Genomic DNA, 60,948 nt, shown 5'->3' with positions numbered 1-60,948 from the left:
ATAAATACATAAATAATAATAATAATAATAATAATAATAATAATAATAATAATAATAGAAGAAGACCAAATAAAAGATGGGAAGAAGGGATTAACTTTCCAGGCATGGCAAGGAAAAGAATAGAAACAAATGGAAACATCTGGGGAAGTTTTAACCAGCAGTGGTGATGATATATAGGTTATTTATTTGCCAGCAGGTTAATGAATGTTGTTTTTCAAGTGTTATACAAATTCATTAATCTATTAATAGTATTACACTGTAGGCCCTACACCTGCTCATTAAAATACAATTATCGCTATAAGGGTGTGATGTCACTGTGCAATATGTACTTGATAAATACTTAAGGTATGATTTTAAAAGCTTTACGCATTAGAAAGTAAATGGCGATGACAACACAGAGCAGCAGTAATATAATCCTTTCCCATCACAGCAGTTGAAATGTAGGACAGCAGCAGCGGGCAGATTACCGCAGTCTCCAGCTGCTGCCCGCTGACGTCACCGCCCGCCTCGATTGGCTCCCTGTCGGAGTCAGGGGTGAAAGGGAAAAGCTCATTTCAACATGGCCGCCCCCATCGGTGACATGTTTTCGTTCTGTGCGGATCCTGGCAAAGTTGGTAGCTCAGTTGAGGTCCGATTCATCGATAAAGTCAAGGTGGGTGATTCAGGGGGTATTAATACGCTGGGTTGAGAGGCAGCCGCTGTAGTTTAGTGGCGGGAGTCTGGGTCCTGTTGTCCGGCGCTGCGGCAGGGCGTCACGCCGGCTGCAGCTGCTGAAGAGCGGCAGGGCTGCGACCACGGGCCGGTGCATCCGACACACGACTGAGGTAGCAGGACGCATCTCATTTTACACCAACATCCATCACTGCAAGATCTGCTTTGATCCGGTGAAAAGCTCGAGCAGTGAGGCTGTGTATGGTACAGGGGAGCATGTCCCACGGAGCAACTTTGACAGTATTTTAAATATACAGTTACACCACTGAGCTCTGAATTGAGTGATATCTTCTTTTCGACCACTTTTCTTAAATACGAAGTACATTGCAACATGGGTTACTACAATTCGTAGCGACATACACATATATTCATGGTTTCCTAATGGATGCACATCTAATAAAAAGAGTTCAATATTTCAATAAAAAATCCTGGACATCTGACAAATCTAGATTTCCCATAATTGGCCTCAAGGTAGATCACTATTTGCTGCAACTTGTGTTTTTTCTATTGACAGTAGACGTCTCTCTCTCAGTACTGTACAGGTAACTGAATTCATGCAGTGACCAATTTTAGCCTATTTATTCACTATATTTTCGACTGGCTAGCCTTTTTGTATAATGGTTTCTATGTCCATGTCTCGTTTATGTTTTTTTGTTTTTGATCAGCAAATGCATTCATGTTGTTTTCTACAATAACAGTGTGTGTTTAGCACGATTAGATGGTCCCTTTGGAAATCTTAAAAACTGCATTACATGATTAAGTAGGACTTGGCGTGCATACAACCAATACTCTTAATCAATCACTATTGGAAGTGCAGATTTCTACAAAGCTGCAGTGCAATATCATAATGAAAACTATCCTGGATGCTAAATATTGTGAGTCAGGAAAGGTTATAGGACCAAAAGTAATAGCTATGCCATCCTGAAACCAGCCATGTCAAATATCCATGTCCAAACGACCAATACTGTGTTTTGCACACAAAACAATTATCTTAAGAGAGTATGTTCTAAACAAATTTAAAATAAGCCTCTGTGTGTTAAACATCACCGTAAAATCATTATAGGTTACAGTATTGATTACATGCCTAGACAGCTTATAATGCATATCTCAAGTTCAATGCCACACATGGGACCAATGCATCAGACTTTCACTTAAGCGCAGAGATTGAAGCCGGAAAGCAACATTGATAGAAAAGCTGAATGAAACTTCCCTTTGTTTTGTCTTCAGTTTCTGTGATTATAACATTGAATGATATGAAAGTTGTTGTTCTACCTGTACATGTAGCAGAGAATCAATATATTTGATATTACTCCTAAAAAGTGGATCAGACTGCTTTTTAATGGAACTCTTGCTGGCGTTGTTCTTAATGATAATAACAATAGACGATTAGACTGTATTAATGCTCACTCCACAGGCCCCGCTGAAACAGGATGGTAGTTAAATGGAATAGATCTGCAGCAGTGAGTCTGTTCTGTCATAATGACCTTCAGTGAATTTATGTAGAGAAGTTACCCAGGGGGCTCTTTCATTACTGCCTTCTAAAACACATCATATTCCTTCAAATGTGTTATTTGAGATGAGTCTTAAATGAAAAGCACAAATACTGCAAAATGGAAAACCCAAAACCTGTTCTTAAGCTATGGGAAAACATGCACTTATATAAAGGAAACAAACAACTCAGATTAAACACTAGCTCTACCTTGCTTTACATGTGCTCAGACTTATTTTAAAGTCCAGTGCTTACCCATACTTCTCTAATGTGTTGCTCTCTAAATTCTTTGGATTTACAGGTTTGTATTCCAAACTGCTCTAATGTGCAACAAAGATAAGAGTGTCAATTTTGAAATGAAATTGAAATGTTTCTAAATGTCTCTGTCGTCTGTAGCTTTCTCCATCTCCTGATTGTCTCATTTACCATTGGAAGTCAATTACAAGTTTGCATTCATTGAGGTTAGGAACACATAAACTGCACTCTTGCTCCTTGACTCCTGGCTAGAAAGGATATGCCGTTGATCGATCGAGCAGTTACACTTGCTGTATTAGCTCATGCATCCAGGAAATGTGTACAATTAATTAGCTTGACTATATAACATCCAGGCAGTTTTCTTAAACGATTAAGCAAAAAGGCTTTCTCTGAGCCTGTGTGTAATTGTTCATTCATTCCTTGTTTGAGACAGCAGGTTGTACTCAAGCCAAATAGTACATAATTGTGATGTTTTATGATTTACTTACAGGGAAAGGGACTGTTTGCCAAGAAAGCCATCCGCAAAGGAGAAACCATATTCGTGGAGCGCCCCCTGGTGTCTGCTCAGTTCCTGTGGAATGCTTTGTATAAATACAGAGGTGAGCCATTGCACAGGGAGCAGCTGTGTTGTAATTCCTGCAGTACAGTTTGTGCAATTATCAGTGGTGCAATAACAGTTTAAAACATGACTGTGCTTTTAGTTATGTCTTTTCCACATTTACTCTGTTGTTGAGTTTCCTTTTTCTTGCAAATAGTTCAAATATAAGTGAATTATACCTGGTCTGTTCACCCTCTCTGTCTGCCAGCCTGTGAGCACTGCCTGCGCTCTTTGGAGACAGCGGAGGAGAACGCAAGGCGGCTCAGTGGCAAGGCCGGTCTAATGCTGCCGTACCCCGAGCAATGCCGTGTCCGCCTAGACCTGCAACAGGCCTGCCCGCACTGCCAGGTACGTCCTGCCCGGCTGCCTTTCCTCACAATATCTTGCACCCGCACGTTGTTTTTATTCTGTGCCTCTTATTTACAGGCAAGCTTCAGCCATCCCTGTTTTGATCATGTAGTCAACCATTGAGTTATACAAGTCTCTCTCAGTCATCTCCACTGGTATTACTGGGAAATGTTCTTCCAGTAAAGGAGTTGAATTAAGTAGATATCTGAAATCAAATCCTGACGATACTGCAGCCAGGATTGGGGCACATACTCCTCAGCTGTAATCTCTCTCTTCCATCCCTACATCTCCAAAAGTGTACATTTATTTCTAATTGGACTAACTAATCATGCCTTTATTTGTGCACTGTGCCCTGTTGTAATTTTCTAGGTCAGTGTGTGTTTTGTTTACAGCCATGTACACCATTTAAACAAGCTATACAGCATATACCCAAGGGCCCTGTCAAAACCATACTTCTGCATGTTTTAATAGTCACAACAAACCTGACAGGAATAATTAAGAATAAAATGCAAAAGTTCGTTTTATAGTAATTTGGTTGTTTCATACATTAAGTATATGCAGTTGTATCATGTTAATTGCATGATGCCAATACTTATTTAAATTGATTGATTTGTTGATTATTGGTGAATATTCTGCATTATCCAGCTACTCACTTCTGTGCTTTCTAACAAATTGACATAACCTAATCTAAACTTAAATAACTATATAACCATACGTTTTCTTTCAACTATGGTTGACTAAATATTTATTAAAGTGGTTTAAAGTGTCCAACTTTCCCGTCTCTATTCTTAAACTTTAAATCAGTTGAAATTACAATATTATAAGAATAATAAATTGAGGTAAATCAAACAAGGTTTACAGATTAAATTGTAATGCAAATGTGATTTTATTAAATATTGTATAGGCCTATATATCATTTATATTGTTTCTTAAAGAAAACTTTTATCAATGCAGAAAACATGTTAAGCTCTTGACTGTCTATGAACTGACAACTGATAATCAACATCTTAAACTCTTAAACTGGGTAAGGACCTTTTAGGAACCAGCATATTTGTTTATTCTATAATTCTTGGACTGTATTTAGAGGTAGCAGTTTTCCTGTGGTTCTAGACATTTTAAATGTTTGTTTCCCCTGAACCCTGTTATTATGAGCACTGTGGGTAACGCTTACAATTTGCATAACTCAGTTTCTAAACCTACTTGTCCACAGCTGACCAAAACAAATGTATACAGAAGAACTCTGTAAAGATGTAAGCAGTGTGTAAAAGGTTGTAGCCTTCTACAATTAAAAAAAAACAGTTTTTTAGACTCTTAAACTTCCTGTTTTGTTCAGCTGGCCTTTGATAGCCTAACCCTTCTCCTTCTCAGATGTTATGTTTGTTCATGCTATACTTGCTTGCATTGATTTAATATTTAGAACTGGAACAAAGCATTTGTTTTCATTGCAGGTGATGTACTGCAGCACTGAGTGTCGGAAAGCGGCTTTCGAGCAGTACCACCAGGTTCTGTGTCTGGGTCCATCCAGGGATGACCAGGAGCACCCCCTCAATAAGGTGCAGGAGGCCTGGCGGTGAGTGGGGTAGCAAGGCACCGGGGTTGCTGGAAATAAAGCGGGGGAGGGGAGGTTTGCAGCACCCTGGGGTTCCCCATTAAATATAATAATACATCAACGGATCTGTTTGCTCTGAAACCACAAACGCTATAGCTTATATTTAATGCACAGACTAATTGCTACTATGGGAATTTGAAAAGCGTAAATTGAGATATTTTTACTTTATCTTGGGTCAGCGGTTTAACTGTCCGTAAGGGAATACATAGTAATATGCAAAGAGGTTCAGCTCTGGGGTTCATGAAAAATAACAAGCTTTTGTGTGGCATACGTATTAAGGAACATCTGTTTGAACACCTAGAATAAACTATCTCCAGGTAGTTTAATATCATTTCTCTTTTTATAATGAAGATATATTCATATGCTTTTAATATCAGACATTCAGGCTTGCATTCGGAGGAAGACTTTATTACATTTTTGTGTTATTCTAGACAGGGTGTCAGAAGAGCATTTGAAGATGTCTAATGATCTGTTATTTTCGTCAGTGCATGTACAGTGAGGGGAAAAAAGTATTTGATCCCCTGCTGATTTTGTACGTTTGCCCACTGACAAAGAAATGATCAGTCTATAATTTTAATGGTAGGTGTATTTTAACAGTGAGAGACAGAATAACAGCAAAAAAATCCAGAAAAACGCATTTCAAAAGTTATACATTGATTTGCATGATAATGAGGGAATAAGTATTTGATCCCCTATCAATCAGCAACATTTCTGGCTCCCAGGTGTCTTTTATACAGGTAACGAGCTGAGATTAGGAGCACTCTCTTAAAGGGACCTCGTTACCTGTATAAAAGACACCTGTCCACAGAAGCAATCAATCAATCAGATTCCAAACTCTTCACCATGGCCAAGACCAAAGAGCTGTCCAAGGATGTCAGGGACAAGATTGTAGACCTACACAAGGCTGGAATGGGCTACAAGACCATCACCAAGCAGCTTGGTGAGAAGGTGACAACAGTTGGTGCGATTATTCGCAAATGGAAGAAACACAAAATAACTGTCAGTCTCCCTCGGTCTGGGGCTCCATGCAAGATCTCACCTCGTGGAGTTTCAATGATCATGAGAACGGTGAGGAATCAGCCCAGAACTACACGGGAGGATCTTGTTAATGATCTCAAGGCAGCTGGGACCATAGTCACCAAGAAAACAATTGGTAACACACTACGCCGTGAAGGACTGAAATCCTGCAGCGCCCGCAAGGTCCCCCTGCTCAAGAAAGCACATGGACAGGCCCGTCTGAAGTTTGCCAATGAACATCTGAATGATTCAGAGGAGAACTGGGTGAAAGTGTTGTGGTCAGATGAGACCAAAATCGAGCTCTTTGGCATCAACTCAACTTGCCGTGTTTGGAGGAGGAGGAATGACCCCAAGAACACCATCCCCACCATCAAACATGGAGGTGGAAACATTATGCTTTGGGGGTGTTTTTCTGCTAAGGGGACAGGACAATTGCACCGCATCAAAGGGACGATGGACGAAGCCATGTACCGTCAAATCTTGGGTGAGAACCTCCTTCCCTCAGCCAGGGCATTGAAAATGGGTCGTGGATGGGTATTCCAGCATGACAATGACCCAAGACACACAGCCAAGGAAACAAAGGAGTGGCTCAAGAAGAAGCACATTAAGGTCCTGGAGTGTCCTAGCCAGTCTCCAGACCTTAATCCCATAGAAAATCTGTGGAGGGAGCTGAAGGTTCGAGTTGCCAAACGTCAGCCTCGAAACCTTAATGACTTGGAGAGGATCTGCAAAGAGGAGTGGGACAAAATCCCTCCTGAGATGTGTGCAAACCTGGTGGCCAAGTACAAGAAACGTCTGACCTCTGTGATTGCCAACAAGGGTTTTGCCACCAAGTACTAAGTCGAAGGGGTCAAATACTTATTTCCCTCATTAACATGCAAATCAATGTATAACTTTTGAAATGCGTTTTTCTGGATTTTTTTGTTATTCTGTCTCTCACTGTTAAAATACACTTACCATTAAAATTATAGACTGATCATTTCTTTGTCAGTGGGCAAACGTACAAAATCAGCAGGGGATCAAATACTTTTTTCCCCCACTGTAGTCTAGCGCTTGTTTCTTTCAGGGATTTTGTGCATAAACAGTCTACAAGTTTTGCCTTTCTGTGCAGCAGTACTCTGCAAATGTATAATATTTTCATTGTTTTAATTGAATAAGAGATCTGTAATCTGTCTTGCGAGCTGTAAGTGGAAGTGCCCCGTTTGTCTATGGAAGGAACTTCATTTCCTAATGGAAGCCATGTGCACAACTTCCTATTCTATTTTCTTTAATCTTCAGCAGGAAACTTTTTACCCTTCAGACCTGGCACCAGAGGAAGTGCGTGAATACAAAACATGTGCAAAGGCAACTTGTATTCATTTAAACGGACAATGAAATTTCTCTGGGATTGTGTTATTTCTGCACATGACCTACAGACCTGCAGGAGAGGCTATTGTGTATTAGCGCCGCTGTTGGATTTAGTTTGCATAGTGAGGCTTTTAACACACAGCCTCCGACAGTGATGACACATCAGGTGTTTGTTTGGCTAGAAGGCAGCCATCCAGAAATTAAAGTATTTCAGCAATTTCCTGACACGCTAAGGAACATTTCCCCTTTTCGCATCTTCTAGCATTACAATGGATTGTGATGCATTTCATTTGCAGGTGATTTTCTGCAACACTGCACACAGTGTGCTCTCCACCCGAGTCTTTGGGAAGGTGCCTTTGTCTTCTCTGACTGACGCTCTGTCTCCCTGTTTCCCAGAAACATGCATTACCCACCAGAGACCTCCAGCATTATGTTAATGGCAAGGATGGTTGCGACAGTTAAGCAGGTACAGCATTTTCAATTCTAACATTTTCCCCTACAGTTTTATGTTTGACTTAAATTAATTAAATAAATTAAAATGCATTTATTTATTGACTGTATTACATTAAATCAACATGCAGGGGAACAATCTTAAGCCTTAAGTTGACTGTGGATTCTGAATCACATAAGGTACAGAATTCTAGCTTTGTCTGCAGTGTTTTGAACACTGGTAGATTTATGCTTGATATTCAAAGGTAGAGCACAGTGAAAAGGCATGTCAAATTCAATTGAAGGCAGGACTAATGCCATATTTACTTAATTATTTCACATAAATGACTGCAATTCTTTAAATTCTTCAGGTGTGTGTTCCATTGTGCTCTTACCAACTGCTGATGTTTATATTTGTTTTGTCCTTTGGGAACTATTTCACAGAAAATCTGTTACCAAGTTAAGTAGTGGTTGTGTTAAATGTTATCTTGTGAGATTATTTATTTATTTTATTTTGTATAACGAAACAAAAATTAAGATTGTTCAGAACACAATCATTCTGCAATCATTCTTTTCAGGGGCAGTACTGCACACTTCTGTGTTTTGCCTTTCCCATTCAAACCAAGCTGAACTAGAAGGAGTAATTAAAGACTGTAAGGCCTGTAAGCCACTTGTGAAAATGAGAGTACCAAGGCATCAAAACCCTCAACAAGAAGACACTGTCTAAGAGTCGGGGAGAGCCATGATTCAAGCTGATCTGTGCTGAAGGGTTTCCTTTTGTTCCTCAGGCTCGGGACAAAGGCCACTGGCAGAGCCTCTTCTCTCAGTTCTGCAGCAGGACGGCTAATGAAGAGGACGAAATCGCTCACAAGCTCCTGGGAGAGAAGTTTCAGGTGAGGGTCTGTGTTCAGGACTTCAGAGATTCTTAAGAAGTCACACCACACCAAATTTCCTCCAGGATGCAGAAGGTACTCAGTGTAATTATAAATGCCTGTAGCCTGGACTAATGGAATCGAAAGGCATCTTCTGATCTGGATGCTTGTAGTGTAATAAGAACTTCAAAGAGCGATTTTCTTTTGTAATTATCCTGTTTCAAGCATCAATTTCTTTGCCTTTCCAATGGGAACATAACCCACAGGAAACAGTACTTTTTACAAACTGCTACTCTTCAAGTACTCTGAATAAAACAGCACTGCCTGAGGAGTCTAACAGTGATGTGCAGAAGGTGTGGACGGCTGGTTGTGAATTGTTGCTTTTTTTATGTCGGCTTGCTGATATTAAGTGTGGCTTTAGGTTGACCAGATATCACCCTGCAATCAGGTTTTTGTCTGGGAAAATTAAGAACAAACATCTGCACAAAAGCGGTAGGCATCCTTCAATGACTTGCAGGGTTACAAACTGAGCCTGTGTTCCTTGTGTGGTTTCAGCACAGGCACAACCTTAATTTACTGTGTAGCTGTGGTCCCTGGAATAATATAACCTGGAACTAACCCTAATCCTAACCTTAACCATCTCTGTAATGTTGTTTCGGGAATAATTGCCACACTGGAAAATCAGGTTATGCTTACCCTGTCCGTGGTGCTGAAAATGCATAACCTGAGTTTGCTTGCAGGTCAAAGTCAGACCATGACAGACCTGTCTGACCTGTTTTAATTTGTAAAATGATATTACATGCAAGATTCTATTCAATTTCTGTCCTGTGCCTGGCTTCATGCTTGCTTCCTCTGGGATCAGTTTAAGGCTAAGATGTTGAGTCTCAGGAGCTTAAGACAATAGCTGTGGTTAATGTAGGTCAGGGTGTCATCTATATTTCTCTGTGTCGGGGTTTCAGGGGCAGCTGGCATTGTTGCGGAACCATTTCACTACAGCACTTTACGACGAGCGTCTAAGCAAGGTGAGTGTGTCCTGGAAATGCCATTTAATATCGCTGGGGGTTGCATTCCAGACATGGAAGAGCCCAGTTCTTGGCAAGCATGTCTGGGAATTGAAAAAGTGTCTAATAATCACATTGACTGTTGCTGTTAATGGTCTTACAACTCAAAACTTGCAGAATCCAGCCTTGTCAGCTTTGTTTTTATCTTTTCTTGTTGTTGTTGTTATTTTAATCTACATCATCATTCTTTAATGAGAGCATTTTATCATTTGAGAGGAACTGACAACACTTTCTTGATAAGGAGGCATTTATAACATCTCACATTGTCAACTGCATTTCTTTATATACATTTATTTCCTTGCAATGCCTTATTAGCAAACGTATGCTTCGGCTTCTTCAGAACAAAGCTAAAATACTCCCCTGCCCCTCAGCTAACTATGACAGGGGAATAGCCATGTTTTTAAAGCTACAATTACATACTATCCTCACAATATGGTTTAAAAGTCTCCAAGATCTCAAAATACACTTTGGTTGCTTATTTTTTAGCTTGTTCTTAAATCATTGGAGCCTGTGGCCCGTAGTGGTTGTTTGCCCTCTCTGGAGCTTCATTTTAGCTGGCAGTAGGAAACCTGAAACTCTGGTTGCTTTGAAGTTCAAGTTCTCTGTCCCTGCTTTGAACATGCTCTTATATAACTGGTTTGTTACCAAAGCATATCAACACATTCTTGCAAATATATATCTTTTGAATTGTACATGTGAGCAGAGGCCTCAGTGGGAGTTGACGTTATTCTCGTCTGTGTGGTAGCTGCTCAGTTCCATGTCTCTTGTTCGTTCAGCCAGTTTCCTTTCTCTTGCAGTGGTTCACACCTGAAGGCTTCCGGTCACTCTTTGCCTTAGTGGGAACAAACGGCCAAGGCATCGGGACCAGGTAAGGACAGGAAAATCTCTGCTTTTGTTTTTCCCCCTCCACACAGTCTGTTCTACCAGTGCCTATATGTAAATGTGCAAACTAAATACCTCATTTGACTGTAAGACTTTTGCAAATTAACAATGGGGGTGCATCTAGTGTAAAGGAGAGAACAAAATGTCTTAATTAGGTCTTTGTTACTCATTACTCGGTATTTAATCAAATGGAACTGCTAATATGCCTTCTGTGTTGAGCAGCAAGGATGCTGATTATTGATGATGTTGAGCTGACAGACGACAAAATTAATGTACTCTGATAATACCTGAGAAAGTGACTGATGTCTGTGAAGAAAGACAACCTGCTTTTTTGGGATAGGCTTTAAGAGTTATTAATGGAGAGACTGCTGTACTAATTAAAATCTGTTCTTTGATTGAGAAGATGGTGCTTCAATCCTAGAGTGAATGTATGACTTTGTAGAAACCTTGCATATTAACAAGTAATACATAGTTAATAATGAGTTCATGTATTAATAACTAAATATAAAAAAAAAAAACACTTAATACATTTAATACCTGTGCCAAAATGTTTAGTCTTAAGTGGGATTGCTGTACAAGGTCATTAAGCAACCATATTCAATTTAGCAACAAAGTTTGATGTAAATGTTAATCTTTCAATTTTAAAAATGAAATTTCATCTGAAAGTTTGCCGTCTTCGTCTTTCCTTTGGTTTCTCAGTTCTCTCAGTCAGTGGGTCCACGGCTGTGATGCACTGGAGCTGCCTGCCCAACAGAGGGAGCAGTTGGATGCCTTCATTGACCAGCTATACAAGGACATAGAGAGAGGTCAGGATGCCTGCCAACCCACACGCAAGCAAATAAACCCACAGCTTAATATAGTATAGATTTACAGGCTGACCTTTGACCTTTATGATCAAATAATAAAGTGGCTTGTATTTTGAGCAGACCTTGAACTGGTGTTTATGAAGTGTAGAACTAACCTCCTATCTGTAAGCCTTGGTTGGCCATGTATTTCTAGAGCAGTTTGAGCTCTAAATTAAGCTACTCCTTTATACCTTATAAAAACAAACACGATCTGTTTACAGGGAATGTTATCTTTTAAAACTGTTTGCTGTCCAAGAGCTGTTGGCTTTCATAAACCAGACCCACAGGAAGCATGTAGTATATAGAGGAACATAAATGAAGCACAGATAATTACCGGTTCAATCTTTAAAGATTCCTGTTTGCCATTAAAAGCAGCATCATTAATGTGAAGAGTAGTGCATGGAGAAATGGGCTCTTTTGGGACTAATGGTTGATTTAGTTGAATGGGCTATTGTTTCGGAGGGGGTACAACAACTATTGCACTTTTGGTCTTTTCCAGAGACGGGTGATTTCCTGAACTGTGAGGGTTCTGGCCTGTTCCTGCTGCAAAGCTCTTGTAAGTGACCCTGTTACAGATGCTTCTGAGGTCAGCAAGTGTGACTCGGACAATCTACCTCCGAGCTTGGCCTTCTCTCCTTGTGTATCCCCCCCGTCTCGCATTGAACTTTTCTCCCTCGTGTAGTGTTTGACTTAGCAGGAACCTCAGATGCCCTAGTTTTTGTGGGCTTCATTATTTGGACCTGGATCAAACATTTGGGCTGACTACATGTGTTTTTCTTTGAGTCACCTGCTAATTACACTTGTGTTGACTGTACAACGTACACTTTGTTGGTTTTGTTTGACTGCTGCCTTGGAGGAGCCTGCTATTACCAGTATCAGTGCACAAATCATAGTGCCTTGTCTCTGAGTCCTGTAAGTCAAGGGCCCATTAAGCCAAGATAAAAGGCTTCTGCACAGACATTTTCTCTTTGGGATTACAGTGTTTGGTAGAAAGTGAGATATAAGTATGTCTTCTTCAAGGCACAGAATTTTGTCTCCTAGCCTTGATGTTCAAAGTAGACAGAATAGGATGGTGGTTGGAGCTGTGTGCTGTCCAAAATGGTTCTTCTGGGAGCGTCATGTTTAGCCAAGGCCTTTTGTTAATAAAACTATACATTTCAGACCGGTCACACCTACATTATGGTTTGACCTGACCTGAAGTATTACTTCTAGTCTGTATGATAGGTGTAAGAAAGTCTATATAAGAGATTTATATAAGAGCCCTTCATGATTTGAAGAACATGTGAATCCAAGAACCTCCCCAAGGTTTTTTTCAAGTGACAACATTACTTCTGTAGTCTGTACCCTGTTTAGGTTGTCCCTCAAAATATATAGTCTTTGTTTACCCTGCCTTGTTTACATTTCAGCTAAGAATCTACACATTGCATCGACAGCCAATGGCTTGAACAGAGGTCTGCTTGTATCTTCCCCCATGGAGTCATCTCAAAGGCTGCTCAGCCATAGCTTTTGCTCCCACCTCATGTTTTTTTGTGAATTCTCTTGTCTAGGCAACCACAGCTGCCTGCCCAATGCCGAGGCCTCATTCCCTGACAACAACTACCTGTTGCACATGACCGCCCTCTCTGATATCGCCCCTGGGGAGGTAAAGCAATCAGAATAATTGTGTGTGCATGTGTATGCGGGGCAGTTCATAGTCTGTATATAAACAAGTATATGTCTGTGTGTGTCAATGCTTTTGTAAGGACCTGCAGGCACAGCTAGATTGATGTGCTGTTCCATAATTTCTCCTAGTATAGAAAAATAAGTTAAAAGTGTAATAATTGGGGGTTTTCTCCTTTTTCAGGAAATCTCTATCAGCTACCTAGATTGCTGTCAAAGAGACCGGAGTCGGCACAGCCGCCACAAGATTCTCAGGTACAGAGAGCCCAGAGACCAAGACTGAAGCCCCATTTACAGTGTCTGCTGCTACTTCACTGAAAGGCTTTCGTGTTGAGGCACCGTTGGACTTTGTTTTTGGAAGCACAGCAAAGACATTCAAGTAAAGTGTTAAGGATTTCTCTCTAACCCACTGTTGTTCTCTTTTGTTGTCAGGGAGAACTACCTGTTTGTCTGCTCCTGTCCCAAGTGTCTCTCCCAGGCAGATGAGCTGGATGTAACCTCTGAGGAAGAGGAGGAGGAAGGCGAAGGGGAGGGCGAGACGGAGGGCGATGACCTGGAGGATGAGATGACAGACGTGTGACGGGCAGGTCGGCACACCAGCGCACACCACCGAAACGGCACCGAGTTGATGTTAGAACAGTGGAGGACAGCAGTGCCGACAGTGGGTCCGCTCTTCACATCCACAGAGCACACACGGGCTCACTCCACCTGCCTCATCCCTGACTGTCCTCTACAGCCTCTCACCGAATAAAACATTCATTAAAACTAGAACACATTTCACATCAGATTTTTTTTTTTTTTTTTAACTGTCGAATTTCTGTCCCTGTTATGTTTCTGCATATGAGATTCCAAAGAAAGAAGACCACTTTTTAAACAGATTTAAAATAAATAACACTCATTCATGGCATTTGTATTAACTTTCCACTCCTGGCGCTTTCAGGTAGTGTTCTTCAGTGGGCATGACACAAGTTAGAAATTATGCATTTCTCAAAAATGTTTTGTCTACCTACATTTGACTTCAGTTAACTTGAATGCATGACATGAAAACATATCCTGCAAGTTGTATGCCAATAGATTTTTCTTTACAGATTCTAGGTAAGTCTAGTGCTCTTGTCCCAAAGTCCAGTCTATTAGCATCTTATCAAGACTTACTTGCAGAGCATTTTCTATTAGACTGCTGTGTAAGCTAACCAGTATAATTCCTAAACTCCCCAAGCCTTTTTTTAATACTCTGTTACATGAAGTCCAGTACTATATGCAGATTGTTTAACAAATGTCTTGGCACTGTGTTCAACTTAATGACTATTAGATCTGTCTATCATTTCAATAGTTACAGGCAATAACTAAATAGCTATTACTTTAAGAGGCTGGGACCATTCACAGTGTAAATATATGCCAGCTGTTCATAGGACTGCCTGCAGTATATATCATTGCCAGTAACTCTTGACATAAAACAATTACTGTTTTACAAGCTGCATCCTCACAAGCTGAGAGTTATGTAGTGCAGCAGTATGCCTAGCACAGATGTCATATTTACTGGGGATATGAAGGCAGCTTTGTTTTCACGGCACTAGATGGCATTGCTGTAAAAGAGCGATTGACTTGCAGAGCTTCCGTAGTGTGTTTTTTTTGTAACTCCAAAGATCAGTAACAGTATGGAAATGCACATATGGTATATGTATACTTTTAAGACAGATCGATAACCCTTCCTAAAGGAGAAGGGCTGTTCACTCTCCCCTTTCCCAGACAGATCTACCACTTTCTAAACACAAGGAATGGCCTGTAATATTTATTCTTACTGCTTAATATATATACACTTTTTTTTTTTCTTTTTAAGATGCCAGCTACCATTTTCCCAAATGGGATGTATAATCAAAGACCTTATAACCAGATAGGTCATTCAAATACCCTTAATTCTTCCTCAAAGTGCATGCATCTCATTCAACCCAAATCGGAAACATCCGTTCCTCGTAGGATAACGGTAGTTTGTGACCCTCCCGTGGCAGTCCTTGCTTAGTCTGTTGGGAATGTTTCCAATCGCATGCAGATATAAGTGCGGAGTTAAATAAGTGTACCATACTGTTTCGCACTTGCAAAATTAGTGTTCCCCTGTAATTCGATTACATGGTGGAAAGTGAGTACCAGTATTTTTAAGCCTGAATTAATAAGTTCTAAATCGGTAATATTTTGACAGTGATTCTAGGTGTTACACACTTAAAAGATTTAAAAACTACCAGGTTGACTCTCCTGACAGTTTGTCCTTTTATGTATATGTGGAATATGGTAAGGATATGAAAACTAATTATGACCGGTGTTCACAAACTTATGGTCCTATCACACATAGATGCAACTGGATGTGTTTTGTTTGTAATGTTTGACTAATGGTGGGTTCTCTGGGGAACCCAGACTTGTGGCTGCGTTGTAGTTGTGCGTGTCTGATAGGTACAAGATACACAGAGTTTTCAGCTCTTTGGTCTTAAAATGTCCTGTAAAATAGCCACTTTGGTACCACAATCCTCTGTGGAGTCTTGATCTGAATCGTGAGGGAAATTCAGTCACCCGAATCCTTAATCCAAGTTTTAAAAGACTTTATTGATCAATAAACTATCATGAGGTTGTGCGTTTTCATATTACATACAGGTTAGCATGGGAAATGTTCCAAGTGATTATTTTGTAAATCAGTTAGGTTCCAAAATGTTTGAGCAATAGCCCACTAATGTCATTTGGTAATCTCCAATAAAATATCACTGGATTAAGTTGTCTGAGGTCTGTCTGTCTGTTTCCCTCTGACCAATCACTCACTCACTCACTCGCTGAAGACCTGGCTTAACCAACGGCAGAGTGTGTGGAGATAAATCCTGATGGAGAACACTAGAATATAATTTAGATATCACCAGGGGCAGAAAGACAGATGCCCCTCCCCAACAGGCACTCAAGTTATAGCTTTTCTATAGTGAGAAAAACAAAGCAAAATTACTTTTCAGACTTCTGCTGGTATGTAGCCTACAGTATTGATTTTGTTTGTAGCTCTTAAAACATATGCACATAACTATAAGGCACCTTGACAGACTGATAATGACACGCATCACTTCAACCCTTCAGTATTCCTCCCAGCAATAAACGAATACTTAAAATATCTTGAATGGATATTCAAGAAGTTAAATCCACCTTAAACTATTAAGTAAACACCTCCAGTGCAGGAACATGTATTTCTTCCCATTCTGTAGGGCAGGATCCCAATCTTCAATTTAAGAAGAGCAGTATCTGTATAGATAGGATTTGAAGCACATAACAGACACACGTACAGATGCATAAATACAGATCTGTGTAAGTACATATATATATTTCCTTTTCTACAAAAAACAAACATCTGAAGAGTTAAACATACTTTCAGGAAAGAGAAGATCTCAATTCCTCAATCTTATGCCAGCGAGACTGAAGAGACACTCATTAATACTTGTATGTTATATGGGCTATTCAGTTGATTTATGAACAATAAGCTATTCTGGATTCATATTAATTTGGGGCTCTTAGTGGTCATCTTTTATCTGATCAACAACATATGTCACCAGAATATCTTCCAAATTCATTGGAAGTTCAAAAAAATGAAGTATAGTTCCTGTGGTATTCACTGAGAATTGATGTCAATTTGTGACCAAACTGGCCAGCAGAGAGTTGACAGTTGGCCCAAAAGTGAAGCCGGGTTAGACTGGAACAACAGTAAAGTGTCTGATCCATGTTGGGCACCCTGTTGGCCTGGGACAGCCAGAGTTCACTTTATGCCACCATCATGGCTGCCAATGAGCCAAAGCACGGGAGCTCGACCACAAGGTCTGTTGTGAGACGTCCAGGAGGGTGTGGGTCGCAAGGTGGGCGCAAATATGGCAGGAGGCAGGGTCCTCAGGATGTGCATGATGTGTTCTTTATAGCTCACAGATCTGGAGAGGAGTATCCACAATGGTGAATTACAAAAAAAGAGATTGAATTACTGTATGTCACAGTAGATAAAGCAAGCAGGGGAGGGCTGCCTGAGTGACAGTATAGTAGCCTATAGGCAGCTATGTACAAAATACACTACCGTTCAAAAGTTTGGGGTCACTTAGAAATTTCTTTCTGCAGTGTAGACAGTGTTAATGTTGTAAATGACTATTGTAGCTTGAAACGGCTGATTTGTAATGGAATATCTACACAGGCGTACATTATCAGCAACCATCAGTCCCAGGGAATAAAATTAACACCCGCCACCTGCCAAATGCAGGTAGATTTAGCCAGTGGTGGGTAAATCTGTCGTCAATTTTACCAGCCACTTTGGCATGTAGCCAACAAGTATACGGGAACTCTAGTTTCTGAGTATTTGTCGGTATGTTTCAAAATACAAATTAATTTGTTGACATTGTAGTGTTGGTATGTTAGTTGATTTGGCAAACCACAATATGTAAATATATGGCATCTGGACAGTCTTCGGTCCAGGAGGGCGCATTTCATGGAGAGCAATGAAGCAGAAGCAAGGTGGTTAAGGTGGTTAATGCAGACTGGTAGTCTTGAGTGTGGTTTGGAGAGGAAAAGTCAATCGTTTAATCAAGTAGATTGTATAAATTAGCTAGATAGGTCTTATACATTTTGTATTTCGCTGTTGTGACCGGAAAACACTGCCACAAGGATGCTAATGTTAAGGTATTTTCATTGCTGCTCACATTGCTAAACTGGCAATAGAATGAAAATGTATAAAAAATGAAAAAGAAAAACATATTGGTCGGTCAATTACAGTTGTAATTGCAAAATATTCCTTCATAAAACAAACAGACACAACCTTTATAGTTAATTTGAAATTGTGACAATAAAAAGTTGTGAGAATGTCGGTACAATAATACAGGAGTCTGACACGATGCGTGAGAGTTGACAGGTCTGGTGTTATTATGCCATTTCCATATGGCGTCTAATGTATTTTTACACTGATATTAATTTAACAAAGTTGATGTGTTAGATAAGTATTAATTAATTGCATCAATTACAACGTATTAATTTATGGGGAAACTATTTGCGGTAGAGACGTGCATTTTTTGCAGCGTAGCAGAGATTCTGCTGAAGAGAAACGTACAGTCTGTTTACATCGTGTCTTTTCTGGCGTGCATGGTATTGACCAATGGAAAGGACGTTACTGTCCGTCATCATTCCTAGAGATTATATATTTTTTACCCAACCACAGACCATGGCTCTATGAATATCTAGCCAATCCAATGAAATCTTTTTAATGACGTGCAGAAACCCAGAGAAGGGAGTAGCACTGAAGAGGAAGAGGAGTATGAAGAGCAATAATGTGTCACCCTATAACACCCCTTCTCATGTGTTAGTTTAGTGCATTTATACAGATCCCCATTAGCTGCCATGTTATTGCATATGTGATTGATTAATTTGAAAAAGATGCTCCCGCACACTGTCTCTACTAGCAAGTGTTATAATTCAATAGACTGCAATGTTTTGATCAAAGATCTTATAACATTTGCAAGTAGAAACTGTGTGGGAGCAATTAGCTTTTGTAATGGTGATTGATTAATTACCTGAATAAATGCCACATTTTCACCACACATTTACATACCCTCATGTATTTCTGGTGATGTTTGCCTTTGGCTGGTAAAAATACCAAGTGGCTGGTAAGTTTTTTCCTTCTACCAGACACAGTGGCTAGTAGCCAAAAAAGTTAATTTTATCCCCTGATCAGTCCTGTGTTCCAATGGCAGGCTCAAAATGGCCAGAAACAGAGAACTTTCTTCTGAAACTCATCAGTCTATTCTTGTTCTGAGAAATGAAGGTTATTCCATGAGAGAAATTGCCAAGAAACTGAAGATCTCGTACAAACACTGTGTACTCCTCCCTTCACAGAACAGTGCAAACTGGCTCTAACCAGAATAGAAAGAGGAGTGGCAGGCCCTGGTGCACAACTGAGCAAGAGGACAAATACATTAGAGTGTCTAGTTTGCGAAACGGACGCCTCACAGGTCCTCAACTGGCAGCTTCATTAAATAGTACCCGCAAAACACCAGTCTCAACATCAACAGTGAAGAGGCGACTACGGGATGCTGGCCTTCTATGCAGAGTTGCAAAGAAAAAGCCATATCTCAGTCTGGAGAATAAAAATAAAAGATTAAGAACACAGACACTGGACAGAGGAAGACTGGAAAAACAGTGTTATGGACAGACAAATCTAAGTTTGAGGTGTTTGGATCACAAAGAAGAACATTCGTGAGACGCAGACCAAATGAAAAGATGCTGGAGGAGTGCTTGACGCCATCTGTCAAGCATGGTGGTGGCAATGTGATGCTCTGGGGGTGCTTTGGTGGTGATAAAGTGGGAGATTCGTACAGGGTAAAGTAGGGATGCACGATAAGAAAATTATTGGCCGATACCGATAGCCAATGTTCATATAACATAATCGGCCGATGCCGATACCGATGTTTTGACATTTCTGTAAATTTCTACCCTGTCATAAATTAACCCTTGTGTTGTCTTAAGGGTCACAAATGACCCACCACTATGTTTAACAGCAGAGAAAACCCCCTAAATGATATTTTTTCAACTTGAAATTTGATGACTTTTCCTACAGTGACCTCAACATTAGAAAAAGTGAAACATCACCTTTGTTCATGTTTCCATGAAGCTGTACACCACCAGGGTACAAAGATTGTCTTGGGGTCATTTTTGACCATGCAGTTATAAAATCATTTAGACACCACAAAAACCACAAAGACACACACATAGTATGCCCATCAAGATATGGGTAGCCTGTGACGCACAATCCAGCTACGCTTAGAAGATGTGAGTCTACACAGAGAAGCCGACCAGTGGAGGCTGGGGAAGAACCAGGGGATGCAGGTTGTGCTTGATTTGACAGATGAACTGAGGGAGCACAATTTCTTCACCTCTTATGATCTCAGCCAGCAGCTCCTGTAGAGGAAGATCACCATGGTTGGCACAGTTAGAAAGAACAAGTCTGAGCTCCCCCCTGCACTCCTCGCAACAAGGGGGAGAGAGGCCTTCTCATCAAAGTTTGTCTTCACCCCCACCACCACTCTAGTTTCTTAACTCCCAAAGAAGAACAGAATGTGGTCCTCCTGAGCACACTGCACAAAACAGCTGAGATCAGTGATCGTGAGGACAGGAAGCCAGCCATCATCCTGGGCTACAACCACAACATAAGAGGCGTGGACAACCTGGACAAGGTGATTGGAACGTACAGCTCCAGGAGGATGACTGCCCGCTGGCCCCTGGTCATCTTCCGTAACATCATTGATGTGTCCTCATACAATGCCTTCGTGATATGGAACAAGATCAACCCTATCTGGATGCCTGATAAGTGGAACAAGGGGAGGGTGTTCCTGGAGCATCTGGGAAAGGCACTTGTAACCCCACACATTCAAAATGGGAGCGCCTCCCCCGCACAACATCCTCTGCAGTGCTTGTGAAAGCTGTTCATGGGGTTGAATCTTGTCCTGATCCCCCTGAGGCTGCAGCTGGGGCAGGCAAGAGGAGGAGATGCCAATTCTGCCCCCCAAAGAAGGACTGTAAAACAAATACTATGTGCTGAGAAATACATCTGCAAAGTCCATGCACACGCACTTGCATACTGTCCTACATGTGATAATTAGAGTTGATTGATTTATGTTCTTCATGTTTTTGTTTTGTATCTATTATCTTATTTTATTCTTATTTATTTTTGTACATCTTGTGGGTGGGGGCAATGGTTCAAACAATGGGAGAAGACTAGTATTTTGTGGTTTAATTCCTCATTGTACAGTATATAAGAATATATCACTATGTTGCCAAAAACCTACTTGCTGCACATTTCTACTACATTCTTAGGCTATACAAGTGCTATCTCTTGCTAAAAAAAATATGTTTACACCTATGCAGTACCTTTAGCAATAACAATAACAATAATAATAATAATAATAATAATAATAATAATTAATAATAAACTTTTACTTTTGTAAAGAAAACAATTATGACAGGTGTGTTGTAATAAAAACCAGTGGTGTCCACTGATTAAATGGAGTCTTTCTGCACTGTGAAGAGGGAAAACCCAGATATTCAAAACGTTTGTGATGAATGACAGATTGTTTCTTCATTCAAAATAGATTTGGGGTTTAAAATTCAATTAAGCTGCTTTATTTTAGGGGTTTAGTGAAGTCGGAATAAAGAATGTCAAGACTACACAAGGGTTAAATAAAAATGTTTCTGATGAGGCTTCTAATTTCAATTTTAATTATACAAGTTATTTTTTCATATATTTGAATAAGAAAATACTTATATCCCATTCAGACATAGGATAAAGGGCCACCAATTTGACATATGGTGTATTTTTAGAAATGAAAGGTACGCAAAGGGAAACCCATCTTCAAAGCCGATACATTTCTTTACTGCAACAGAGGTAGTCTATTTTACCTCGGATTTGTATGAATGGGGTACAAGCGTTGTTGGTACAAGTAATCGGCCATTTTAAAGTAGTCGGCCGATACCGATTATTACATTTTTTGCCTGTAACCTGCCAATACCAATTGCTGGCTCAATAATCGGTGCATCCCTAGGGTAAAGGTATCTTGAAGAAGGAAGGTCATCACTCAATTTTGCAACGCCATGCCATACCCTGTGGACGGCGCTTGACTGGAGCCAGTTTCCTCCTGCAACAGGACAATGACCCAAAGCACAGCTCCAAACTATGCAAGAACTATTTAGGGAAGAAGCAGTCGGCTGGTATTCTGTCTATAATGGAGTGGCCAGCACAGTCACCGGATCACAACCCTATTGAGCTGTTGTGGGAGCAGTTTAACCGTATTGTACATAAGAAGTGCCCATCAAGCCAATCCAACTTGTGGGAGGTGCTTCAGGAAGCATGGGGTGAAATCTTTTAAGATTACCAAAGGTCTGCAAGGCTGTAATTGCTGCAAATGGAGGATTCTTTGATGAAAGCAAAGTCTGAAGGACACAATTATTATTTCAATTCAAAATAATTATTTCGAACCTTGTCAATGACTATATTTCCTATTCATTTTGCTATATTTCCTATTCAAACTCATTTCATGTGTGTTTTCATGGAAAACAATGACATTTCTAAGTGACTCCAAACTTTTGAACAGTCGTGTACATTCACAGTGGTACCATGGTAATGACATAGGCCCCTTCCCCATTGGGCAGTATTCTTAATTTGAAAGATAAGTGGGGTTTGAAGATCAAGCACGCAAGAGGTATACCAAGAAAACCTCTTACATGGTCAAAGAAAATAATGCTCTCATTTGTATCAATTATTAAGCACGTCAAGAAAAAAACCCCATAATAGTTATACATTAATCTAAAGGACGAAGACTCTGAAGATTACAACAAATCTATGACCTTGTAAAGCACATATAGGGACATCAATACATGCATCATGAAAGCCTGATTCCTACCCTTTATCCTTTAGAATCTAGAAATGATTAAATTGAGAAACAAGCACTAGAACATCTGTGTTGAATGATTTTAAATACAATAGAATCTAAGGAATGCTGAATGCCACCAAGAAGGCAGGTCCTTGCATCCAAATATTCAACTTGAAACCTAAATACTGGGTGAATATCCATAGAAGCATAATGTTAATGTATAATTATTTGGACATGTTCCGATTATTTCTCAAATTTCCTGGTGGTATTTTTATATTTCATATCACCATTTAAAATCCATTTTACTTAATTAACTGGATGGGATTGGGGGTGTTGTGGGCAAGGGTACTCCAAATTATAATTTCCCCTAAGCTACAAAGAAATACAAAGTCCCACACTGCTTTGAGAGAAAAAACAAGAGGAACATATTTTACAGTCCATTACCACTCAGACCCGGGGGCATAGCTGTTGTAGTACTATGCATTAACAGTGTATTTTCTCTGTCTATGGGAGAATATTGAGTACATCTCACATGTTTTTCGTCAGTATATATGATGGTCAAAATACTGACGCTCCTGAAAATCTAATTTAAATCCTTTTAAGTAGAAATATTACTTAAACCAATAATTTATGGCTCTAGATAATATGATATATAGCCTAGATCCAGGGTTTACAGTAGTTAACCGGCAAATGCCAGCTTTTCGACGGTATCACATGTAGTTGTCCGGCAGATGAAAATATCAACAGCCAAAATGTCCGGTGGGAAATATGCCAAATAAATAAATAAATAAATAAATAAATACATTAATAGCATATTAAATAGCCTAATATTGTGTGACCTATAAGATATGTCGCCAAGTCTACAGCCAGCCTCCGCTTGCTGTCACAGTAAGACATCACTGAGAGTTTGGTCATGTGACTCAGCAAGATGCAGTGCCGATGATGACAGCACTGCATGGGTACAGCGGGTTGAAATTCCACAAGGCCTGTGAAATGGTCATCAGGGAATTCGGGGAAATCCCGTCCTGGCAAAGCTGGGAAAGAAAGATTGCCAGCACAATTCCTGTGTCCAGTGTGCCTGCAGAGCATAGATTCTCGCTCCAGAACAGGATAAAAACAGCCTTGAGAAGCCACTGCCTCACTGAGGAAAAGGTGACAAGGTTGATAAGAATTGCAAGTTGTGCCAAGGGGTTGGATGGCTTCAACTTTGCACAAGCAGCGGAGCACTTCTATTCAATGAAGTCCCACCGCAAATAAACCGGAATTTGACAAACGCGGAATTCAGACCGACCAGCCTATTTATTTTTTAGAACAAATTGCTTCTTCATTTAGCTTATTTTCAAGTTATTTAATTTGATGTGCTTGGAATGCAAAGAGACGTACATTTAATGTAGGCTAATGTCTTTATTTAATTAAGAATAGCAAGGCTAATTGTTTTATTTTATTGTTGTAGCCTATATGCTCAGTTCGCAAAGTTTGTGAAGAGTTCATTCTGCTGACTACTTTAAATAAAATACATTTGTTGAATCATAGTGTTTGTGTTTTATTGCCGTTTAAATGTAGGCTATTAATACGGCTATTAAAAACATATGTCCGGTAGTTGTTCTATATGGCCGGAATTCTGGAATATTAACGGCCATATTGGCCAAAAAAAAAAGGCTAGCGCAAACTCTGCCTAAATCATGGTATTCAGATTAGGATATTCTGTGAGGGAAATTGCAAGAAAAGTAATAGTTTTATCTAATGGAACACAATCCTCAATTAATAGATGCAGAAAAAGTGTTAGCTGTGTAAACATGTGGCAGAGGCAGAAAAAGGAACATGCTCTACAACACCTTGAAGATCAAAGTACATTTATAAAGATACATGAAATGCATTCCACTTTCAGCTCTTTCGAAGAAACAGTATTTGAGATGAAAATCAAATCAGAATTTTACAGTGCCATTGGTAAATGCCAGCAGAACCCCTATTCAGCGGGTAAATGAGATCAGCAATGCTGGGCTTCAACATTGTAATGTGTTCTTGACACAAAACACCTTTTACTGGAATCCCATCCCTTTCCAGGGATTGGTAGTGGACAGCTCACAGTGGAATGTGTATCCAGTGATGAGAAGGGACAGACTTGTGCTACCCAGACTATTGGGCTGTGATTTGATCCAGCTTCTGAAGTATTATCTAAACAGACTACTGCCTGTAGTGCTCAATAATTACTATACTACAACAATTTTACCCAGCATGTGTGCATTTACCTTTTACCCTCAGCCTGCTCCCGCTCCATTTCCAGGTGGGCCAGCAAGGTCCTTGCCTTTTTCTGTCTCCTTAAGATTTCACAGACCTATCCCCGTTGATCTCATCCAAAGAAGTAGAATTCTGGCATCTTGCAAGATGTTCCCTCATTTATGGATATATTCAGATGGCTCTTCTCAGTCTAGTGCCGAGAGAGAAAAAGACAAATTGAGCAAGAGATGCTGACAATTCAAGTCAAGAAGAAGGTAAAAGACTCAACACTTTAGGTAATGGAACAGGGCTCATTATGTAGGCTACACAAACCTGTTACTGAGCTTGTATTACCTTGGACTTGAAAGAGCAGTCAACCTCGATCCAGGAGCCGGGCCTTTTGGATAATTCTTTTGGATTCTTAACTTACTGACTGTGGCCCATTCATCTTTGGGATTCCCTTCATTGTCTTACACAGACCCTGTGCTAGTCTTTACTCTGACAGGATGAGCACCACATGCCTGCTTTAAGCTGCAAACAGCATTTTAACACCCCATTATGAGGCCTCATGTTAACAGTTCCTGAGAGGGGACAGCCTTGCAAACTGAAGTGTGTCTTAAGTACATGGACTTGTCAGGCTCAACAGTGTGGCAGGGTTTAATTGATTGTGCATGACAGTGATTAATGCAAACAATCTTACAATAATAATTTTGCTCTTGGGACTTCTTTGCATTTTTGGTTTGGAACACCGCCAGACCGAGTTCTCGAATTACACGTCTTAATCTCTTAGTAGCTCATTCTTATGTGAGGTTGGATTGCATTGCACAATAATAATATCCCCTCACAAACTCATTATATAAGTATTTTCTGATTTACCATGCACAACGGAAGCTTCCCTGGAGACTCATTAGCCATGTCTCGTTTATTTATTTATTTTCTACATTTTATTCCCCCCCCCTCCCCCGTTTCTTAACTATGGAGCAAAAATTACATTTTACAGCTACGAAGGGATCTTTGCTGTTTTTCTAAGATGTCCCATGAGATCTGGAAAGCTCAACTGGCTGATTGGTGCAGTTGTCAATTATTTTCTTTGGAATTAATGCATCAGTTTCCCCAATGTGAAAACCTTTCTCCTCAACTTGACTTACAAACTTTGTATTCTTTATTTAACAATTTATTGTGAAAGCATTGTAAAGTTTTAGCAGTCATTATTATTTAGTTACTTTATCTTCATATGTCTTTTCAATGGTATTTTATTTTAAATCGGAATGCAAATATGATTAGTTTTGGTTTCTCTTGTTTGTAGAACTTAACTGTTACGGTCAGATGGAAAATGCAATTAAAATCCTAAAAAACAGCTTTGGTGAGCTTTGGTCCTGTCTTTTAGGTTAGCTTGTATGTACTGCTTAATAAATATTATAACAAACACAAAGTAAAAACTGCATTACAGTGTTACAGGGTCAGACATGTTCCTTTTAGTTATTTATCGATTCCTACCAGTGAAGATTAAAGGAGTATTGTACTTGAACCATAACAATGCCATTTCCTGTACTGTTTCTTCAAGGGCAGGGAAGTTAAGATGGGCAGAATGTCGGCTAGATTAAAACTCTCCTTCTTTCAGAGGAGGGCAAGGACACTAAGAAGAGGGTGCAGAATTGCAGTGCGACTACTAGTTCCTTATCATCTTCCTGTGTATTTGACATCTAATAGCTGCCCTCGTCTCCCCTCTACAGTTCAGATTCTTGAAAGTGTGGCAGGGACTAGATTAATGGATGACTGATTACTACAGAAGGATAACATTGCGGCAAAGGTAACTAGAAATATGGATAAATAAACTAAATCCACGCATGCTCAATTCCCACTCCCTTCCCAGTAGGTATTCTTACATAAATGTCTATATAAATAGTTTAATTTAATCCTGGACTTCAATGATTCTCCATTTAAAACTGGTATAATCAAACTGGGCAGACTGTAACATTATTGTGGCTGTGAGGCTGAAACCATTTGATCAGAATTGCTTTGTGCAGCTGCTTACCTTGTTGACTGACCATTCACAATTTATAACACTTCACATATGAGGTCCTCCAAAAACATACCTCAATAACTATAATATAATCTTGCTTCAAAAATTCAGGAGTTTTTTTTTTTTTTTAATGAAGAGAACAGAAGATGAATATTAAGGTGAAGTCTAAATTTCTAAAAAGCAATGTTTTATATAGAGATGACCAAAGAAAAGGTAAGTATTGCATGTAGCACAACAGTTATTTAAAATATTTAAATAGAAAGGTCAGTCTTTAAAACAGCAAACACAACATTGTTCTTTCTAGCCTGTCACAGCGTATCAGTGAGCAGATACAATCTGCTCAACAAAGCTGACAAAATCATTTCAGATTCTCAGACACAGAACAATTCACATAAAAGCAACCCAAACAAGAAGCTACTGCAGCTACTTCTATTCATTAGAAAGAAATGCACAGAATCTAAAAAAGGATGTACACTTTGTCTGATCAGTGACAGGAATCATGAGTACCGGTTTGTAAATTTGTTTCAGGTTAAGAGGAGCTTTGCCTATTATTGTTATTATTTATTAGTTGACACCATTTCCCAAGGTGAATTACAGTCACGAAATATACAGCTTTAAAAATAGAGCAAGAGCTATGAAATTAAAATGTATTTCTTAGGCAAGGGCAACTTAAAAAATGTGACAATATATCACATTATGTTTTACATACAATTACCCATTTAAACATGTTCTTTTTTTTACTGGAACAATCTAGGTGAAGTACCTTGCTGAAGGGAACAACTGCAGTGTCCCGAACCTAGGAATGATCTCACAACCCTCCACCCAGGAGGGAGCCCTGACCAATACTCCACTAGTAATATATTACTTCACTCCCAGTAAGAGTAAAATTAACTTGGGGCATGTAGAAATTAACATTATTTTGTTAAGGATCAGATTATGGGTAGTTTATCATGCCATATTATCATGCCATCTTTAAAGGCACACTGGCCAATTGTTAAAACCCACTGGGAGCATTTAATTGGTTTCAGACCTGGATTTCAACTACATGTTACAGGCTATATGGTTCACCCTGCTTCCCTTGTGTGGATTTTAGCCGCATAAGCCAGGGGGCAGGATCCTGGTCCTGTAGGGCTGTATTGGCTTAAGGTATTCATTGTATGTCAACTCCTAACTGCCTAGTTCAACTGATCATTGGCTTAATTGGACAAATTTAACCACTTTCCCTGCTATTAAATTATGGGTGATTGAAGGAAACCTACCAGGACCAGACATCAGCCAATTAGGAGTCTGTTCTTTTATATTTTGTTAATGTACATTATATTTTCATCTAAGGTGTTGGTGGCAGGTTTTATATTAGCATGGTAGAAAAGTAAGTATTCAAATTCAAATTATCCCAAGTCTGCCATAGTTAGAAAAGGATCTGCACATTCCTGTCAAGCTGAATGTTAACAGGAGATGCCTATACTTTTGAGTAGGACTGTGTTTTTTCAAGAGAGCATTTATTCTATTTAAAGTCTTTCTCATGCAAACATTTGATTCAGTCGAGAACTTTAGGGCTTTAATAGCCTTCTTTATCTTCAACGACACCACAGCCAGCTGGAAGTGAACTGGGAATTTCGTGAAAAAGGACAATTATAGTACCCAAAGAAGTGCTTCCTTGCTGTGCTACTCTGCAGACAAAAGTAGCTGTCCCTCTATCCGGAGAACTGCTAATGAAATGGCCCAAGAAGAGAAAACATCAAGCTTTATGTAAGGTACTCCTCCAGACTGCTGGAGTGTGTCTGAAGAAAGCTGGAGAACTGCCACAATAGCCACTCCTAGAGCTATTGAACCTCTGATAGAAGAAGCAACAGTAATTAACACTTCTCCATAGGAAATCTCTCAACGTAGGAATTAATCTATATCTCACTCCAAGTAAATTAGGATTCTTGTCAAGTCTTGTTTGGCAGCCCTAATTTATTCTCCTTGAGTTGTCTGTGATAACAGGCAAAATCTAAGGCCGTTCTCCTCATTCAAGAACTGCAAATACGCACAATCAGTGTTTAGCATCTAGAGTCCATTTCACACTAGCATCCTCAACCCGTGTCAACCTGGTCACATGACATTACTGCGAAACAAAGACCACACCGACATCACTGCGCATCCTATTACAGTGATGACAATAACAGTGCATGCCAACAATAACAGCACCAGTCCTACAAAGAGCATCCCTGTCACAACGTATTACAGACCCAGCTACTTTATTTAGGCCTACTCTTTATTATTGGATAATAATGATAATAATACATTCTTGTTGAGTTTGTATCATGTTTGTTTAGTTTTACAGAAGCTGCTTTTTAACCTGCATGTTGTGTTGCATAGCACAGTGATATCTGGAGTAAGTACAATAAAAACATTACTGTTAAAAGAGTAGTATGTGAGTGTTTGAATACATTAAATAACCCTCAGGCTAGATTTTATCTATAACTTATAATGTTCTCTATGAAGACATCTTTTCTGCACACTTTTTCAATAAAGGCCTCCACAGGTGCAATTGTTGTTCGTTGCCATTTTAATTTCTAGTTACCGGATCCTCAGATTGGTTAAACCAATAACTGCTCAGGTGAAACAAACCTTTTTAAAATGTAAAGAAAGAGTGCAATCAATATAACTCCCTTACACGTGCATTCCTATATAAATTTATATAGAGATTTTATACTGCCCCTCAAATAAATAAATAGATACAAACAGCCAGACACTAATCACCACTACATTGATCCAAAGTGTATGATACTGAAGTAAATAGAAAAAAGCCACATCTATGCAGGGCTCCATTTTGTTTCTTTAATTTACTTGTATTCTTCCTGAAATAGAAAAAAAAAAAAAACATAACTTCTGGGACAAACACAAGAGAGAATTATTAAAAGTTTGTTTGGTGAATGCTACAGTGCCAGCTGCGTTTTTCTGGATTGTTTTATTGTTATTCTGTCTCTCACTGTTAAAATACACCTAGCATTAAAATTATAGACTGATCATTTCTTTGTCAATGGGCAAACGTACAAAATCAGAAGGGAATCAAATACTTTTTTCCCCTCACTGTACAACCACTTGTGTTTCGATATGACAATAAAAAGAAAATGCACTGAAATTAATTGAGCGATTTTTTAAATGTAATTTCTCAAGCATTTTAATAGTTTTTAATTTTAAAGTGAGCACCGAGCTTTTTATATATATTTATATACATGCCCTGCATATACACTCACCTAAAGGATTATTAGGAACACCATACTAATACTGTGTTTGACCCCCTTTCGCCTTCAGAACTGCCTTAATTCTACGTGGCATTGATTCAACAAGGTGCTGAAAGCATTCTTTAGAAATGTTGGCCCATATTGATAGGATAGCATCTTGCAGTTGATGGAGATTTGTGGGATGCACATCCAGGGCACGAAGCTCCCGTTCCACCACATCCCAAAGATGCTCTATTGGGTTGAGATCTGGTGACTGTGGGGGCCAGTTTAGTACAGTGAACTCATTGTCATGTTCAAGAAACCAATTTGAAATGATTGGACCTTTGTGACATGGTGCATTATCCTGCTGGAAGTAGCCATCAGAGGATGGGTACATGGTGGTCATAAAGGGATGGACATGGTCAGAAACAATGCTCAGGTAGGCCGTGGCATTTAAACGATGCCCAATTGGCACTAAGGGGCCTAAAGTGTGCCAAGAAAACATCCCCCACACCATTACACCACCACCACCAGCCTGCACAGTGGTAACAAGGCATGATGGATCCATGTTCTCATTCTGTTTACGCCAAATTCTGACTCTACCATCTGAATGTCTCAACAGAAATCGAGACTCATCAGACCAGGCAACATTTTTCCAGTCTTCAACTGTCCAATTTTGGTGAGCTTGTGCAAATTGTAGCCTCTTTTTCCTATTTGTAGTGGAGATGAGTGGTACCCGTGGGGTCTTCTGCTGTTGTAGCCCATCCGCCTCAAGGTTGTACGTGTTGTGGCTTCACAAATGCTTTGCTGCATACCTCGGTTGTAACGAGTGGTTATTTCAGTCAAAGTTGCTCTTCTATCAGCTTGAATCAGTCGGCCCATTCTCCTCTGACCTCTAGCATCAACAAGGCATTTTGGCCCACAGGACTGCCGCATACTGGATGTTTTTCCCTTTTCACACCATTCTTTGTAAACCCTAGAAATGGTTGTGCGTGAAAATCCCAGTAACTGAGCAGATTGTGAAATACTCAGACCGGCCCGTCTGGCACCAACAACCATGCCACGCTCAAAATTGCTTAAATCACCTTTCTTTCCCATTCAGACATTCAGTTTGGAGTTCAGGAGATTGTCTTGACCAGGACCACACCCCTAAATGCATTGAAGCAACTGCCATGTGATTGGTTGGTTAGATAATTGCATTAATGAGAAATTGAACAGGTGTTCCTAATAATCCTTTAGGTGAGTGTATATTTATATATTATATTTAAAAACTGTGATTACTGCTAACAAGTGTATATGAATATAAAAGGTTTGTTTCACCCAAGCTGTTTTACTGATCTGAGATTTGCATTTCACTCTGCAAAGAGATTCACAACGCAATTCAAAGACTAACAATCCAAAGTATAACATAGCTGAATAGGAATTTAGTATTATTATTCAATAAAAAAGAAAATATCGAGTTATTGGGTCTTAAAGGGGTTTATGCAGTGTAATGGTTGGTGCAGGGATGGAGCTCTTAATTGGATAGGTGCTATGTGTTGCTAATTTACTCAGCTGGACTTTAAGCTTGCTTTGAGATACAGAAAAAGCCAGACTTCTGTCAAGTTATCCTGAAAGGTATCTGGTTAACTGGCAGATCGGAAGACTAAGGGCCGAATTAAATTAAAACTTTGACCCACCCGCTAATAGCAAACTACAAACCTGTACATCATAGCGGTTACATTTCTGATTAGAAGAAAGTGGCATCTTACTAAAAATGAAGCCGCAACTGAGTACATTTCTGTAGTTTTCTATTAGGGGGTGGGTCAAAGTTTTGATTTAATCCAGCCCTAAGTTAATAACGTACATTGTAATAAAATGTACCAGATTAATTAATCAGTCTTATTAAACAGTAAGATAAATCGTGTTTTAGTTAGCCATTTTATTGCGATGCTAAGGTTAGCAAACTTAGATATCAGTACTGTTATATTAACTATAGCTTCTTACTAAATAATGTAACTCTTCTGCCTTGAGTGATTCAGCATGTTATTCATATGATGTATAAGTTATTTAAATGTAGCCTAAGTTATTTAAAGGTTGGTGTACTGGTGCCTCCATGCAATTTTAAGTTATTCAAATCTAAATTAATTTTAAATTGTCAATGGCTTGATGTTGCCACAATATACATCTATATGTTTTTAGTTAATTTTCTTGTTATTTTCATTCTTACTGTATCATATTCTTATTTTTTATTGGATGGGTTTGCGACACACACACACAAATATAGAAATGAATCTTTGTCCACTTGGTTTTCACTTAAACTGAATTAAGGATGTCTGCTAAGAAATAAATAATAGCAATGATAATACTGTATGAGAGTCTCTGGTTTGCTCAGTGCTGGAATTGTTTACCTCAGTGAGCGAGGGACCTCTACATTCGCCATAAACAAGAGCACAGTCCCATCAAGCTCCAGGCCTGGACATAGCAGTTCTAACCACTGGTACAGCTGTGACTGTGATGATGTTTCATATGGATTGAGTAACAGGAGGGGTTGGTTGACTCATATGAAAAAATAAAGGGAAGAAAATATTCCCAACTTTTTCCAGAATACAGGAGACTAGTAATCCAAGGAAGAATTGTACCATTATCTACAATTCTACAGACAACATTGGAAATGGGTTGCAAATCCAAGGGTGAAAATATCATGAAGCAATTTGTGTTTTAAAGCCAATTGGTCTCATGTTAGATGGTATGTTTGCAAATCAGACAAAGCTTTATTGTAAACATGTTTTGTTCAAGTATTAATGCAATACACAATGAAGTCATATACAAAAAAACCCACTTATCATTGATTTGATTATGGCAGTGGTGGGCAACCTAATTTAAGCAATGGGCCGCAAGTTCAGGTGTCAAATACTGCCTGTGCGGCAAGACCCCTTTACCACAATTACAAGCCACAAATGCTACATTAAAAAAAAAAAAAATCGCAATATCATGCAATAAATACATATCAACAGTCTATTAAAGAAGTAACACATTGATACAAAATAAACAGTTATCATAAATATACTACTTTGTTCTTTTATTTTATTTTGGGGGGGGGGTGGAAGTGTATGCACTTTGGGCTACATTAGGCCTGCAAACCACAGAGGGACATGGGGGGTTCAAGGTTGGGGGAGGTTAGCAGTGCATGCAGGTGGTGGGAGGGTGGATGGAGGAGTTCCATCTGTCTGTTCCATAGTGTTTTTGATTATTCTGTATTGTAGATTGTGGTTTGTTTTGTTAGCATGTTTGCTTAATTACCACAAGAAAATAAATTTAAATATTGTTTAAAAAAATTGCTGTTTAATCCCTAATTTATCATTGGCACCCTTTGCACTTAGTGACTCTAACAAACCAGACTTTGGGCACTCCAGCCTAACAAAGGTTCGCCATCCCTGCTCTAGAACTGAGCTTCTGGACGTGTGATTCAATTATGACCATCTAAGGCCTGTAATCAGTGGATGATTACCAGCTTGACTGCTGCCTCCGGTCCCAATTATGACGTCATAAGTGGCAGACGCATCACATCCCCACGTGCTACAGGGTCAGGACACACTTGCAAGTGCAACAGCGCCAGCGGATAAACCGAGCTCAGGATTTGCATCATTCTTCCTGTTGTTTTAATTTTTATCACCCATCTCAGCGTGTAGAGAAGCGACTGGAGTAGCTAGCAATCAGTGAAGATTAGCCAGTGACACATTTTCATTCAATATGATGGCCAACTGTGGCAAATGGGTGAAACGGTGGCGCCAGCCGGCAAGGAAAGTGACCTTAGTGATGCTGGGTCTGGACAAAGCTGGGAAAACAGCGACTGTGAAAGGCATTTTGGGAGAAAATCCAGAAGACGTGGCCCCCACCGTGGGCTTCTCCAAAATCGACCTGAAGCAGGGGGACTCTGATGTGACCATTTTCGACTTGGGCGGGGGCAAGTCGAACCGGGACATCTGACAAAATTACTACGCCGAGTCGCATGGTGTGGTGTTCCTGGTGGACTCCAGTGATGTGGAGCGCATGCGTGAGACCAGGGACAACCTGGCCGAGGTCCTGAGACACCCGCGCATCGCCGGGAAGCCCGTGCTTGTGCTCGGCAACAAGCAGGACCGCGACGGGGCCTTGTACGAGGGAGAACTGGTCGAGTCTCTCTCCCTGGAGAAGCTAGTGAACAAGTACAGGTGTCCGTGTAAAATCGAGACGTGCTGTGCTGTGATGGACCACAGCATGAATCGGGAGCACCCCGTCAAGAGGGGGCTGGGCTGGCTGCTCCGCATCATCCACTGCGACTACGCGGCCTTGAATGGGCACGTCGAGAAGGACACGGCCGAGCAGAGGGCCCTGGAGGAGCAGGACAAGCGCCACAGAGCGGAGCGAGTGCGCCGGGTCCGGGAGGAGTGGGAGCAGAGAGAGAGGGAGGAGGCCGAGCAGAGAGAGAGGGAGGAGGCTGAGCGAGAGGGGAGGGTCGCGCCGGAGGAGGAGGACGGCATCATGTTGAACCCTTTCCAGCCCATTGCTGATCTTATCACTAGCAACGAGGCCAAGCAGAGGACGGAGGATAAGGAGAGGAAACGGTCCGGGCGATGGCAGTTCCCCAGGCTCCCGGGCCGGCGGACGCCACGCCCGCGGACGACGGGGGCGGAGGAGGGGAGCCGTGAGAAGGAGGACAAGCGGAGGAGAGAAGAGAAGAAGGACAGGAAGCCGAGGCAGTTCCCCTGGCGCCGGGGCTGGTGGAGGACATGCCCACTGACGGCGGGCAAGGAGGAGGAGAGCAGCCCCCAGCAGGCCGACAGCGCTGTGGACAGTAACTTCACAGCGACTGAGAGCCGGCCGACCACGGACGAGCCCACAAAAGGTAACCGCACTGTGGGCAGCTGACCTACACCGACCACACGCTGGTGGAGTAAACGCTCCCAAATGAGTGATCTGACTCGTTACACTGCGAGAGGCCGGGTGTAGCGCTGAGCGGCTCAAATCCGCTACAAACCCCATAGATGGGACTAAAGCAATACGCACCTACATCAGACCCTGCGGCTTCACATTCAGGAATATCATAGCATGCAATTATTACATATAAACATAAAGAAAGTCTGTAGCTCCGGTGGTGCACAAACTCGAGAAACACCCGGTTTTCACACAGTCGGTGTTTTACTCACGCGTCCGAGGCCAGGGAGGCGCAGTCAGCCGGCGACGTCCATCTGGGCCAGGAACAAAAACGCTCCTGCTGTTGTTTTGTAAGGAAGCCGCACGGATCCTGTTCACAGCGCTTCTGAATCCGTGTGTTAAGAGTATAGCGCCAGTTCATGCACGTTTCCTTTTGCCCTCCATCATCCCCCTCACTTCCTGCTCTCACTCCCACTTCCCGCCAACAAAACCTCGCGTGTCTCTCTAGCTCCGCCCCCCGCCGATATATATATATAATCAACATCAATTAAATAACACTTCCCGACAGTGCTTCATTTAGTTATCCATCAGCAGCCAATCCCAACACTATTCCAATTATGATTGCCAGGCTCCCCTACATGACCCCCATGAAAATAAAACTTCCCGAAAAAAACATCATTAAACATATTTTTAAGTGTAATTAGTGTTATTAGATTTAATGATATTCAGATTTACAAAGAGTATAACCAAAGTGCACATCCATTGCTTCCCTTTTGTATGCCAATATAATTATATTATGCAACAAATCGTGCATATGTGTATGTGTATCATATATGCAAGTTAATGTGTGTGTGTATAATATATATATCACACCGTGTAAATAAGCATAGTGTGTGTTGTCAATACTGAAGTGTTTTAGGCTTGGAACAATCCCTTCAAGTGTTGTCAGATCCAGATTTAAACACAGAATACATTGTATCGATTTCACAATTTGTATATCACTGTTAAAAGATACCTATGTTACTATGTCCAGACAGAGGGGAATGTAGAGCAGAGTAGTTTTTATTTAGATTGTTTTTGACATACCCGGGTTAATTGCTGCATACAGTATTGGTCGGTGGTAGAAAGACTAGACATCTAACTTCTGTACATTGTGTGTTTTGTTTTTGTTCTGTGAAAAGTAGGTAGCCAATCTGGACAGACAATCCCCAGATGCACCATTACATCAGTGGCCCCAGGAAGCCCCTCCTCCGCCTCCCTGTCAGCAGATTGCCGTATCTCTGCTCATGCATCTCGGGCTTGATCTACTGCGCAATCTCGTGGCAGTGGAACCACAGAGACCTCCGGCACAGAGGTTACAGCTGAGTCGTGGGAGCTTGCAGATGTGGTCGTGCTGCTCCAGATGTATAGTGAAGAGAGCAGACAGAGGGAAGAGGAAAGGCAAAGGAAGTTCTGAGGTGGTTTCTCATTGTTACCACTGTGAATTAATGGGCAATTGCAGCACCATAATCTGTGCTGATCATTTTATCAGTTACTTCCATACATTCTTCAGCTATTTTTCATTTTTTGTGATGGAGAAAAAAGCAGTTCTAGCTCTGGTACATGCACAACCCCACATTGCACTCCGCACACATCTGTTTTGTCCAGTGGGGCTCATTCTTAGTGCTAAATTGAGCGCAGCATGATGATTTGCTGTGCGGTGGGAGGTGAGCAGCCCCAGACCTGCGTTTTTCAACTGGTACATAAGGTTTATACACTGCAAAAAATACAAGACTTATCAAGTATATTTATCTTGTTTCAAGGCTAAAAAATTGTAACCATTCTTAAAATAAGATACATTTCCTGAACAAGCAAGATAATAACACTTGTTTCTAAGAAAACATACCTTGAATATGTTGTATTTTGTCTGTCAAATTTGCTTGAAATAAGTGAAAAAATCTGCCAATGGAACAAGACAAAATACAACATATTCAAGGTATGTTTTCTTAGAAACAAGTGAAAAAGAGCTGAAGAATTTATGGAAGTAACTGATAAAATGATCAGCACAGATTATGGTGCTGCAATTGCCCATTAATTCAGTGGTAACAATGAGAAACCACCTCAGAACTGACCTTTGACCTTGACCCTAAACAATATGACCCTAAACTTGCATTTGTCAACTGCTAAATAAGGTTTATACTGCAGGGCCTGAGACTGGCTTGCTCGTCTCTCACCAGACAGTCTTCTCTTCTCAATCTTTTGGACTTTGGCCTTGACCAAGACTGTCACGACAGCAAAACGGAAATCCCTCAGTGTCATTTTTTCATGTGGAAATTGTTGGTTGAACAGGATTTTGCATTGACAATGGGGACATCAGCAAAGTGCCAGGGCAGTCTGTGCTATTTTTCTCTCATCTCTGAATGGGAAGACCACTGATCATATGATGGTGATTTGTTTAATGCCCATTAGGATTTGAATGGCCATGAAAACCTTAATCTCTTCAGTAGAAACATGGTGGATAGGTTTTCAATTTAAAACAATATATACAGCTAACAGAATTAAGATTTAAAAAATGCAATATATATATGACCAAAGGGTGATATGTGCTTAATAAAGACTTTTGAGATGTGCAAATTAAAAATGTGTGGAAGTTCCATTCATCCATCCATTTTCAAAACCACTTAACCTGGTGAGGGTCACAGGGAAGCCGTAGCCAATCCTGGCAGGCATAGGGCGCAAGGCAGGAATACACCCAGGACATCCTGCCAGACCATCGCTGGGCAACACACACACAGCAATTTAGCATGGCTACATGCATACATGATACATTCATCCCTGATAAGACAAGCAAATGCAGTAACTTGCAGAAAATGTCAATTCAGCTAGCAGACATTAATGCTCAGAGGAAAGACCCACATTGTAAAAGACACTTTAACAAAATATATAGAATCTCTCACCATAAGTATCTAAAACATGTTGAAAAATACATACCTGTATTGAAATTGAGCAATGTGAATTATGCTATTAAAGAAAACAAAATAAACCCCTGTTTGGTAGCTGACAAAGCACTGAAAGCAATAAAAAGAGCAAAAAGAAAAATGCTGCTTGTAGTTTTGTACCTTCTTAAGACATTGTTTTGCTTGAGGCTGAAGCTGGTGGAATAAGTCAAAAGGTTCAAGTAACAAACCAAATGCTCCTTAAACAGCGTTCAAATGGCACATTCTGACACAATGGTGCCACAAGGTTTGTCGTGATACAATAAATTAAGGCCAACACCGTATGCATTCATTATGAACAGGAAATCATGTATTACTTGGCAAGGCGTGCCTGGCAAAGGAGTACATTTATTCATGAATACATTTTTAACCACGACATATTTATTTATTCAATGGTAATTTAACACACATAGCTACTTATTATAAAATCCTACCTTCTTGTTTGTCACTATTATATTATTAAGTAATCTTATTCTGAAACAAAGACATAACACATTTGGAGCTGAAATGTGTTAAAGGCCTTATTTATCTCCTACTGTCAATGTAATACTTTTATTTCATAATTTTAATGTGTGTTGGGGCAGATATTGCTCAGGCCTAGTATTATTATTTATTTTGTCTTATTTATTTCTTGGCCGATGCCCTTATCCAGTATTGTGTAAAGACCAAAAGCCAGCTGTTTCCATAGATACAAAAACCTAGTTGGAGAGTATCAGAATGCCTCATTATAACGGACAGGAAACAACACAGTATTGTTACTACCCAATAGGATCTGGCATGGCTGAGGCTACTACCAGCATGGCCAATCTTTGCCATCCTACTCCAAATTGTGTTTCATTAATAATTGTTGTGTATCTGTTTGTTCACATTTCTGGAAAAGTAATGCTTTGAAGTTAAGTTCCCATATTGATGCTGACAGGACAAGTCCTCTCCCACATAAATACCCAATATGCTTTTCATTCAGGGCAATTAAAAACACCTATATGGTAGGCAAGTTGTAGTGAGGTAGTCACACAGGGTGAACCCAGGACAATAGTATGAAAGAGCCCTGTGTTATCCCAGGCTTCTCTGGATTTGCAATGGGAAGCTGGGTCTCAGTCGTTCTCCTCGTTCCAGCTGGTCAGTCGGGACACCATGTGGCCTCCAGAGCACCACTGCTCATTGAACCGGCTGCCCGGGTGGCTGAGTGTCAGCCTGAATTCCCCCAAACCCATCAGAAAAGACCAACCGGTGTTTCTAAATATAAATGCAGCTAGAACACTGCCTGAGACAAACAAATAAATGATACTCAACAACAAATACCGAGATACAGACAGAACAAGAACTAAAAAGAACTGTTCTGAACATTTACAACATGTTTGTTTCCTTTCAGTATTTCCTCTCAGTTGGACAGATTCCTTTCTAAGACCTACAGTCATGTGCGGCTCTACACACACAAGTTCATGTACATACAAATTACCTGGCTCTCAGTACAAGACCTGAAGATATCAATCTGGCCCCTCAGTCAAAACTGATTTAATTTGTATTTATGTAGATAATTATGAATTAGACCCTAATAAAACACATAAGTGATGTGTCTAATGTAAAATGCAAATATGCTCAACTGACCCTGAAAGGGACTCATGGATCTGATGAGGTTTTATCATTGAAATGAATAAAAAATTCTATAGCTGTTGAATTGTACTTTAAAGCTTTTACAGCTCTGATGTCAGGTATGGTTGATCCCAAAATTATGACAATGTTAATACCGTTTGTTTTAATATTAATATGAATTGATATTCCACTTAGGCAGTTAGTTAGGCAATGTACCCTGATTATATTAAAAAACAATATTTTTTTTTTTTACTGGCTGTTAGATATCACCTGTTGCAGGGCAGCACCACTCATCCCATTGGGATGGCTAATGGGAAAGAATGAGTTACAGTGGCAGTTTTAGGGTTAAATGTTAAATTATGGGATAATATCGAAATGCCCTTATAGCGTATAACTGCATTTAAAAAAACAAAACTGTTTTTATGTTCTGGTATGATTTGTATTTTGTATTACAGCTATTTAGAAATAAACAAATACATTTTGTCTCCAAGGGGGGGGACCTGGGTGGTCCACGAAAATGTTTGTACTGTATTTGGGAAACACTTAGTAGAATGGAATTGGCAGGGAATAGGTCACAAGCGCTGTCATGTTCCTTAAATAACTGTAACAATACATATTATTGAATGTTATAGTATCCTGTATTAAAGTTTGTTTTGGAATTCAGGTATGTTCTATGTGAATTTGAGGGAAAACATACAGTAGATTATATCAGCTGATCCTTCAGGGTGGAAGAAAATCAGGACAATAATTTTTTCTTGTGTACAAGACACTCAATTTGTAAGTTGAGTATTACATGTACACTTTCATGAATACTCACACATATAGGCCAGTGTGTTCCTAATCCATTTTCCATGTTGATCGTATTTGATGGGCATGAATCACGCAGAATGGTTTTATTAAATTACACATAAGTCTCCCTTATTATACCTCATGTTGCCCTTGCACAAAGGTGTGTTTTGTGTTGCAATGTTCAGGAATACGTACAAGCATCTGTCTAGAGCACTACAGTCAAGCATTGTAGTAAGTTTGAATTAATAATGACTTGTAAAATGCCTAGTGTCACTTCTGCTGTGTCCTTGGTGGTCATGTAAGAGGGACAATTGTGCATTTCAGAAGGAACCCTTCTTTCAGGATAGTTGATGTTGGTAGTTGTGTGTCGTTTGTGCTATCCCTGCCCCTGTGTTCTCTGATTAGGGAGAGATGTGCTTTAGCACACTGCCAACACTGAGATCAGCTGCAGCTAGCCAGCCCACATCAGCATTTCCAGTTGCTATATTTAGGTCTGTTTCAAGGCCCTCCAAGCAATGCAGTGGGAACAAACATGCAGAGCGACTCCTTTACCAGAGACATTTCCTCTTGAATAAGTCACGGAAATCTGAAAAAACCTGTTGTGTAATACCAAGGCATAGAGCTGTGAATTTCAGCAGCCCTGCACCCCCCTTCCACAGGCTTTCCCCTTGGCGGCAACAGTATGTAATGGACCATGAAAAACAAAACAAAAAAATCCCCCATGACATTTTTCAGGAGAAAACATATGTTGCATTGTGTGTATTTCGTTGTTCTCCGTGTGAACCTCTCTGGTAGTTTATTTTATGGCTATTTTAAGTGACATTTCTTCTAAGTCAAATGTGCCCCTGAAAAGTATCTCACAAAACCTTAATGATAAGAAAGAGAGTAATGTAGTGCATACTAATGGGCATCGTGACACTGGACTGTAATAACTTGCTTCCAATGCCATTAGTAACCAAGTTAAAAATAACAAGAGATAAATATTGATCAGGGACACATACAGCAGAGATTGAACAGGCTATGTAATGGAAATAAATGGATTATAAAAACCCAAGGAAGACGGAGATGAGATGAATCACACATTAAACTGCAATCTGCAAATAACTGAGACCCAGCGAAGGGCAGTGGTCACGGATGATCAACACTCTTGAGCAAACACAAAGCAAAAAGATCAATATGGCTTCTTCTCTGTGCATCTCTAGGTAGGATTAGACGTGTATTTTATAAAGGCAAATGCTGATGTTGTTGTTGGAGTATAAATACATAATTGTATGCTCTGGGTCAACATTGACAGCTCTAGGATATGTTATATGTAAGGCCCATGCATTTCACTGCTCCTTTGAAGTGTAGCTCAATTTATAAACTTTCAATCCAGTTAAATCAATCTTATTATTAATTCAGCAAACCAAGACATTACATTCTGTGATATTAGAAAATACCTCTCAATTATTAGAAAACAATTTTCATGCTGTTATTATCCAGATCAGTTACATCCCTGTACTACTATACTATAATGTGACTGCTCCAAACAATACAACAATTACTTATATACTTAAAAAATAATAATCCACTCAAATTAAAACTTTCTCAGCAATACAAATTGCTCATGAAACAAACAGAAAATTCGAAGAATGCAAGATAAATACAAAAAACAAAACACATGTAAATGCCCAAGCTGCCAAAAGTCCAACAGTCAACTGTACACAAATATAAAGTAGTAAAGGTAAGCTCCACTTCTTAGGTAAAAAAACAAAATACATCTTACACAGAAGGTAGTACAAACACATTCCACCTCCAAAGCGTCTTAGTAACAGCAACTTTTCATATCCTCAAACTAGGGTCTACTAAGGAAGACCAAGAGCAAAGAGAGGTGAGGTGGGTACACACTTAACACTATGAAACTGAAACAGTTTCTTTGTGTTTTATAATTCAGTATGTTATGTATATACACAAGTGTATACATCCCATGATAACATCACAATCAACATACAAAGATTTATGATAAACACATTCAAGTTACACCTAGATATAAGCTAGAATGTGACCCAATGCATCAGCTACAGAATGTCATTACAGCCCCCCCCCACATAATTTACAACTATTTGTCATATATATTGCACACATGCAGTACTGTGCAAAAGTTTTAGGCAGCTGTGATAAAATGCTGTAAATTAAGAATGCTTTCAAAAATAGACGTTAATACAGACGTGCTCAAATTTGTTGGTACCCTTACAGCTCATTGAAATAATGCTTCATTCCTCCTGAAAAGTGATGAAATCAAAAGCTATTGCATCAGGTATGCTTGCATGCCTTTGGTATGTCATAGAATAAAGCAAAGAAGCTGTGAAAATTGATTAATTATTGCTCATTCTACAAAGATATTCTAAAATGGCCTGGACACATTTGTTGGTACCCCTTAGAAAAGATCATAAATAATTATAGTGATATTCCAAACTAATTCTCCAATCTCCAATCTTGTAATCAGTCATTCAGCCTACTTAAATGGAGGAAAGTAGTCACTGTGCCATTTGGTATCATTGTGTGCACCACACTGAACATGGACCATAGAAAGCAAAGGAGAGAGATGTCTGAGGAGATCAGAAAGAAAATAACAGACAAGCATGGTAAAGGTAAAGGCTACAAGACCATCTCCAAGCAGCTTGATGTTCCTGTGATAACAGTTGCAAATATTATTAAGAAGTTCAAGGTCCATGGAACTGTAGCCAACCTCCCTGGGCACGGCCGCAAGAGGACCCCAGATTGAACAGAAGGATAGTGCGAATGGCACCCATCAAACCTGAGACAGCTGGAGCAGTTTGCTCAGGAAGAGTGGACCAAACTACCTGTTAACAGGTGCAGACGTCTCATTGAGAGCTACAGAAAACATTTGATTGCAATGATTTGCCTCTAAAGGTTGTGCAACAAAATATTAGGTTGAGGGTCCCAAGCAGTCTGATTTCTATTAAATATGGAATAAACAGTGGTGGATGCCAATTACTTTTATCAGTTTCAAGTTATTTCAGAGGAAATTATGCATTGTTTGTTTGTTTGTGGAGGGGTGAAGAACCCAGTCTTGATGTACAGAGGATAAAGTATTTATTTAATATGCCCGGCCTGAAAGGCCCTGACATGGAAGCTGTCCACTTGAGCAGAGTCTCTCTTGGATATACTGGGAGAGGTCTGTTCCCATGGTCATCATAGCAACTGTTAATCAATAACTATTATGTGACCTCTCCAGCCTTAAGATAAGTCACAGAACGCCTTGGAGCAAATGCTGGGAGTGACTTCTGCAGCGTGAGCACTCGTAAAAACAGCCTTGCTAACATCTGCTTGCTTGACAATTAATACAATTGGCTCTGTTGACATACTGGTTTTTCAAACATTAATATAAAACATTATACAGTTTATATAAAACATGAATACTGGCTCAAGGGGTACCAACACATTTGAGCACGTCTGTAGATTATTTTTATCAATTAACTAAATGCAAAGTGAGTGAACAGAAGAAAAATCTAAATCAAATCCATACTTGGTGTGACCACACTTTGCCTTCAAAACAGCATACATTCTTTTAAATACACTTGCACAAAGTCTGGGATTTTGTAGGTATATAGTCAGGTGTATGATTAAACAATTGAGTCTCAGCTCAGGGTGCCTGTCTGTGTGGAGTTTGCATGTTCTCCCTGTGTCTGTGTGGGTTTCCTCCCACCGTCCAAAGACATGCAGGTTAGGTTAACTGGCCACTCTAAATTGCCCAGTAGGTATGTGTGTTGCCCAGCGATGGCCTGGCATCCCATCCTGGGTGTATTCCTGCCTTGTGCCCTATGCCTGCTGGGATTGGATCTGGTGTCCCTGTGACCCTTACCAGGATAAGCGGTTTTGAAAATGGATGGAGGTGCTAATGATCATCAATTCAATATGTAGGTTGAAACACAATCATTAACTGAAACAGAAACAGCTGTGTAGGAGGAATAAAACTGGGGTGAGGAACAGCCAAACTAAGCTAACAAGGTGAGGTTGCTGAAGATAAAAGTCATACACCATGGCAAGACTGAGCACAGCAACAAGACACAAGGTAGTTATACTGCATCAGCAAGGTCTCTCCCAGACAGAAACTTCACGGCAGACAGGGGTTTCCAGATGAAGAAGAAGCACAAAGAAATGTGCAACGTTGAGGACTGTAGACACAGTGGTCGGCCAAGAAAACTTACTGTAGCAGATGAAAGACACATCATGCTTACTTCCCTTCGCAAACGGAAAATGTCCAGCAGTGCCATCAGCTCAGAATTGGCAGAAAACAGTGGGACCCTGGTATACCCATCTACTGTCCGGAGAAGTCTGGTCAGAAGTGGCCTTCATGGAAGACTTGTGGCCAAAAAGCCATACCTCTGAAGTGGCAACAAGGCCAAGCGACTCAACTATGCATGAAAACACAGGAACTGGGGTACAGAAAAATGGCAGCAGGTGCTCTGGACTGATGAGTCACAATTTGAAATATTTGGCTGTAGCAGAAGGCAGTTTGTTGGCTGAAGGGCTGGAGAGCGGTACACGAATGAGTGTCTGCAGGCAACAGTGAAGCATGGTGGAGGTTCCTTGCAAGTTTGGGGCTGCATTTCTGCAAATGGAGTTGAGATTGGTCATAATGAATGGTCTCCTCAATGCTGAGAAGTACAGGCAGATACTTATCCCTCATGATACAAGCAGGGAGGCATCTGATTGGCCTCAAATTTATTCTGCAGCATGACAATGACCCCAAACATACAGCGACAGTCATTAAGAACTATCTTCAGTGTAAAGAACAAGGACTCCTGGAAATGATGGTATGACCCCCATAGAGCCCTGATCTCAACATCATTGAGTCTGTCTGGGATTACATGAAGAGAGAGAAGCAGCTGAGGCAGCCGAAATCCACAGAAGAACTGTGGTTAGTTCTACAAGATGTTTGGGCCAACCTACCTGCCGAGTTCCTTCAAAAACTGTTCAAGTGTACCTAGAAGAATTGATGCTGTTTTGAAGGCAAAGGGCGGTCACACCAAATATTGATGTGATGTAGATTTTTCTTCTGTTCACTCACTTTGCATTTAGTTAATTGATAAATATAATCTATTAACATGTCTATTTTTGAAAGCACTTACTTTAAAGCATTTTTTCCACACCTTCCTAAAGCTTTTGCATAGTACTGTATATATCACAGACTTTGCCCATCAGAAATCTCTCCATTAAAATCAGATAACCACGATTTAAACTTTAACACAGATAAAATACAGCCTACAGCTTTGGATTTATACATTTGTTTTGCATTCTTATATTAAAAGGACTTGAGAAAAATAATCCAGGTAGAATGGATATACACTCACCTAAAGGATTATTAGGAACACCTGTTCAATTTCTCATTAATGCAATTATCTAACCAACCAATCACATGGCAGTTGCTTCAATGCATTTAGGGGTGTGGTCCTGGTCAAGACAATCTCCTGAACTCCAAACTCAATGTCTGAATGGGAAAGAAAGGTGATTTAAGCAATTTTGAGCATGGCATGGTTGTTGGTGCCAGACGGGCCGGTCTGAGTATTTCACAATCTGCTCAGTTACTGGGATTTTCACGCACAACCATTTCTAGGGTTTACAAAGAATGGTGTGAAAAGGGAAAAACATCCAGTATGTGTCAGTCCTGTGGGCCAAAATGCCTTGTTGATGCTAGAGGTCAGAGGAGAATGGGCCGACTGATTCAAGCTGATAGAAGAGCAACTTTGACTGAAATAACCACTCGTTACAACCGAGGTATGCAGCAAAGCATTTGTGAAGCCACAACACGTACAACCTTGAGGCGGATGGGCTACAACAGCAGAAGACCCCACCGGGTACCACTCATCTCCACTACAAATAGGAAAAAGAGGCTACAATTTGCACAAGCTCACCAAAATTGGACAGTTGAAGACTGGAAAAATGTTGCCTGGTCTGATGAGTCTCGATTTCTGTTGAGACATCCAGATGGTAGAGTCAGAATTTGGCGTAAACAGAATGAGAACATGGATCCATCATGCCTTGTTACCACTGTGCAGGCTGGTGGTGGTGGTGTAATGGTGTGGGGGATGTTTTCTTGGCACACTTTAGGCCCCTTAGTGCCAATTGGGCATCGTTTAAATGCCACGGCCTACCTGAGCATTGTTTCTGACCATGTCCATCCCTTTATGACCACCATGTACCCATCCTCTGATGGCTACTTCCAGCAGGATAATGCACCATGTCACAAAGGTCGAATCATTTCAAATTGGTTCCTTGAACATGACAATGAGTTCCCTGTACTAAACTGGCCCCCACAGTCACCAGATCTCAACCCAATAGAGCATCTTTGGGATGTGGTGGAACGGGAGCTTCGTGCCCTGGATGTGCATCCCACAAATCTCCATCAACTGTAAGATGCTATCCTATCAATATGGGCCAACATTTCTAAAGAATGCTTTCAGCACCTTGTTGAATCAATGCCACGTAGAATTAAGGCAGTTCTGAAGGCGAAAGGGGGTCAAACACAGTATTAGTATGGTGTTCCTAATAATCCTTTAGGTGAGTGTATATATGATAGCACTAACATTGCATTTTCATATGTTTAATGGAGGATAAGGAAATTAGGTAAACTACATGGTAAATTGATTACATTTATATTACTGGTCTTCTGTATAATACAGTGATTCCCAAGTTTGCTCCTGGAAAGTGGCAACACTGTAGATTGTATAGGTCTCTCTGAATGACTTGAACTTTACTGAAGCCCAATCATTGAATCAACGAAGCATGTAACAGTTTGGATAAATCACAAATCCAAAGACACTGTAAGTGTAACTCTTCAGGGTGAACCAGCCTTCCTATAATGTTTGCCACTCTATCATAGCCAAGGTGTGGCCGAATGTGGTTTGCCAGCATAGCTAGTGACACAAAACCAAAATGATCTAATTAACTAAGGCTTTGACCATCCTGCCATATGCAAATGAATATACCAATACTTGATATTGTCTTTGTACTAGACCTCTGGCCACCTAATGAAAATCCTCCTTCAAGTACTGTGTGTTTAACTGGCAACTGATGCATGGGATAAAGTTTTGATTTATTCCTGGCCCCAAAATAAGCCATAATAAGTTAAACCCTGGATTACAGCTGAAGACCAGTCACCTGCCATCAAACATTTAGCCTGCAAATTGACCATTATCTAAACTGCCGCTGGTCACTTGTGTTGACAGTCCTGATCCCAGCTCAGGTTTGACATCTGCTCTGTACAGAGTGTGTTAAAAATGAAAGCCAGCCAGGGTTTACAGATGAAAGGTCATTTCAGAAGGCTTCCGGAAGTGTGGCTTAAAAATGTAACAGTCGCTACAGGAGTTAGCATTTGTTGAAATGATTGTCGACACTGGTGTTCAGGGAAAGGTTAGTGAGATGACGTGGCATTTGAATCTTAATTACAAACGTTGTGGAAAGACCTATAAAGGAATGACTGGAGGGGCTAAACTAAATTAAGAAGATAAATGAATCAAATAGCTGTAGAGGGATGCACTGCAATTCTGTATATAGGTAACATTATATACCCTAGAGTGAGCAAAGTGTCCACTCCCATCATCAAAAATACAGAAATGTTTGGACAGGAAATGTTCAGTTTATTATCAAGTGTTACTCTTCCCCAGAGATGTTTTTTATGTTTTTTTTAGAATTAATAAATATAAATAATATTACTCTATCTGGGCTTAGTTAAAACTCCAACTCTTCGCCTTAGGGGAGCCAGTTAAAACAAATGTGATGTGATGAATGCTGACACAAGCAGTGCATGTAACATTCAAAAAGTAAAAAATGAGCAAAGGAAGATTGAAAACATACATCTGTGTGGTTCCCAGAAAATGGATTACCCAATTATTATTATCCATGGGATAGATTCCCAAAGTAGAAGTACATACATACAGAACAAAATGTGAAAAATGTATTAGCTTTTTAATTTTTTTGTATATATTTTTTGTTTTTCTCATTCATAAGCAGGGGGAGCTTTAATGGTAGTTTAATTATTGTGGCAAGGGGTAGAACCATACACTTCTACTTCTAGGTCTACTGTACAATCAATCAATCAATCAATTTCAATGTATTATAGCACCCCATATACGTCTCAGGGTGCTGCACAATTTAAAACAGCACCACATAAAAAGTGAGTAACATATTAAGTATACAAAAATTGTACTAAGAGATATACACTCACCTAAAGGATTATTAGGAACACCTGTTCAATTTCTCATTAATGCAATTATCTAACCAACCAATCACATGGCAGTTGCTTCAATGCATTTAGGGGTGTGGTCCTGGTCAAGACAATCTCCTGAACTCCAAACTGAATGTCTGAATGGGAAAGAAAGGTGATTTAAGCAATTTTGAGCGTGGCATGGTTGTTGGTGCCAGACGGGCCGGTCTGAGTATTTCACAGTCTGCTCAGTTACTGGGATTTTCACGCACAACCATTTCTAGGGTTTACAAAGAATGGTGTGAAAAGGGAAAAACATCCAGTATGCGGCAGTCCTGTGGGCGAAAATGCCTGGTTGATGCTAGAGGTCAGAGGAGAATGGGCCGACTGATTCAAGCTGATAGAAGAGCAACTTTGACTGAAATAACCACTCGTTACAACCGAGGTATGCAGCAAAGCATTTGTGAAGCCACAACACGTACAACCTTGAGGCGGATGGGCTACAACAGCAGAAGACCCCACCGGGTACCACTCATCTTCACTACAAATAGGAAAAAGAGGCTACAATTTGCACAAGCTCACCAAAATTGGACAGTTGAAGACTGGAAAAATGTTGCCTGGTCTGATGAGTCTCGATTTCTGTTGAGACATTCAGATGGTAGAGTCAGAATTTGGCGTAAACAGAATGAGAACATGGATCCATCATGCCTTGTTACCACTGTGCAGGCTGCTGGTGGTGGTGTAATGGTGTGGGGGATGTTTTCTTGGCACACTTTAGGCCCCTTAGTGCCAATTGGGCATCGTTTAAATGCCACGGCCTACCTGAGCATTGTTTCTGACCATGTCCATCCCTTTATGACCACCATGTACCCATCCTCTGATGGCTACTTCCAGCAGGATAATGCACCATGTCACAAAAGTCGAATCATTTCAAATTGGTTTCTTGAACATGACAATGAGTTCACTGTACTAAACTGGCCCCCACAGTCACCAGATCTCAACCCAGTAGAGCATCTTTGGGATGTGGTGGAACGGGAGCTTCGTGCCCTGGATGTGCTTCCCACAAATCTCCATCAACTGCAAGATGCTATCCTATCAATATGGGACAACATTTCTAAAGAATGCTTTCAGCACCTTGTTGAATCAATGCCACGTAGAATTAAGGCAGTTCTGAAGGCGAAAGGGGGTCAAACACAGTATTAGTATGGTGTTCCTAATAATCCTTTAGGTGAGTGTACAATGATCAGTCTCTTAAATTGGTCTTGAATTAAGTTGCAGTGGTTTTTTTGAGTCCATGTGACAGCACTTTTACAGAAGGCTTCCCATTTGAAACTCGACTCCACCCTGTGCACAGCAGCAGAGGGACACAGTTGTTTAAGTAAGAGGGGTGTCAGTTTGGCTCCAGTGTGTATATTGTGTAGTGCTATATAGATTTCAATTTTCAGGAATTTCAGGAGTGGCACGTAACCAGAAAGAGGTGGGCTTGAAATAGGATGATGTTCTTTCAAGACCAGCTTGGCTTTGGAAACAGAAAAATCGCTTTTAAATATGCTGAGGGGGGAATTCATTATTATTATTATGATTTATTTATTTTTGAATTGGCAGTTTCTAGAATTTTGCATCTTTCTTTACAGTTGCATTACTTTCACATAAAAGGAAGCAGAGCTTTGAAATGAACAGCTGTTTCCTTGGCGTTGCATTGTTATGACAGAAATGTAATTTAAGTTGAGTTAAGATACTCTTCTATCATTTACACACCAGCAAGATAATAGCTACCATCAATGCCAAAGTGTTCTGTGCGGACGTTTGCGGTTTATTTTACCCTCACAACTTCCAACTTCCAGCTATAAAGAAGGTGACAAATTGGGGGTAAACAACAGCAAAACATTGATTTTTTTCAATTCATATGTCCTGACTTTCTAAACAAAGCAACTGGCTTAGTTATTTTTTGATGAGCTGGTATAATAATAAATATAGACAGTTGGTCCTCCATGCATGTTGTCCCAATTGACATCTTTTTGAAAGAATATCGCTGTTGGATTACAGAATAGTTGAAAGGGAGAAAATCGACTCCCTCAACAGATAGTCAAGGAACACTCAGGGCCCAATTTAATTAGAAAAATAACAAAGCTTATAGTTTATTCAACTATAATAAATTGCTCCAGAGATGGCCAGTCAGGAAACCTCGTCTAAAGTTTTTCTAATTAATATAATATAGAAGATTACTCCTTTGGTTGCTAAGCAACTACATTGATGTCACTTAGAACATAAGAAAGTTTACAAAAGAGAGGAGGCCATTCAACCAATTGTGCTCGTTTGGTGTCCATTAATAACTAAGTGATCCAAGGATCCTATCCAGTCTATTTTTAAATGTTCCCAAATTTCCAGCTTCTACCACATCGCTGGGGAGTTTGTTCAGATTGTGACGCCTCTCTGTGTGAAGAAGTGTCTCCTGTTTTCTGTCTTGAATGCCTTGATGTCCAATTTCCATTTGTGTCCCCGGGTGCGTATGTCCCTGCTCCTCTGGTTTGATGTGGTCGATGCCCTTCATGATTTTGAAGACTTGGATCAAGTCCCCACGTAGTCTCCTCTGTTCCAGGGTGAAAAGGTTCAGTTCCCTCAGTCTCTCAGTAGGACATTCCCTTCAGACCTGGAATAAGTCTGGTTGCTCTCCTCTGAACTGCCTCTAGAGCAGCGATATCTTTCTTGAAGTGTGGAGCCCAGAACTGTCCACAATATCCAGATGAGCTCTAACTAGCGCATTGTACAGTCTGAACATTACTGCACTTGTTCTCAATTCTACACTTTTGACAATATACTAAGGTACCCCAAACTTTGTCACATATTTCTTCTTTGTCTTTTATTCTCTATATGGCCTTGGATTCAAATGTTTTTTCTAAAAATCAGCTACACAGAAACTATACTGAACCTGGCCTACCCGGAAATACACGATTTATAAATTGGAATTTTCATTATAATGTCGTTCCCAAAAGTGAAAATGACACCAGGACTTCCTTGAACCATGTAGTGAGGCAGAGCATGTCACCTTTGGTACAGTACACTCATGGTGACACCTTAGCTACCTACATTGTGTCTTACAAACTCAAACTGTCCAAATCTCTCAAGCATGTCCAGAAAATAGCCAGCAAGTTCAACTGCAAGTGCAGCAGCAAAGGAGGCACAGAAAGTAATCATCTTAGAGGTGAAATTAGAGGTATTATACCCCTTAATGAAGCAGACAGTGCTGCCTTTGAGTACCTCATCCACCTCTCCAGCCTTTAACTGTGGCCCTTCCCAGACAGCTTTGCAACAAAAGTGTGTGTTTGAGATACACTTGAGTCAATGCAGAGCAAAGGAAATTAAATGAAAAAATAAGTAGAAATTAATTTGTAAAATGTGAAGGTGACTGCACAGTATCTTGGTTTGCTTCTATTGTGTTTGCATTGAGATGGAACTGCAAGGGTCTGTGGTTTTAAAGGAGCATGCTGGGTAAAATAAATGTTTAATGTTCAACATTAATTCACTTTGTAAATGTATTTTGTTATTAATGCAGTAACATGTTTGTGTACTTTCAAAATATTTTAGTCTGTAAATAACGAGGAAATACTATGCCACAGCCTAAAACAGCAGATTTGCCCAGATTTGTCTCTTACCATACACTTTTATTATTTCCTACAATGATTTTGCCCAAATGTCTTCTCTAATAATATTAAAGTTTTGAGTGTAGGAGTTATGCTTCCTGCCCTTCTGTTAGAATGCTTTTATTTTAAGTAATTCTGCCACAGAATAAACCTTATCATCGGCCCTGTTAACATTATAATGAGAAAAGGGAATTTATGGATGCTATTTAAATCTTGTGGGGGAAAAATGGCGATACATTTCTATCACTCTTGAAAGATCCCATTAAAATAATATTATCGCTAGTTGTAACCTAAAGGCAATTTTGATGACTCACACCAAAAAAAAAATTAATATAAAAAAGCAGTATTAGTGTATTATGAAGACAATATTATCTGTTACACATATTTCCATCATTAAATATTTGCAGGGGTCCTAAGGCTGGGTAACGTAACAGGTCTCATTGTGTACTTGGGCCTATTAGGGTGACATCTCACCCCAAGACATGTACAAACCTCCTGCATCAGAGGAACCGTGTTTTGACATCATACGTGTTTATGGGCTGGGCAGACTGAGAGCTTACATCTGAGTAGTTCAGATCCAAGATCTAACTGCCAATTGGGTTGGTCCTGGAGGAAGCCTTTGTGTCCCATTCAAGAAAGCAGTTACTCCAGGTTTGTGAATGATCAGCAATTTGTAACAATGCTTTAACACAAATAATACTGCCCATTTAATCAATCCTCATCCAAGCAATACTTGAATAAGAGAATACAAGGATATGCAGTATATCAAGTGTGCTGAATCCTAATGAAGCAATTATGAATGGAATTCTCCTCACCTGCTTTAATCCCACAATTTTTTTTTTTTTTTTTTTAAATCAAAGTAGAAATTTAAAGTTAAAGTTCAGGAGCGTGACCAACCCAAAATGAAAGGCAATATGGCAAGCCAAGCTATCATTTAGAGATATCTTCAATCGCATTTCAAGATATCTTGAAATATATAAAGACATCGTGAAATGAATTCGAGATGTGTCTAAATTAATTTCAGATATCTTTAAATGTTTTGAAGGTATCTTCAAATGCATTTCAAAATACAATATCTGCAATTAATTTAGAGATATCTTCAAATAATTTGAAGATATCTGCAATTGACTTCCTGTTCATTTACAGACATCTGTAAATCATTTAAAGATATCTAAAAATGACTTGTAGCCTGAGATGATCACTTCCTGTCCAGTTGTTCATTCATTTCTAGGTAACTGAGTAAACAGGAAGTGATAATCTCAGCCAACATACAAGTGATTTACAGATATCTCTAAATAGACAGGAAGTTATTTCGAGATATCTTCTAAGGTATTTCAGATATGTTTAAATTAATTGGAGATATTTTTAAATGAAGTTTAGATATATTTACAGATATCTGTAAATTGAGTTAAATGAGATATTGCACATTAATGTAGAGATATCTTTAAACAATTTAAAGATATCTTAAAATATTTAAAGATATCTCAAAATACAATTGAAGATATCTCTAAATGATAACTTTGCTTGCCATAATGCAACATACACTCTAACAAAGCATAAATGTCAAGATATAAGCAGCTATACACAGCATTTACTATTTCTCATCCCTCCTGCCCTATTGCCTCTGCAGAAGCACCATGGCTTATCCCATCTATTCCTAGTATCTGTGGGGCTGCTCAGCCAAATGGGTTATGCCCAAACAAATTCAACTTCTCTAACTATTAAGGCATTCTTTGTCCAACTCCTGAAATTACATAATTTTGCAGAACACTCTTTTTTGCAAAGTAGATATATTGCAAAGTCCCAAAGCCGCAGTCTCGAAAACTCATGAATTTTGACATAATGTATTTCTGCCCTCGTGAAAGCTCTGCAAATGACTATCTGTTCACATAAGCTGTGGGATGGTTCTCCAATTTGTGAGAAGTGTTGATCTGAAACGCCATCCATTGTCTGTTGTGACTAAGCAAAGATTGAGCCATAGTCTCCAGAGAGAAGAAGAAAGATATTGGATGACCCGTTGTACCACCTTGGCATGCTATTTAGTCAGCAGCTTGTTAAAAATAATCTGACAAGCCACTCTGACCCCTTTTAATCAGAAAGTGTTGAATAGATGGCTATGAGCACTGGTAAAATAAAGAGAATGATCACAGATTCTGCAGTGCGTTAATGTCTTCAAAGAGAAGTCTAGAACAAACCTTTACATTGGTTCCCCCTTCACCTGTTTTTTTCAATCCCACTAGTAACAATTAGGCAGACTCCAATCATTTAATGTTTATCTTATGAAAGCTAATGCATTCTTAAAATTGCAAAAAACAGAATCAAACTAATCACTGCCCTATTTATGTCCAACAAACAGTTGATTCAAGTTTCATTTCAAAAGTCCTTGCCAAGTTTTTCTTACACTTATTTAGAACCTCAGTTATTTATCATAAAGCAGATTAACATTTCTCATGTATTAAACATTTTAGGATTAGGAGATGCTTACAATATGTTATTGTTGTTCATCTTACATTTCTGGAAACTGTTTCACTACATTAATGAAACAGGGAATCCTTTTCTAATGAATGCCAAGGATTTCATTTTGTGCCAACCGTCTCATCAAGTGATGTATGAAAATTCATATTTTTATTTCCAGTTCACATTGAATTTAGCAAGAGATTAAGTACATTTTAAGGAAATTAACCTACATATGCTGTAAGAGGAAATGTGGTCACACTTTACAATAATAGACACATTCTTAATAAATTAAGTTTTGAATATCACAGGAAAAAATGTGCACATCTCATGCACCTCCTCTGAGATGTGATGCAGGTATCATGTATAACAGTTAAAGTGATGGTTAGGATCAAGGATTTGAATAAAGGGTACAGACTACTGCTGGGGTCAGAGCTTATACATGTGATCAACATCAGATCTCAGAGAAAGTCAACAATATGTTTTTCCTGTGTCTACATACATTTAGTAATTTGCAATTGTGCCCATATTTGTAAAGTATTACCTGAAATATGAGAATGAATTGGTATAACTTTTCTAATTTGAAAATGATTCTTATGAACTTAAAATAAAAATGCAAAAATTAGAAGATGTTTAAAACATATGCTAGGCAAGGTAACACTTTACAATAGGTCTCCCTAGTTACAGTGTATTAACATAGTAGGTACTCAGTAACTACATGTTACTCATAAGAACAGTGTAATTCTGCATTTATTAACATGTACTTAATGTGTACAAATATGCTGTATGTAAGTACACATTTGTCTTGTAAGGATGCCTTTGGAGCTATACTGGGCATCATAGGTGTAGGTTTAGGGGGCGTTGGGGAGCTATTGATAGTGTTCCTCTGAGTATTGAACTGACAGTGTCAGTTCTCCCAGCACTGAAATGAAACCTATGCCGTTGTCGGGCATGGCCTTCTTTTTACACATCAAATGCATAATTACACTGTTCTTATGAGTAACTACTATGCTAATACACTGTAAATAGGGAGACCTATTGTAAAGTGTTACCCTAGGCAATATATTATCATTCCATATATGGCTATTAATTCTTAAGAAAATATAAAAAAGAATCTGCATCACAACAGTAACTTAAACACTTTTACCATGCACCACCAATTCTCTGCTTCAGGGGAACCAATAAACACACACTGCTGTTTTATTACATTTTGTCATATTTGCATTTTCTTCCATAAAGTAGCATTACAACCTTTATTTCATATATATATGAAACAAGGTTCTTTGCATATTATATTAAAATTACTGTTAAAGATGTAGGCCCATCGCGAACCCCGGTGACATGCTGCAGTCCCATTGATTGATTGCTGGAGGAATGATGCCATTACCCCAGCAGTGCAGTTCCTAGTGCTTTACAAAAGATGTGTCATTGAAGTCTCTCCCCAATTCTCACATGCAATACACTGTGGTCATTACTATGAATTATCACCTCATTGTTTCTTTACTAAATATTCTTTACTATTATTACTGAAGATAGTGTCTTGAAATAATGTGCTTGACTGCCCCTCTGTTTTAGGAGCATTCAAAGGAGATTTACAAGGACTTTGAATGGAGAGATGAGATGAGCCACAAATAGAGTTCACCTATAAAGACCTGAGAGGGTGGCATTTCACCCCATGCTAAATGGAAAGATAAAGAGATGACAAGTGTGTAGGTTTATGTCTATATGTTTCTCCTTGTATAAGCATAATTTAAGCCACTACCATTTTCCTCTGTGATTTTTTTGCCGTATGCTCAAGGGCCAAGAATAAAGTTCATATTAGGTCAAATTAAGTTTTATCAAGTCATTAAATTTTTTAAGGCATTTAAAGATAACCACTTTACTAGAAAACTACTGAAACAATGCACCGAACATTCACAATAGTGTGGACACTGATAAAGACACTTTAGATCAACAGCTCCAAATTACCTTTATGAATGATTTCTACTTCGGAACAAATGAATAGGATTATTAAGCAGGGACTATATTAAATACACTAATGATTAACGCATGTGAGGAATTTACAAGGAATTTCAGTGTTACATAAAGAGAGAAGAGGTCAGAGTTGCCCTCAAGCCTGTGCAAGATCTTTACTCAGTCCAAAGAACACACCAAGATGTGCGGTTAAGTTCAAACAGTGATGGGTGACCATTAGTTATAGTGATTAATTTATTTAAATGAGCAATGATTACCAAAAAAAAAAAACTCCTGGAGCACTCTAACACTGGGCGACTTTGGGCAGGATTAAATAAAAAATGTTCGAAGCATTAGCAGCATATCCATTTGCAGACATCACGCTGCTAAACTATCGCGGTATTAAATCTAACCCAATTTGCACTGCAAAACTACCTTCTCGCAGCTTCTTTCTTGCACAACGCGAGAGAATAAAACACAGCTTTCACACAGCCGCTACTACAAAACTACTCAACCTATCTCAGTCGTGCTTTCATGTTTAGTTAGATGCTACTTTCTTCAAATTTTGTATGTACATCCCATGATGTGAAGTTGTGTAGTTTGCCATTAGTGGCTGGTTAAAGTTGTAGTTAATCCCACCCAACAATACAGTGGGAGCGGTCCCATTTTCACTGTATTAAATCAAGAAAATATCTGCAAGAAAACAACCTGAAAATGCTCTCGCAGCTCCTCTGGTTTTAGACAACTTTGAAGCTGTCTAAAGGTCTAAAGCCTCTCGCGGTTAAGGTACAGTGTAAAGAAAGCCAGTTTGGCACAGGTTTGCACAGGTGCTGCTCTGTGGGTTTATTCATGTGTGTTCATCTGGCGTCACAACAGGAGACTTGTATTCACATAGAACATAAGAACATAAAGTTTACAAACGAGAGGAGGCCATTCGATCCATCGTGCTCGTTTGATGTCCATTAATAACTAAGTGATCCAAGGATACTATCCAATCTATTTTTAAATGTTCCCAAATTTTCAGCTTCAATTTGTTCAGATTGTGACGCCTCTCTGTGTGAAGAAGCGTCTCCTGTTTTCCATCTTGAATGCCTTGAAGCCCAATTTCCATTTGTGCCCCCGGGTGCGTGTGTCCCTGCTGATCTGGAAAAGCTCCTCTGGTTTGATGTGGTCGATATCTTTCATGATTTTGAAGACTTGGATCAAGTCCCCACGTAGTCTACCCTGTTCCAGGGTGAAAAGGTTCAGTTCCCTCAGTCTCTCAGTAGGACATTACCTTCAGACCTGGAATAAGTCTGGTTGCTCTCCTCTGAACTGCCTCTAGAGCAGCGATATCTTTCTTGAAGTGTGGAGCCCAGAACTGTACACAGTATCCAGATGAGCTCTAACTAGTGCATTGTACAGTCTTAACATTACTGCCCTTTTTCTAAATTTGACAACATATATATATTTTTTTATATATCTTTTGACAATATACCCTAACATTGTGTTTGCCTTTTTTATTGCTTGGATGGAGAAAGTGAGGAGTCCACATAGACTCCTAGGTCTCTCATGCGTTACTTCATCCAGTTCTATTCTTCTCATAGTGTAATTATAGTGGACATTTTTGTTACCTGCATGTAATACCTTGCACTTGTCCACATTGAATTTCATCTGCCAGGTGTCAGCCCACAACTAAATATTATTAAGTCCCTTTGAATAGCCTGTGCTGCCGAGATTGTCTGCTGAGCCACCTATTTTAGTATCATCTGCACATTTGACAAGTTTGCTAACTATCCCAGAGTCCAGATCATTAATATAGATTAAAAAAAGCAAAGGCCCTAGTACTGATCCCTGTGGAACTCCACTAACAACCTCACTCCAGTTAGAAGCAACTCCTCTAATCGACACCCTCAGTTTCCTACACATCAACCAGTTCATAATCCATCTACTTACATTACCCTGAATGCCTACAGCTTCCAATTTGAGGATCAGTCTTTGGTGTGGAACCTTATCGAAAGCTTTTTGGAAATCTAAGTATATCATATCATATGCTTTCACATGATCTACAGCTGCAGTTACATGTTCAAAAAAAACTAATAAATTAGTAAGACATGATCTGCCTAGTCTAAACCCACTATGACTATCTCCAAGAATATGGTTTTCATTGAGATGCTCCTCTATTTTCTGTCTAATCATTTTTTCCAACATTTTATAGGTGATGCCGGTGAGAATGATTGGTCTGTAATTTCCTGGCTCAGTTTTGTCCCTTTTCTTGTGGATTGGTATGACATTTGCTGTCTTCCAGTCAGTTGGCACATCCCGTTTTAAGTGTCTTTTGGAATATTTTAGTTAGCGGCCTATAAATAATTTCCCTCTTTTCTTTAAGTACTGTTGGAAATGTACCATCTGGCCCAGGTGATTTGTTTGTTTTTAATTCTGCTAGTCGCTTTAGTACCTCCTCCTCATTTATCCTGATCCCTCTTAGGGTTTCACTGCACTGATTGTTAATCTGTGGCATGTTATCCATTTTTTCTTTTGTAAAAACCTCTGTGAAATACTCATTTAGAACTTCTGACACATCTTGTTAGTTTTCCAAGAAACTTCAGTTTTTGCCCTTTATCTGTTTCACTTCCTCCTTTACTGACCTCTTGCTGTTGTAGTATTGAAAAAAGCTCTTAGCATTAGTTTTAGCTCCAAGAGCTATGTTTCTTTCTATTTTCCTGTTTGCTTTCCTGATCTCTTTCTTAAGATCTCTTTGCAGCTCAACATATTCTATGTATTTTGTTTAGTCTCCATCCCTTTTGTATGCACTATACAACATTTTCTTTCTCTTGATATTTTTTGCATACTTCTATTAAACCATTTTGGCCAATGTTTGTTGCTCCTCAATTTGCTAAGTTTTGGTACAATTTTCTCCTGAGCCTCAAGTAGTATATTCTTAAAATATACCCATCCATTTTCAACTGATTCTGTATCCAATGTGCTCCAGTCTACCTCTTCTAAGTGCCACTTCATACCTTCAAGGTTTGCTTTTCTAAAATTATAGACCATTGTTTTAGACTTGGTCCTTGTTTTTTGAAAGAATGCCTCAAAGCTGACCATATTGTGATCACAGTTCGCCATTGGTTCTCTAACTAGTGTCCCTCTGACACTGTCTTGTTCATTTGAAAAGATCAAGTCAATGCATGCACTCTCCCTGGTTAGTTCCCTGACAAAGTCCCAAGAAAATCCTACATAGCGGCAGAAACAGCTGATTTCCAATGAACAGTTGTGGCTTATGTTTAGTTGCTAGTTTCTTTCCATGATAAATGTAACCACTATGAGTTTTGTAGCCAGTGTCACAGTTTGTTTTTAATCTGTGCCTACACATAACCCAGCTAACACACAATGTAGCAGCAATGTTGCTGTTAGCTGGGAAGTGGACGCTGAATAAAATATCTACATTGACCTGTTATTCACCCAACACACCATTAATCCCTTTACCAATAACACAAACAAACCAAACATGACAAAACAACAAACAAAAGGACCCTTTGGGAGTTTGGGTGCTTGTTTGGAAGCTGGACTGCATACTAGCTCACAATGGAGCCAAAAGGGCAGGTAGAAACACACACTCCATCACAGTTCCCATATTTTCACACTATATAAACTTGTAATTGTGTGATGATAGGTTTATTTATAATGCATTTATAAAGTGACAACATCAACCCTTGAACTAAAGTGCTATAGAACCAAACTTTAGAGCATATCCCGCTTTTACACGGTTATATAACCATATGCAGAAGAAAAACATATTGCTATAATTTGTATAATCATTCCTGTGGTATATAAATACATACACCCCAAAAAGAAAAAAAAAAAACTATTTAATTATTTGGAGTGTGCCAGGAATATGTTCAAAGAGGGCTCCAGGGCTGTTTATGCAGTTATAGCCTCCATCTGGAGAGTAAACATAATATCTATAGCCTGGAAGTTACTGTTTCAAATCCAGGGATTGTATTTAATAAAATGTGTTCTTAGAATGTGCTATGCATTTCTCATTGTAATGGGTCAACGGTAGAACGTTGTTTGTAAAGACCTCTATTTGGAATATGTCTGCCTGGCTTTAAACTGTGGGCAGGTTAGTCATATTAAATGTTATACCAGTATTACAGAATACCACCAATTAATTATTTTTGGTGGAATGTTGATGTGTTATTCGGCTGTGCTGCATTCATAGGCATTTCAAATAAAAACATGAACGCTTGTAGTCACACTAATTACTTTGTGGAAGCACTTGTATTTGTGAAGCAATTATGTCTAAGCTTTTTATCACCGGAATATAATGAGTGCATTCATTTTGGGGAAATTTAAGAAGCAAACATTATTTTAAGTGATAATGCAAAGCAACCAGTAAAGCCTTGAAAAAAGTTATAAAAAATGCTACTGGAAGAAAAAACACCAGGTTTAAAAATGTTAAAGATTAAGGACATGGT

At 39.6% G+C, this 60,948-nt stretch overlaps 1 protein-coding gene and 1 pseudogene across 1 annotated transcript; both read left to right on the top strand.

Annotated features, from left to right (window-relative positions):
• The first annotated feature begins 533 nt into the window (after nucleotides 1-533).
• Nucleotides 534-14,029, top strand: smyd5 (SMYD family member 5). The gene is made up of 13 exons (XM_066718355.1): nucleotides 534-652; nucleotides 2,946-3,054; nucleotides 3,262-3,401; nucleotides 4,850-4,971; nucleotides 7,771-7,840; nucleotides 8,592-8,696; nucleotides 9,635-9,697; nucleotides 10,534-10,604; nucleotides 11,318-11,424; nucleotides 11,963-12,019; nucleotides 13,011-13,105; nucleotides 13,307-13,377; nucleotides 13,555-14,029. Exons 1-13 carry the CDS (start codon nucleotides 560-562, stop codon nucleotides 13,700-13,702), a joined length of 1,251 nt encoding a protein of 416 aa, XP_066574452.1. The 5' UTR covers nucleotides 534-559; the 3' UTR covers nucleotides 13,703-14,029.
• A 2,829-nt stretch (nucleotides 14,030-16,858) lies between these two features.
• On the top strand, nucleotides 16,859-34,871 carry LOC136765072 (ADP-ribosylation factor-like protein 13B; annotated as a pseudogene).
• Nucleotides 34,872-60,948: the final 26,077 nt, after the last annotated feature.

The sequence above is a fragment of the Amia ocellicauda genome, chromosome 12, assembly GCF_036373705.1.
Source record: "Amia ocellicauda isolate fAmiCal2 chromosome 12, fAmiCal2.hap1, whole genome shotgun sequence".
NCBI lineage: Eukaryota > Metazoa > Chordata > Actinopteri > Amiiformes > Amiidae > Amia > Amia ocellicauda.
Note: the sequence above shows the minus strand (reverse complement) of the source record. Positions and strands in the feature narration are given on the sequence as shown.

Bases quoted from the DNA above. Each gene is read 5' to 3' on its own strand.
- smyd5 (XM_066718355.1), top strand. From the start codon at position 560: ATGGCCGCCCCCATCGGTGACATGTTTTCGTTCTGTGCGGATCCTGGC. The intron at 3,055-3,261 runs GTGAGCCATTGC...TCTGTCTGCCAG, and splicing joins TGCTTTGTATAAATACAGAG to CCTGTGAGCACTGCCTGCGC. The intron at 11,425-11,962 runs GTCAGGATGCCT...GGTCTTTTCCAG, and splicing joins ATACAAGGACATAGAGAGAG to AGACGGGTGATTTCCTGAAC.